Raw genomic sequence first — 60,948 nt, 5'->3', positions numbered from 1 at the left:
TCTGGATAACTTTGTGATCAGTCCCAAACTTGAGATGAGTTTTCATAAGTGTAGTTAGACCACTGGGAACGGCGTTGATCACAGAAATAAACTCTGTGAAAGGTTTTGGAAATGTTATAAATTGTTCATATGTGAGAATATGACCCTTGTTGTTAAAAATATCAAGAACAAAGTCAATATTCCCCTCATGCCAGCTGGGGTAGAACAATGACTTATTCCTTACAGTTATGTCTGAATCATTCCACAAAAGAGCTTTATGTGGGGGAAAATTGTGCCGGAAACATATTTTCCAGGCCATTAAAGCTTGTTGGTGGAACCTAGCCAATTTAGCAGGTCATCTTTCAGGAATATAATTACATTTCAGTAAAAATTGAAGATTTATTAAACATATTATTTGGAATGAAATACCATATTGAATCAGTATTGATCAAACATTTTTTCAACCATTTTATCTTGAAAGTGTTATTTATGCCAACAAAATCCAACACTTCTCGACGGCCTTCAGCTCTTTTGTTAGAAAGGACAGATTTTTTTAGTTTGTGAGACTTATTCTTCCAGATGAAGTCAAGAAAGGTCTTATTGATCTCTTTACAAGTAGCAGGATTTACATATAACAATAATGAGGGGTGCACAAAACGAGACAGTCCCTCTGCCTTGGACAGAAGTACTCTCCTAAGTATAGAAAGATCTCTTTGTAGCCAATTATTAAATATATTTTTAGTTCTCTTTATTTTAGGAGAGAAATGCAAATGTTGTCTGACTAAGTGGTTTTTTGACAGATGTATTCCTAAATATTTAACACAGTCCTTTACAGGAATATTTTCTATGTCTTTATCATCAGAGTCAAATAAACATACGATTTCACATTTAGAAACATTCAGCATTAATCCTGATGCAATAGAAAATGCAGCTATAGCATTAAGGGCATGGGTAACCTGGTCTTTGTCTCTTAAGAAAAGAGTAGTATCATCAGCCAGTTGGGAGATTTTGATTTCTTTGTTAAAAATGGTTAAGCCATACAAATTTGCATTATTCAAAATATCTAGAGATAGAAGTTCCACAACCAAAATTAATAAAAATGGCGAAATTGGGCATCCCTGTCGTACACTTCTGTTGATACCGAATCTTTTGGAAGTATTAAGGTTTAGTAGCACAGAACTATTTATATCTTTGTAAAACATGCGAATTACTCTAATAAAAGACAAATCCATGTTGAATTGTGTCAAAGGCTTTACAGAAGTCCAAGGTCCAAGACTAAACGAATGTTAGAGCTTATGTGACGGCCCTTCATTAATCCTGTTTGAGTCTCATTTAAAATGGTATCTCTTCATTTCTTTAATCTTTTGGCATAAACCAGAGCATTCAATTTGTAATCAATATTTAATAAAGTAATTGGTCTCCAATTGTCAATGAGAGAAGGGTCTTTATCGGGCTTCAGAATCAATGAAATAGGGCCCTAATTCATAGTGGAGACCATTTCCCAATTTTTAATGCAATCTTGAAACATATTGAAAATCGGGTCTTCTAGTAACTCCCAAAACTGTCTATAGAATTCAACTGACAGCCCATCAGGGCCAGGTGATTTCCCTTTTTTCATTGAATTCAGAGCCTCTCTAATTTCTTCAATTGACACAGGTGAATCGCAAACTGAGTGGAAATTATCCTTAATTACAGGGACATAATTCTGAATGTGGCAAATGTAGCTTTCACAACCATCTTCCTGAAATTGAGAGCTGTAAAGGTTTTCATAAAAGGAATTGACAAATGATAATATTGTAATGGGATCTTTGCATAAAACATCATTCATTTTGAGTGCAGTTATATATTTTCTTTTGTAGTTTCTCTTTTCAAGCGCAAAAAAAGTAACTAGTGTTTCTTTTCCACTCTTCAATCCATTTAACTCTTGAACTTACAACGGCACCCATTGCCAGATCAGTGTAATGCTGTTCTAATTCTAGTTGTAAAGACTTGAACACAGACTCCTCTTCTTCAGATAGATTATCTTTCTTTAGAAAACTGTCACGCTTGCTCATCATCTCCTTTTCTCTAATTTTCTTTAATTGCATCAGCTCTTTGGTGCGTTTAATGGCTACCACTCTGACTTTATATTTGAAAAATTCCCATCTACTTCCATGACCCAAGTCTTTTCTTGCAAAAATATCTTTAGCTAATGATTTGATGTTTTCAATGAGAGTAGTATCTTTAAGAAGTGTGTTGTTTAATTCCCAGTATCCTCAAATACCTTTCATTTTTTTAGTAGCTTGTAAATTCAGGGAAATCAAGTGATGATCAGAAAAGGGAGCCAACTGATGATCTACATCTATAACAAATTGTAACAAAAAAGGGGAAATTAGGAATAAATCTATTCTAGATGTACGTGACATAGTTTTGTTGGTCCAGGTATAACCCTTAGCATCCGGATTGAAATAATGCCAGGCATCCTCAACACAGAGATCCTTGCATAATGTAATGATAATGTTACTATTTTGAGGGTTTCGACTCATTCTAGAAAACGATCAGCAGATGCATCAGGTGTTTCATTAAAATCCTCTGAAATAATTAGAAAAGCCTTTGAGTATTTGTTGCTTAAGTCCTGTACTTTCCTGGTACATTGGGTAAAAAGGGTCTTATTAGGAGCATGTGAGTTATGTCCATATACATTACAGATGATGAAAATAGCATTGTCAAGTTTAACAGTTACTATGACCCATCTCCCGTCTTGTGAAGATGTGGAATCTAGAATGTCACCTTTAAACTTGTGAATAAGTGTCAAAACACCAGCAGAATGATTTGATCCATGACTGAAATAGGCCATATCTCCCCTGAACAAGGCATCATACCTTTTAAGAAACGATTACGTGACGATTCCCTTAGCAACTGAGTTACGCAGGATGACAACGGTAACACGATTGGTCTACAGTCTGCTGAGCGGAGCACGAGACGTTTCGCCATCTATTTACCAATGGATTCTTATCTCCTCCTTTTCTAAAATCTCTGGTAGATCTATCTTGCGTCTTATGTGCGCAAAGGCCCGACAAATGTGTAAACTCTGATTGGAAGAGCAAGACCGACAAAAGCCCCCACGGTAGCCAATCAACGCACACACCAAACAAATACACTCGAATCAGATTGGACCGTTGTCACTCTTGGGCTGCTGGCAATGCTAAAATAGTCGCATTCTACGAAAGACCTTTGAAATTGGATCACATATCGGTACATCACCACTAGCTTCCTTAATTAACTCAAAGGTGAGTGAACATCAATGTTACTACCAAAGAACGATATTAATAACCCTAGAATTTTTATTTTTGAGAATTGTTTTGACTGATTCAGAACACTCCACCATTCCTCACGTGTGGCGCTTGAACATCATAGCGCTCTGTCTCTTTCCAATCTATTACAGTGTTATGTTATAGGGTTTGTTGATTGTGTGGTGTCATGTAGAGTGACTTGACCATCTGAAACAACTGAGTGACATGAACAAGCATGATGAAATACCATTTACAGTAGCATCATCAGTCGCGCCAAAGTAGCCTACTGTAGCCAACGGGAACAATGGTGGAGTCCTATTACGCTGGTTTGGGATGAACCGGGCAATGTCCCGTCAAGATAGGGAGGAGCGCCTTTCTCATATCAAATGGTAATCTGCGCGGATTGGTCATGTTGTCAACAAGGTAGATGGTGCATCTTCCAGAAACAAACATCTCTTTTCCATGAAATAAATGTTGTCTCTTCAAACTAGTTTTCATTGGGAAGGCACTTTTGCTTGTATAACAATTAATTACGTCACTTTTGTTTTTAGGCGTCTTCGCTATCCGCCAGAGCGGAACACCTGGCTCACGACCGGGACGCATCCCTGTTCCAAAACGAATGCAATCACTTTTAACCCGAGATAAACTCCTCCCACTAGGGTAACCCGGGCCAGATAAACGAACCTCCTCAGTGTAAAATGCGGCGATTGCATCATCTCTTACGACATTTTGGAGCCTAACAAAACGTATAATTTGACATGCTGGTGAATGGAAGATGTGTAGAATTTAGTAGCCTACGACGGAAGGGGGCAAAGTGTTGCCTACAATAGAAAGGATACATAATAGCAGCTATTAATTTGATGTCAGAATTTATCTTTAGGTCTAATGTTACTTAACTGTTTTTTAATAGATTCGTCTCCACAGGTTTGTCTGTGCACTTTATTACAGGTTTGTCTGTCCACTTTATCTAATGCTGAATAGATGACTGACACTTGAACAGATTGACACTAAACCTATAATCAATAACTAGAATCATAAATGGTACGGCAACTGCTTGGCCTCTGACAGCAAGGCACTACAGGGGGTAGTGCATAAGTCCCAGTACATCATCAAGCTTCCTGCCATCCAGGACCTCTATACCAGGCGGTGTCAGAGGAAAGCCCTAAAAATGACCAAAGACTCCAGCCACCCTAGTCATAGACTGTTCTCTCTGCTACCGCACGGCAAGCAGTACCGGATCGCCAAGTCTAGGTCCAAAAGGCTTTTTAACAGCTTCTATCCACAAGCCATAAGACTCCTGAACAACTAATTAAATTGCTACCCCCCACCTGCTGCTACTTTCTGTTTATTATCTATGCATAGTAACTTTACCTCTACCTACATGTACATATTACCTCAATTACCTCGACTGTGTGCCCCCACACACTGACTCTGTACCGGTACCCCTGTATATAGCCTCGCTGTTATTACAGTTTAATTTAGTAAATACTTTCTTAACACTAATTTTTCTTAACTGCATTGTTGGGTCAGGGCTCGTAAGTAAGCATTTCACTGTAACCTGTTGTATTTGGCGCTTGTGACAAATACATTTTGATTACATTTTTTAAAATTATGTGTACCCTATTAAATCAGTACTAGCTAGGTAGTGTAGCCTGTAATTGCAAAACATTTTACATTTGCAAATGGTATATTGGATTGGGGGAAATGACATGCTTTAATTCCCACTGTGTAGACTGATGTAAGACCAGTGCATCCTGGTTTTGCCTTTAGATAGTAGAATAAATGTAGGAAAACATCATTTTTTAATGATCCGATGTAGCTGGCAGACTAAATTACTATTCATTGAGGCTAAATTCACAACCTGGCACTCATACCATCAGGGCCACCGAATCATCCCCAGCTTTCAATTGGCTCATTCATCCCCCCTCCTCTCCCCTGTATCTATTCCCCAGGTCATTGCAGTAAATGAGAATGTGTTCAGTCAACTTACCTGGTAAAATAAGGGTTAAACAAGTACAACAAAAAACGAATATGATCCTTGGAAAAATGTGTAAGACGTCAATTAGTCTGCATAGGCTTACTTGAATATTCAGAAAGCCCTATCAGTTTACCTATAGCAGGGATGTGCAATTGGTGTTTTTGTAGGCCACGGATCAATTCTCTCCGCTTGCTTTCAAGAGGGGCGCCACTAAAATGTTTTGCTTGCAAGGAGAGAGCGGGCAGGGCACTCAACAAAATGTAGCCTAGGGCCCCCAAAAGGCCGGACCGGCTCTGACTTCATGTTTGGGTATGGATGGATGGATGGATGGGTACGCAGACCCGTAATCCACTGCGGCCCCTCAATGATGAATTCAGATTTTTTTTGTGGCCCAGAACCGTTCAAATATTCCCATCCCTGACCTATAGATAGGCTATTCTAAAGTGGTACAATTCCCGAGACCTCACTGTTTACGCACTGTGTTCAATACACATTTTTCCAGTCAGAACCCAGTTGTCTTTGAACGCACTGAAGTCTGAGATTTCTGAGTTTCCAGTTGTTTTGAACACAGCAGAAGTCATACTGGTTTGACAACATGGCCAATGTATTCAACCTTTTCTGATCCATGGTGTTGCGTGTGAATGTTTATCATTTTAAGCTTGGAAAAGAGACCCTATCAGACAGATGTTTTAAATTCTTAAACCCAGACTTGGATCACACACCCTCTCCACCGAATAGGAGGTAGGGGAAGCAAAATAGTGATTGTTTGCGACGTTAACAATTGTCCACGCATTCCTTCCAAACCACTCATTGCTGAATTAGCGATTTCCGACATGTTGTGTAATGTTCATGGCCGATGAGCACCGATACGCTTTATCTATAATTTCTCTTCATATGACTTGGATTGAAAAGGATTTGCCAGTAGATTGTCGACGTGATTCATAATAATGACTGCTTGTCTAGTTTACTATCTAACATTTTGAAGGTATGATGTTGAGATGACCAATCCAGGTTATGATAACATTTATCTGTGGTTATCAGGTTGCTAGCTAGCTAATACTGTAACATGACTGAACAAGGTAAGCGGCTCGTGAACGGTCTGCAACATTTCTGAAAGTTAAAATGCGGTCCCACCTATATGCGATAGCAAGAAAAAAAACTGTAATCTGTGTTATAACATTTGAACAGTTTTATATAAACTGTTAACAAACTGTTTTCCTTGCAGTAATGGTTCAAGCATTTTTTATGGCACTCAGAGGCTGCAGTATAGCGAAGTAATCGTTCGACAAATGATTATTGGCGTGATTCTTTCTCCTAGGAGCAAGAGTGCTTCCACATTTTTTTTCCAGGTAGCACAGCAAAATGTTTTGGAGCATATGCAACCAAAATGGTAGCACTGTAGAGCCAAGCATCACATACATTGAAATGGGCAGTATCTGTTTCTGCAGACTGTGTGCTCTCCCACTCAGTATCTGTTTCTGCAGACTGTGTGCTCTCCCACTCAGTATCTGTTTCTGCAGACTGTGTGCTCTCCCACTCAGTATCTGTTTCTGCAGACTGCTCTCCCACTCAGTGTTTGTTACTGCAGACTGTGTGCTCTCCCACTCAGTATCTGTTTCTGCAGACTGTGTGCTCTCCCACTCAGTATCTGTTTCTGCAGACTGTGTGCTCTCCCACTCAGTGTTTGTTACTGCAGACTGTGTGCTCTCCCACTCAGTATCTGTTTCTGCAGACTGTGTGCTCTCCCACTCAGTGTTTGTTTCTGCAGACTGTGCTCTCCCACTCAGTATTTGTTTCTGCAGACTGTGTGCTCTCCCACTCAGTGTTTGTTTCTGCAGACTGTGTGCTCTCCCTCTCAGTGTTTGTTACTGCACATGGACACTCATATCCCCATGTGGTCTCTCTCTCCCCACAGCCCCCAGCTGTTGTTGGGGTCTGTGTTGCAGGGCCAAACACCAACACACCTGCTTTATAGAGGTATTCAAAAGAGCACACCTAGGGTATTAATAGTAGCTGTAGTAAAATGTGGTGTGTGTGGTGTTGCTGTGTTGGTCTCGCCAACATCAGAGGCAGTCACTAAAGCTCAGAATGTTTAAGTTTCCTGGGTGTGCGCTGCAGCCTCATACTGAAGTACACAGTCTTGGAAACGGTTAACACTGTTGCTTCTTATGCTGTTGTTGTCTGTGTGAGCTGGTCTGCATCATCATCATCATGTAACCAGTCAATCAGTGTGTGCCGGGCAGGTGTGTGTGTGTTCCTGTGTGTGTTCCTTTCCCTTAGCACTCATTAACAGCTGCTTTTAGAGTTGATGGATACAGACTGTGTGTGCCTATTGTCATTTCCATGTAAAAGGACCCATGAGCAACAACGTCAAGTTCATAGGAGCATATCAAATTGGGTGTCAAATTAAAGCTAAGTCTATATTTTAGGGAAATGAAGGCACAGATTCATTTTTCAACCATTTTCCATAATAAATGTTTTTGGCATAAGTAAAGTCTTTGATTTCTGGTCAAGAAAATGTCTTAAAAGGTATTACAAATACACCAATAGACCCCGCCAACTAATATCAACACTTATATATTTAGTTTTGGAGAAATTATTTGCCTTCTGTATGTTTAAGAAACATTGCCTTGTAATTCTTTTACCAAAGTCCCACTTATCTTGAATATATTTTCTAATTTCTCTCCCTCATGAGGAGGGAGGATAATGCAAATTCATAGAAATAGCAAGTAAAGGTAGACCTACCAATTAGTTCTAGTGTTTTTACTTATGTCATGTTTTGTTTATGAATTATTAAGTGATTAAACTCGTAATTATCTTACTTCAATTGAATTGCTACAATGGGATATCAGAGTAGTCACAGTTGGGTCACTTGCTACTCCCTTCCACTGGCATACTGTTCAGCTCATAACTGTTTTCTTTCTCTTTCTGTCTGGTGGTCAAAGCAAGACTGAAAACAGTCTGGACAGCCCCTCCTCCTCTTTTCAATGTCACCTCTCCTGGCTCTTACTAACACCTACCCAACCCATGAGCCCCCTCACTTTCCATTTACTGAAACCATCATCCGCACCTACTGAGCACTGACTGACACTGGACGTCCATGGACCTTGAAAAGCACTTTACATTTTGGCAGTCCGCTCCGTCTGTGGTTTCACTGTTTTTTGGGCCGGACCGTCTGTGGTTTCACTGTTTTTTGGGCCGGACCGTCTGTGGTTTCACTGTTTTTTGGGCCGGACCGTCTGTGGTTTCACTGTTTTTTGGGCCGGACCGTCTGTGGTTTCACTGTTTTTTGGGCCGGACCGTCTGTGGTTTCACTGTTTTTTGGGCCGGACCGTCTGTGGTTTCACTGTTTTTTGGGCCGGACCGTCTGTGGTTTCACTGTTTTTTGGGCCGGACCGTCTGTGGTTTCACTGTTTTTTGGGCCGGACCGTCTGTGGTTTCACTGTTTTTTGGGCCGGACCGTCTGTGATTGGTCCATGATTGGTGATCAGACCAAATCTAAACCAATCATCGACGTCTATGTTTCACAAGTTTGGACAGCACAGAAACAGTAAAGAAAAGTACAGTACAGTAGATTACACTAGAGCAGTTGTTCTCAACTGGTTTTGCCTTGGGACTCAAATTGAACCAGGTTGTCTCAGTCGCGACCCAAGTTTCTTGTTGCGAAAAATAATCACCAAATCCAAGTTTTTAATGCTATGTTGATAGTAAATGTAGCAATTACATGACAAGGGTAAATAGTTTCCATCTCATTCATTTTGACCATATTCTTGATGAGTGTTAATCAACTCACTGGTTTGAAACCTAAAAAATCAACCAAAATAGCGCTGCTAATAGCTCTATATTGAAAATACTGTGATTTGAAGAAACATTTTTCAGAGATTAAATTATTAAAACATGTATGTTCATGATCATTTCTACACACTTTCTACCTGGTTTAAGTCGTTTAAGTTCAGACTAGTTCACCATAGAATAGGTTATGCTCAGCCAGGCAGAGGAGAAGCTGCTGTGTTCTGTTAGTTAACAACTTAACCAGCAGCTTTGGTAGGCTACTTCTGTTTAAACCAAACCCTTTCAGTGCCGTTGTACTCGCAGGAAAAGATGTCGGACCACTGTCCAGTGATAATAGATATTTGATTGAGTTGTTAACCCACACAATCTGACATTTTAAAGGCCCAGTGCAGTCAAAAACACATTTGTCTGTGTTTTATATCTATTTCCACACTATGAAGTTGGAATTTGTTTTGGTGGGATGGAGATTTGGCCTTCCATGGTGGCATCACCATGCGGTAGTTAAGTTAATAGACCAATAAGAACACGTTCCAAACCTCTCTGCCAAGAATATTTGTTATTTTTTCAGTTTTCCCTCTCCACTCAGACCACTCACGGACAGTCCTTGCTTGAAAAATTGCCCTTTGCTAAGAAGCTATTTTTGTTTCTTTTTGACAATTTTAATTCAAAACAATCACAGTAAGGTACTTAATTGTTACCGAGAAACGATATGATGTTGAGATAGATGGCTCCATTGGACCTTTAAAAACAAAGTAGAACATTTGACTTTTTTCTGTTAACCTGTGTTAAAACAAAAACACATATAGACTCGGGTTATAAAGTCATCCTAATAGCAGTGTTGATGCAATATTGAAAGGGTATCTTGAAATAACAAGGAAACGATGCTGACTCAACCATTTGTTACCTGCTGGTAGTCGTAAGCTGAAGACAGGATAATCTGCACTGTGAAGGTGACCTTGCTCCTCTTGCATCATCACCCAGAGCTGGGGTTAGCTGTGGACCATCTCTATGGTTGTTTTCCGATGTTGCTACATTACATTTACATTTGAGTTATTTAACAGACGCTCTTATCCAGAGCGACATCCATCTTAAGGTTGCTAGGTGGGACAACCACATATCACAGTCATAGTAAGTACCTTTTCCCTCAATAAAGTAGCTATCAGCAAGGTCAGAGCTAATAAGAGGGAACGGAGTCAAGTGCTAGTGGTACTGAAGTTCACGAAAGGCCAAGAGACTAGAGGTGGCAGAACGGAGTACTTGGGTTGGGGTGTAGGGTTTGAGCAGAACCTGTATGTAGGGAGATGCAGTTCCTCTTGCTGCTCCGTAGGCAAGTATCATGGTCTTTTAGTGGATGCGAGCTTCGACTGGAAGCCAGTGGATTGTGCGGAAGAGCGAGGTGAAATGGGAGAATTTGGGAAGGTTGAAAACCAGGCGGGCTGCAGCGTTCTGGATAAGTTGCAGGGGTTTGATGGCACAATTGAGGAGCCCAGCCAACAGCGAGTTGCAGTAGTCCAGACGGGCGATGACAAGTGGCTGGATTAGGACCTGTGCTACTTCCTGTGTGAGGTTGGGTCATACTATATGGATGTTGTAGAGAATGAAGCTGCAGGAGCGAGTGACTGCTTTGATGTTTGCAAAGAACGACAGGGTGTTGTCCAGGGTCACACCAAGGTTCCTTACACTCTGGGAGGTGGACACTGTGGGGTTGTCAACTGTGATGGAGAGGTCTTGGAGCGGGCAGGCCTTTCCCAGGAGGAAGAGCAGCTCCATTTTGTTGATATTGAGCTTGAGGTGGTGGGACGACATCCAAGCTGAGATATCTGCCAGGCATGCAGAGATGTGTCACCACCTGGGTATCAGAAGGGGCAAGGAGAAAGGTGGTTGATTGTCATCCGCATAGCAGTGATAGGAGAGACCATGTGAGGATATGACGGAGCCGAGTGACTTGGTGTATAGTGAGAAGAGGAGAAGGCCTAGAACCAAGCCCTGGGGAATACCAGTAGTGAGAATATGTGGTGCAGACACAGATCCTCTCCACGTCACCTGGTAGGAGCGCCCTGCCAGGTAGGATGCAATCCAGAGCCTGAGGTATCCAGCCCTGAGAGAGTGGTGAAGGATCTGATGGTTCACTGTGTCGAAGGCAGCGGATAGATCTAGAAGGATGGGAACAGAGGAGAGAGGGTCAGCTTTGGCAGTGCGGGGGAGCCTTCGTGACACAGAGAAGAGCAGTCTCAGTTGAGTGACCCATCTTGAAGCCTGACTGGTTAGGTTCAAGAAGTTCGTAATGAGAGAGATGGTGACAGAGTTGGTCAGAGACAGCATGCTCAAGTGTTTTGGAAAGAAAAGAAAGACGGGGTACCGTACCGTTCTGTAGTTTTTGACATCAGATGGGTTGAGTGTTGGTTTCTTGAGGAGGGAAGCAACATCGGACCATTTTGAAGTCAGAGGAGACGCAGCCAGTGGTCAGTGATGAGTGTATGAGGGAAGTGAAGAATGGGAGAGGGGGGCGAAAAGAGGTCAAGGCGTCAGGTAGTTCTGTGTGAGTGGGATCAGTGAATTCAATTGGAGTAACTGTGGAGCGGGTGTCATCAACCTTCTTTTTGAAGTGGTTGACAAAGTCATCCACAGAGAGGGAGGGTGGAGGATCCAGCTGAGCATGAACAGAATTTACAAATGAACCCTGGACAGAGCATTGTTTCCCACATTGGAGCTTTGTTTGGTCAAAGTTGCTGTACATTTCGTCCATTTTGACTTGTTAGGCTTTCTACACGATCGTTCCCACCTGCAATCTCTGAGAAGACTGCTATTTCAGAAGTACTTTGCTTGTCTGTTTAAGCCGTACAGAAAGGGAGAGTTGTCATTGTTATCCAATAGAGTAATCAGGATAAGTCGTGTGTGCCTGTGTATGCAGAGCTCGGCTAATCGGCCCTTTTAAAAGAGACCCAACGGCAGAGACCGAGGTTTCGTGCTTTATACTCTAGTCTCTGCAGTGTGTAGCCTATATAGGTTACCTGTGTGAAAGTCTGGGTAGGCCTGTTGGGGGAGCATTCTATTCTCCCTGGCAGTATTCACCTGGACATATCCTGGTTTGTCCTTGTTATGGAAGGACAGGAATGGTAATAATGTATAAATATACAGAATGTAACCACATTGGGTGTGTTATTTTTCATAGATCTGCATATTAGCTGAGAAGGGTAGTACATTTTACTACAATAATTTGATAATCTTTCAGTTACTCTTTGTCTCCTCTCTCTCTCTCTCTCTCTCTCTGTCCTCTCTCTCTCTCTCTCTCTGTCATCTCTCTCTCTCTCTCTGTCCTCTCTCTCTCTCTCAGGTGAGTCATGTCGTCGGTTTTCTCCAGCACGGACTCTGTGGGCGCCGAGCCCTCCGTCTGCCCCAATGCAGCCAAGCTCAGCAACGCACATGCCAACGAAGTGGCTGCCATTTTGAAAGGGGGGTCCAAGGTCAATGGAGAAGCCATGTTGAACGGCCACAAGCTCTCCATGAATGGATTGGCTCAAGTGAACGAGGACAGTGCTGGCCATAAGGCCCAGAATGGGTCGGTCCATGTGAACGGGCACGAGGGGGAGAACGATCTAGAGAAGGCAGCCGCAGGCGTGGAGGAGAGGCAGTGGATCCGTCCTGACTTGCCCAGCAAATGCACTTGGAAACTGGGCGGGTCTTCCGTAGAGTCCCCTCACTGCCACTCTGAACTGTGAGTCACATCTCCATAGCAGAACATGAGAATTTACACATATTCTGCTGATCCTCCATCCTCTTTGAACACCTACAGTCCATCCAGAAACTATTCAGAACAGTTGACTTATTCCACATTTAGTTACGTTACAGCCTTATTCTAAAATGGATAAAAACAAATGTTTTCCTCATCAATCTACACACAATACCCCATAATGACAAAGCAAAAACTGTTTTTTAGAAATTGTATTCAAAATAAGAAACTGAAATATCACATTAACATAAGTATTCAGACCATTTACTCAGTACTTTGTTAAAGCACCTTTGGCAGTGATTACAGGCTAAAATCTTCTTGGGTATGACGCTGCAAGCTTGGCACACCTGTATTTGGGGAGTTTCTCCTATTCTTCTCTGCAGATCCTCTCAAACTCTGTCACGTTGGATGGGGAGCGTTGTTGCACAGCTATTTTCAGGTCTCTCCTGAGCTGTTCGATCGGGTTCAAGTCCAGGCTCTGGCTGAGCCACTCAAGGACATTCAGAGACTTGTGCCAAAGCCACTCCTGTGTTGTCTTGGCTGCGTGCTTAGGGTCATTGTCCTGTTGAAAGGTGAACCTTCACCCCAGTCTGAGGTCCTGAGCACTCTGGAGCAGGTTTTCATCAACGATCTCTCTGTACTTTGCTCCGTTCATCTTTCTCTCGATCCTAACTAGTCTCCCAGTCCCTGCCACTGAAAACAATCCCCACATCATGATACTGCCACCAGTATGCTTCACCATATGGATGGTGCCAGGTTTCCTCATGGCGTGATGCTTGGCATTCAGGCTAAAGAGTTCAATCTTGGTTTCATCAGACCAGAGAATCTTGTTTGTCATGGTCTGAGTCCTTTAGGTGCCTTTTGGCAAACTCCAAGCAGGCTGTCATGTGCCTTTTACTGAGGAGATGCTTACGTCAGGCCACTTTACCATAAAGGCCTGATTGGTGGAGTGCTGCGGAGATGGTTGTCCTTCTGGAAAGATATCCCACCTCCACAGAGGAACTCTGGAGCTCTGTCAAAATGTGACAATTGGGTTCTTGGTCACCTCCCTGACCAAGGCCCTTCTCCCTCAATTGCTCAGTTTGACCGGGCGCCCAGCTCTAGGAAGAGTCTTGGTGGTTCCAAACTTCTTCATTTATGAATGATGGAGGCCACTGTGTTCTTGGGGACCTTCAATGCTGCAGAATTGTTTTGGTACCCTTCCCCAGATATCGGAGCACTACGGACAATTCGTTCGACCTCATGGCTTGGTTTTTGCTCTGACATGCACTGTCAGCTATGGGACCTTTATAGACAGGTGTGCCTTTCTAAATCATGTCCATTAAATTGAATTTACCACAGGTGGACTCCAATCAAGTTGTAGAAACATCTCAAGGATGATCAGTGGAAACAGGATGCACTTGAGCTCAATTTTGAGTCTCATAGCAAAGGGTCTGAATATTTATGTAAATAAGGTATGTGTTTTATATTTTTAATACATTTGCAAAAAATGTCTATAAACCTGTTTTAGCTTTGTCATTATGGGGTATTGTGTGTAGATTGATGAGGATTTATATTTGATTTAATCCATTTTAGAATAAGGCTGTAACGTAACAAAATATGGAAAATGTCAAGCGGTCTGAGTACTTTCTGAATGCACTGTATAGTTTACATAGTGCACTGATTCCACTAATTTCCCTTGTGTAGATAAGATATAGTCACCAGCTTGCTTCACTTGAAAGGGGAAAAAAGAACCAAGATAACCCAGCCCCATGTGCTTTTATGTCTCTCGTTTTGTTGAGCAACAATATTAAAAACAGGATGTTGTTTTGACTTGCAAGAATTTGATATATAGCCTGGCTCCATTTTCCTGCATAATGACACACCTGAAAGGGCCAGAGCCACAGAGAGGACCCAGGAATGAGGAAGGGTTGGGCAAAAGATGGTTGGTGTTTCACCATGACATGGCAATTTGAGGATTGTTTCCAGCAACACTGAAGTGAGCTGGCATTTTGGCCTAGGGAAAAGGGTATGTGTGTGTGCACTTCTCTGGCACAGTCTGGCTGTTTGACACAGTCATCTCTCCACTCAATAAATGTAAGTTGTTATATGTTGTTATATGAGGCATCAACAGTGCTGCCTGCCACATGCACAGGCGTGTTTGTCTCACTGACAAACAGAATCCATAGGCTATACAGTACCATGTTACAAAACTCTCTGTCCCAAAGATTTCATGATACAGAGGTTACCCTGTTACAAAAGTAGCCAAATTACACAAGTTTCCAAATTACAAAACTGTAACAACATTCAAGAAGATACACTACATGACCAAAAGTATGTGGACACCTGCTGGTCGAACATCTCATTCCAAAATCATGCCCATTAATATGGAGTTGGTCCCCCCTTTGGTGCTATAACAGCCTCCACTATTCTGGGAAGGTTTTCCACTAGATGTTGGAACATTGCTGCAGGGACTTGCTTCCATTCAGCCACAAGAGCATTAGTGAGGTTGGGTACTGATGTTGGGCGATTAGGCCTGGCTCGCAGTCGGCGTTCCAATTCATCCCAAAGGTGTTCGATGGTGTTGAGGTCAGGGCTCTGTGCAGGCCGGTCAGGTTCTTCCACCCCGATCTCGACAAAACATTTCTGTATGAACCTCGCTTTGTGCACGGGGGCATTATCATGCTGAAACAGGAAAGGGCCTTCCCCAACTGTTGCCACTAAGTTAGAAGCACAGAATCGTCAAGAATATCATTGTATGCCGTAGCGTTAAGATTTCCTTTCACTAGAACTAAGGGGCCCGGACAATGAAAAACAGCCCCAGACCATTATTCCTCCTCCACCAAACTTTACAGTTGGCACTATGCATTCATGCAGGTAGCGTTTCTCCTGACATCCAACAAACCCAGATTCATCTGTCAGACTGCCAGATGGTGAAGCGTGATTCATCACTCCAGAGAACGCATTTCCACTGCTCTAGAGTCCAATGGCGGCAATCTTTATACTACTCCAACCGACGCTTGGCATTGCTCATGGTGATCTTAGGCTTGTGTGCGGCTGCTTGGCCATGGAAAACCATTTCATGAAGCTCCCGACGAGCAGTTCTTGTGCTGACGTTAGTGGTCCTGTTCTGTGAGCTTGTGTGGCTTACCACTTCACGGCTGAGCCGTTGTTGCTCCCAGACGTTTCGTCTTCGAAATAACAGCACTTCTTACAGTTGACCAGGGCAGCTCTAGCACACCAGAAGTTTGACGAACTGACTTGTTGGAAAGGTGGCATCCTATGACGTTGCCAGGTTGAAAGTCACTGAGCTCTTCAGTAAGGCCGTTCTACTGCCTGTGTTTGTCGATGGAGATTGCATGGCTGTGTGCTCAATTTTATACACCTGTTAGCGGACACAATTTGAAGTGGTGTCCACATACCTTTTTATATATAGTGTACTTTGGAGCAAATATACCCATGTTTACAGAGTTTACAGAGCATTTGACAAATACAATTTGATTTGTTTTTGTTGCCTTGTTTCCTTGTCTATTTGGGAATGATCCATGTTTTCTCTGTGTATATTAATGGAGTCTCCATCCCATACCTGCCTCTCAGGACTGAAGCTCCCAGCATTCTACCCAACATCCTCGGGAAGATCGGAGACACACCTCTGGTCCGCATGAACAAGATCCCCAAAGCCTTTGGCCTTAAGTGTGAACTCTGTGAGTATTTACACATACACACACAGTCATGTTATGACACACACAGTCAACCTTGAAGGCATGACACACAGTCAACACACACAGCACGGCACCCACTAAGCATATTGACACTAGCCAGAAGACAACCAGATAAAGGCAATGTCTGTATTTGCACTTCCTTGTTTGTGTCAACATGATGGAAATACAGTAACTTATCAGGCTGTGTCATTTTTAACTCACATTTTCTGTCCCCCCCCCCCCAAAAAAAAAAACAAGAACTGCGAGTGTGTTTGATTTACACATTGTGGGCGATCAGCTGTCTTCAAGAGAGCAGTTATATGTTTTAAAGCATGAATCGATAAATCCAGTAGTAGAGGACATGACAAAGAGGGAGGGATCGAGAGAGAGGAAGGAGCGAGTGTTAGGAGGAATGGAGAGAGGGAGAAGGAGATGGAGAAAGAAATAAAGACAGAGGGATAAAATAGAAGTGAGGGAGAATTAAATAATTGACCAAAGAAGAGTGCAAGAGCGAGGTAGAGGAGGCTCTCTGGACTCCTCCTGTAGGACAGTTTAGCTGTGAACGGATACCCTTTGTTATACTGTCATTACTTCAAAGTAAACATAAGGGTATCACATAGCCTCCTTTCCTGACATTACAGTCCACTCGGCTTCACTGTATGATGGTCGAGGTCTTGTCTGACGTAGGTTAGTCCACTCTGGGTGGAGGGGGGTATGGTCACCTGAAAGACCCTCTGCTGTGTGGGAATAGGTGACCTTAGGGCCACTGTAGCAAGGTGGGGTGGGAGGGGCGGCAGGAGAGGGGCAAGGTATTGTATCAAGTGCCACTAGGCAGGATTGTGACAGTCACAAGGCTTGGGAAGTCTTGGGAAGTCAGGAGGTCGATTCTGAGGGAAATGTTCCCGTCATTACATAGTAGCATCTGTTGTTCTTGTTAAAGACCAGTTATTCTGCCCGGCGACTAGCTCAGACAGACCCTTGTTTTTTCTCTGATTGACTGGTACAGTTGACCAATGACCGGTAAAGTACGATAATACTAGACTTAATAATAGTGCCGTTTGGTACCACCCTCCATGTCGGGGGGGTTTTAAGTTCACCGCATGTGAACCATGTCACGGTCCTCGGTCTAAATCTTTCCCCTCTCGCCAGTGAGTGTTTTTTATGGGCCTGATTGTTTAGAGTCCATCTCTGGTTGATTCACACGGCTTAGTGGGACAAAGAGGCCTGTTTCCATGGTACTTCCATGGATTTTCACGTGATTCAGATGTACTTTTTGGCTGTCTATAGTGGATTTGGGGCAGTTTGGAATCTGTGCCAATCGGCTATTGTACTTGTGTACGTGTGAAAGGGAGAGTGGGTGTGGTATGTGTGCGGACCTTTGGATGACCCCCCCCCCCCCCCATTTTCCAAATCGGCTCATGGGGACTCAGTCTCTTCCCATGATTCCCCCCCCCCCATGCCTGGGGCAACTTCTAATGTAATCCCTTGTGTTGTTGAGGGGCTTTATTGTTAACTTGTACATAGTGGGATTTTAGTTTGAGTCTTTTCTGTGGTATTAAAAGATCTTAAGTGTTTTGTAAATTGGTTTGTTTTGACCATATGTTGTTACGCTTATGTAAACGATAATATGAGCCAGCGCAGTACATATTCATAATTCAACATTTCCTTGTGTGTGTGTGTGTGTGTGTGTGTGTGTGTGTGTGTAGTGGCCAAGTGTGAGTTCTTTAACGCAGGGGGCAGTGTGAAGGACCGTATCAGTCTAAGGATGGTGGAGGATGCAGAGAGAAATGGGATCCTCAAACCAGGAGACACCATCATCGAGCCCACCTCTGGCAACACAGGTACGCATGAGAGAGAGAGACAGACCGACAAGGCCCTCTCTGTGGAACTGGCTATGTGACTCACAGCAGAAAGATTACACCCCAGTTAAAGGATTTTTGTTTGTGTTTTTTTCGTGTGAGTATGCCTGTACAAGTGTGTGTACACGTGTGTGTGCGTTTAAAATGAGTTTTGCCTGGTGTGATCACTGAGACCTCCCAGCCTACCTTTGACATTAGGATCTACTGCAGCCCTGTGTTGTGCAGTATGGTCTGTACTGCTGACATGACCTGCAGGTATTCACACCTGTAGTTACACCTGTTCTCTCTCTCTCTCTCTCTCTCTCTTTGTGCTGCAGGTATTGGTCTGGCCCTGGCCTCTGCAGTTAAAGGCTATCGCTGCATCATCGTCATGCCTGAGAAGATGAGCATGGAGAAGGTGAGGCTGCTGTGTGTTTGTGTCTGTGTGTTATTGTTATGTAATTAACTGTAATCTGGTCTTGTGTTCCTCAGGTGGATGTGCTTAGAGCCTTGGGGGCAGAGATCGTGCGTACCCCAACCGCCGCCCGCTTTGATTCGCCGGAATCCCACGTGGGCGTGGCCTGGCGTCTGAAGAATGAGATTCCCAACTCTCATATCCTGGACCAGTACCGTAACCCTAGCAACCCCCTGGCCCACTACGACACCACTGCCGAGGAGATCCTGGAGCAGTGTGATGGTATGTGTGTGTGCGATAGAGAAATTGAGTGAAGAATACCCTTTTCGTACTACTGTGCTGATAGACAAATCTTTCTGCGCCACTCTGCTCTTGCAGGTAAGGTGGACATGTTGGTGGCAGGAGCTGGCACTGGTGGCACCATCACTGGCATCGCCCGCAAGCTGAAGGAGAGATGCCCCAACATCAAGGTAGTGCACTGAGTCACAAACACAATGCCCAAGATCTGTAAGAAGGCAATCTGACTTGCATGTTATTGCCCTGCCTTGTGTTCTTTGTCTTGGAGAGACAATTCCAAATTCATGTAGCTGAACATTTAAGGCAACAACGTCAATTTATTTATTTCAGCCACACCTGTTGCTGACAGGTGTATAAAATCGAGCACACAGCCATGCAATCTCCATAGTTAAAACATTGGCAGGGGAATGGCCTTAGTGAATAGCTCAGTGCCTTTCAACGTGGCACCGTCAAAGGACGCCACTTTTCCAACAAGTCAGTTCGTCAAATTTCTGGCCTGCTAGAGCTGCCCCGTTCAACTGTAAGTGCTGTTATTGTGAAGGCAAAACATCTAGGAGCATCAACGGCTCTGTCACGCAGGACTAGGTGTGTGTGCGTGGAATCAGACGCAGAGAGAGAGTAACGGAGTAAAGTGCTTTACTATTGCACACCAAACTGATAAGCCCAATACAATACAGGGCGCAGGCCACTATACCATACAACCCAAAACCACAGGGTGTCCAGTATAGAAAATAAAATACACCACGACCTAATATGTACACACGTAACAAAAGACAATCCCGCACAAAACAAGGGCGGGTCAAACTACTACATATAGGGAAGCTAATTAAACCAAAATACACACAGGTGAAACTAATAAGACAAAACCAACAGACAAACGAAAAAGGGATCGGTAGCGGCTTGTAGGACGGTGACGACGACCGCCGAGCACCGCCCGAACAGGCAGGGGAGCCAACTTCGGCGGAAGTCGTGACAGGCTCAGCCGTGAAGTGGTAAGCCACACAAGCTCACAGAACAGGACCACTAACGTCAGCACAAGAACTGTTCGTCAGGAGCTTAATGAAATGGTTTTCCATGGCCGAGCAGCCGCACACAAGCCTAAGATCACCATGTGCAATGCCAAGCATCGGCCTTGAGTGGTGTAAAGCTCGCTGCCACTGGACTCTGGAGCAGTGGAAACGCGTTCTCTGGAGTGATGAATCACACTTCACCATCTGGCAGTCTGACAGACGAATCTGGGTTTGGCAGATGCCAGGAGAACGCTACCTGCCCCAATGCATAGTGCCAACTGTAAAGTTTGGTGGAGGAGGAATAATGGTCTGAGGCTGTTTTTCATGGTTCATGCTAGGCCCCTAAAGCTACAGCATACAATAACATTCTAGACGATTCTGTGCTTCCAACTTTGTGGCAACAGTTTGCGGACGCCTTTTCCAGTTTCAGCATGACAATGCCCCCGTGCACAAAGCGAGGTCCATACAGAAATGTTATGTCGAGATCAGTGTGGAAGAACTTGACTGGCCTGCACAGAGCCCTGACCTCAACCCCAACAATCACCTTTGGCATTAATTGGAACTTGTAACTAATCGCCCAACATCAGTGCCTGACCTCACTAATACTCTTCTGGCTGAATGGAAGCAAGTCCCTGCAACATTGTCCCAACATCTAGTGGAAAGGCTTCCCAGAAGAGTGGAGGCTGTTATAGCAACAAAGGGGGAACCAACTCCATATTAATGGGCATCATTTTGGAATGAGATGTTCAACAAGCAGGTGTCCACATACGTTTGGTCATGTAGTGTAACGTATTGACCTAAGCCATGAAGTTGGATCCTAAAAGAATATTAATCCTGCCACTGATAAATAAAGCCATAACATGTATCTCAAATTGATAAAGTAAAGATCAAACAGTTGCCTCACTTGCCTTTGCGTTACCTTTGTGTGTGATGTATTTAATAACGTGTTATTTTGGCCCATTGATGTAATGGTTGGTTAACATTGTTGTTCTGTGTTGTGTAGATCGTGGGTGTGGACCCTGAGGGTTCTATACTGGCTGAGCCAGAGGAGCTGAACAAAACAGATAAGACCCAGTACGAGGTGGAGGGCATCGGATATGACTTCATCCCTACTGTACTAGACAGATCTGTGAGTGTGTGACAGTGGCCTCCTGAGATGAGCTGTGTGTGAGACTGTGGTAGTGCTGGGTTTTCTATTCTGGATACAGTAAGATCTACAATAATTTACAGTATGACAGCTCAAACTCAAGTGTGTTGAAATTGTGGAAGGTAAATGACTCATCATCTATACATACTGTATGTTGTATCTGAGTGCTATTGTAGAATGCATATGAATGTATCTATTTTTTGCAGGTAGTTGACAGGTGGTATAAGTCCAATGACGATGAGTCTTTTGCCATGTCACGCATGCTGATCAGGGAGGAGGGGCTTCTCTGCGGTAGGTTGATGTCACACACAATGACTGGTGCTCCCAAAAATCATAATTCTCTAATAGTGTGTGTCTCTGTGTAGTACTGTATGGTCTAGCGCTCTCTCTCTCTCTCTCTCTGTCTCTGTGTGTGTCTGTCTGTAAGTGTAGGAGGTAGTTCAGGTACGGCCATGGCTGCAGCAGTTAGAATGGCCACAGAGCTGAAGGAGGGCCAGCGCTGTGTCGTCATCCTGCCTGACTCCATCCGCAACTACATGTAAGCAACTAGAGAGGGAGAGAAGAGGGGGATGAGTGGAAGAGGAGGAGGTTGAGGGGAAAAGGATAATGTGGGGGTGTTAAGTTTGGGGAGAAGGAGAATTGCTAAGGTTCTTTATGGGGTATGTCGTGGAAATTTCCTCTTACCAAATCATGGGAGCAAACCACACACACAAGTCATTCGAGTTAGTTATCAAAGTCCATCTTTAATTATATGAGCTCTATAGCATTTTCTGTGACTCTCAACAGTTCAGTATCTCTACTGAAAAGTTGAGAGTCCCCACACAATGGCAAATGGGATCCTTTATAGCGAAGATCCACCCCCCCCCTAAACGACATGACAATCCACAGGTCCCAGGAACTTACACAAAGAAAGACTTTACTTCAGAGAGGAGTATCCCCTAGCCAGACAGAGTTGGCTATAAATTATCGTTCAGTTTGTCTCCTTTCTCAAACTCAGAACCATAAACCAATCCTCCATATCAACAGGCATATATCAAATTGTCATTTAGATACAACCAATTCTAAATAGAACCAATCCTGGACAAGCTCACGGAGAAAAAGAGTGAGGCTATAGGTTAAGATAAAAGGGAGCATGAGAATGATTCCAGACACTGCCATCCTCCTATTCCCCGATGGGAAAAGTAGGGTGTGACTGGCACACACACAGTGGAGCAAAAGATATGTTTACACATGATGACACTTTGACCACTCCCTTCTCTCCGGCCCAAGCAACTTAGTCTTGACATAGAACAGATAACTGCAACCCCGCCACAGTATTATACAAAAATACCATTCTGATGAGAAGTAACTTATAAACATATGATGAATGTAAAACATCTTACCTATGTTACCAACAAATTCTGATTATTTCCACAACAGGTACCAGGGATTTAACTTTAGTAGGACCAATGCTAACCCAGTTCTAACCCCTACCCCCCCAGGTCTAAGTTCCTGAGTGATAACTGGATGTGTGATAAGGGCTTCCTAACCCCAGAAGACCTGATGGTGTCCAAACCCTGGTGGTGGAACCTGAGTCTGCAGGGTCTGAACCTATTTTCCCCCCTCACTGTGCTGCCTTCAGTCAACATCAAGAAGACCATCAAGATCCTCAAGGAGAACGCCTTCGACCAGGCACCCGTCGTTGACGAGTCCGGGTACGATTTTACCTGGTTACCCTAGTTACCTGGTTGCCATAGAGGCCATGTGCCAAATGTTGACAAAACATTGGTATTGTTATTGACAAAACATTGATTAGTATTGAAAAAACATTGCCTGTATTCAGATGTCATAATAATAATGACCTCTATCTATAATAATAATAATAATATCCTCTCTATCTTTGTCTGTGTAGCGGGATCCTAGGGATGGTTACCCTGGGCAATATGTTGTCTTCAGTACTGGCTGGGAAGGTCAAGGCCTCTGACCCTGTCGCCAAGGTGCTTTACAAACAATTCAAACAGGTCAGTCACCTCACCTATATGCTCTTATACTTCGACTCAACCGTAACCTCCTAAACAAATAGCTTTCAAACAAAAAGGTCATCATTGAGTAGGGTTTCCTAATTGTCATGTGTCGTCCTCAGGTGCGACTAACAGATAACCTGGGTAAGCTGTCCCGTATCCTGGAGACAGATCACTTTGCCCTGGTGGTGCATGAGCAGATCCAATGTAAGTTTACCCCTCCTTCCTCTCTTTTATTGACCTTCATCTTCCCATCTTTCTGTCTTCCTGTTTCTCACTCTCACTTCCTCTTATCACACTCCTACTCTTCTTGTATTGCTTCATCCTATTTTTCCTCTCGCTCCTTTAAAAGAAATCTTCTCACCAATGCCATCTTTTTCTTCCCTCCTTTTATAGCCCCCACTTTGCTCCTTCTGTCCTTTTTCTACCACCGCTAGTTACCTCTGTCAGACAGTAGAGACGAACAGTCTTAGAAACACCTGAGGTGCGTTCAGTTCGCCTGAACATTTGCTACGTTGCGGAACGGTTTGTACTGAATGACAAATTTCCCTAAACCGCTCTTTTACGTTCTTGAACAGACTTTGAGGAACATTTGCCCCCATTTGGTGGGTGTGGCGAGGTGAGACTTGAAGCAATGAGTGACGTATTTAAAGGGCAGTGGCCAGCGTTCCCCAACCCTCCCTGTTTTTCAATTGGTTGTTAAGTACAGCACCGTGTCTGTTCAATTGAACGTTCCAGAACGTAAAAACGCACTGAATGCAGCCCTGCTCTCTTCTGTTGAAGGTGACCAGCCCCTCTCCCAGCCAGAGGCAACATGGCGGTTGTTTTCCCTCGCTGGTGTTTTTCCCATGTTTCTCTATGAATCTGATTAGTTTGCTCTAAGGCCCTGTTGCATCAGCTTTGTTTCCTGGCAGTGTTGTGGTCTACTAGGTAAACAAGGTGTGTGTTGCTTGTCAAAGTCCACCGGTGGTGTTTTGGTGACTGTGTGCCTGGAGGTGCCTGGCCACCAGTAGATGGTGATGCAATACTCAGACTGTTGAGTAAGGACAGACAAGGGGACTTTGCTTAATAGGTCATACTATTTTTGTCAACCCACCACCACACCTTCATCAGAAGACAAAGAACTTTCAACATTTATTTAGTTTATACTCATTGGTATACCGCCACTTCTCCAGTGTTAAATCAGCAGTATTCAATATATCGCTTGGCCAGTGTCTATATGGGTCCACACTTTGAGCGTTAAATGAACACTGTGCTTAGTGCTGACACTGTTACACTTTTTCAGTGTTAGGGAATTAACACTTTCAGTGTTATGTAATAACACCTTATAAAGTATTTTAACACTAGGAAGTGTATATAGTTTGCACTAATGGTGTTATGCAATAACCCATCATTTTGTATGTTTTACCATTACACCAAGAGGCCTGTGTCTCTAAATATTTACAAGTCATTATTGCGACATGCTCTTATATAAGCATTTACAGTACAAAGACATCAGAACTGGCAGCAGACGTGCTCAAACCTTAATCAACATACCCTAGACCACTTCCACTCTTGGGTGGCCAAAAATGAGTTTTTCTCAATTGCTAAAACACAATTTGATCAATGTCCTTCTTCTTGTCTTTGGGCTGGGTCAGGCCTGAGCACTTTGTCGACATCAAGCAATATTGTCCCTCCTGAGGCAACGGGGGAAGAAGCCTCTTGTGTGCCGTATCCAGCCCTAACATGATTCCTCACCTATATCACCACAGGCTAAATCCATGGCTTGCAGCAGATTTACTCTGGTGTAAAGTATGGAGGGAGGTACAAGTTCATAAACTGCCCATTGATGTTAAACCATTCCCTTACCTGAGCAGCTCAGTGGAAACTGACATAGTGCGGGACAATCACATAGGTGGGAATGGGATTCTCATTTAGCTCTTGACCCTGCTGCTCTTGAACCTGCAGCTCAAATAAAATATATCTTAGATTGGCAATAAATCTTAGAAGGTGCTGAGTGTTGTATGGCCAGAGTGTAACATGGTGATGTAGAACACCATGGCTGCTGATAGCAGCACAGATTGTGACATTGCCACCTCGTTGACCAGGGACTTCAACAATGGCCCGCTGTCCAATCATGTTTCGGCCTCTCCTTCTCCTCTTTGTTAGATTGAAGCCTGCTTCATCGACAAAGATGAACTCATGGGGTCTGTCCAGGGATTCCAAGTCAAATATTGTCTGTGTAGAAATACAATGTACTGTATATAGGATTTTGTAAGTCGTACAGAGACAGTGCTATACTGTAGAGTACAATTAGGCTTCTGATTCAAATACATTGTATGTACTGAAGAGTAATGTCATTCACATAGTATGTGTTAGTACTGTGGACAATCTGGGTTACAGTAAACGTTTCTGAATGTACACTTACTTGCACTCTGTATACTTGTTTCATTCGCATCCTGTTACGATGGAGGACACGGTCAATTGTGGAAATGCTCACACTGTCGATTCCCTGGAAGTGTGTGTTGTCTTGTATCACTCGTTCCTGACTTTCTCTGAGTCGTATTGCATTATCTTGAAGGACCATGTCAACTATAACGGCCTCTTGCTCCCGAGTGAATATAGCTGTCCTTCCACCTGCATGTGGCAGCCTTGCAATTCTACAAAAAGTAGTTGTGCAGTTACAAAACATGCAGTACAATACATACAGTTTACAAATGTCTATTGAAACAACTGCATATAGTGTAGTACAGTAAATTTGCAATTACAAAAATACAGTAGTATACTGTACCTGTTCTCTTCTCTGAATAGTCCTGGGACCATGCCACAGGACTACCTGACATGATGACTCCCTGCTGTCCCCAGTCCACCTGACCGTGCTGCTGCTCCAGTTTCAACTGTTCTGCCTTATTATTATTTGACCATGCTGGTCATTTATGAACATTTGAACATCTTGGCCATGTTCTGTTATAATCTCCACCCGGCACAGCCAGAAGAGGACTGGCCACCCCACATAGCCTGGTTCCTCTCTAGGTTTCTTCCGAGGTTTTGGCCTTTCTAGGGAGTTTTTCCTAGCCACCGTGCTTCTACACCTGCATTGCTTGCTGTTTGGGGTTTTAGGCTGGGTTTCTGTACAGCACTTTGAGATATCAGCTGATGTACGAAGGGCTATATAAATACATTTGATTTGAATGTCCTTACTATGGTGGACACAGAAAATCAGCTCAAATTGGGTTGCACTCTAATTGGGTTGCACTCTAAGTCCTGCTTCCCTCATTGTCAGTCCATGGAGAAGAACATGGTCAAAACTGTTTCATCAGATATTTCCTCTCTTTGTCTTCCTCTTTCTTTCCCTCCTCCTCGCATACGCACTTGTCCTCTTACATTGTTTCTTCTATCCATTCTCATACTTTCTCCTTCCCACCTTCAACAACCTGTTTGCTCTCTGAACTGGCTTATATTGGCTGTGTCGCATCATTTAAAACAGGTTAAATCAATTTTGAGTGGTTGTGTTCAATCAATGACATATGTTCTCTATTTGTATTTCATTGTTGCCACTTGTGTTTACCAGTATGGATGACGTGCATTATAGTGCAGAATGTGTTTTGAGAATGTGTTTAGAGTTTTGCTGAAAAGTCTAAGTGAGATCTGCAAATTGTGTTTTACCATGTGAAATGGTTTAAGGTATTAACAACAGACTGCATAATTAGCTAGATGAGTCCAGGCAACTGAGAACGTTGTTCAGCCAAATGGCTTTTAGTGTTTTAGCAACTGAGAAAAACTGTAATTGAAAGCCACGGCCCCACTAAGCCACACACCCAACATAATTTCCCAGTGTGCTTTGCCTTTGAGTGAATTGTAAAGTTACCACACGTGACTGAATTTGTTAATGACATGGTTGTCGAATTAATTTATTTTTCAGTCCTGTGGACTTCACCAAGTGAGCTCCTACTGTAGGCTAATGTTATCATTAAAATGAAACTCTTTATGACAATATGTTACATATATCATAAGGCCTTACTTTGATGGCCATGTTTGATTTAGTCACATTATGCTGGCTTGCAAAATGATATGTAATTCTTATTGGAATCCAGCCAGAGTTCAGACATCTAACAGTTTGAATTTGTATTCACCTGCAACCTTGTATTTATAATGACTGTCAGAGTTAGGAACATTGATAAAGGAAACTACCGAAACCATTTGAAACTGGAACAACTGTCACAGTCGTCCTCCTCTTCATCTGAAGAGGAGAGTCGAGAAGGATCGGAGGACCAAAATGCGGCGTGGTATGTGTTCATGATGAGTATTTAATAAAAGAAAGCACTGAACACTGAATACAAACTATACCAAAACAATAAACGACCCTGAAGCTATAAATGAGACCTGTGCTGACACAAGCAACTAACATAGACAATCACCCACAAACAAACAGTGCAACCCAGGCTACCTAAGTATGATTCTCAATCAGAGACAACTAATGACACCTGCCTCTGATTGAGAACCATACTAGGCTGAAACATACAAATCTCCAAATCATAGAAAAACAAACAGACTGCCCACCCAACTCACGCCCTGATCATACTAAATAAGTACAAAACAAAGGAAATAAAGGTCAGAACGTGACAACAACCATTTAAGTAATGGGTGCAATAAATCTAACTGATTTGGATTAGTTTAGAAAAATGTATTTTATTTATCTTTGTGTAGCATAAGATTAACCAATCATTCAGTCAATGTACTGTACATAGCAAAAACACAGATTTAAAAAACAATCTTTAAAAAAATCTAGCTGCAGTAGAGCATGCTGGGAAATGTTGGATATGGTTTTGATGGGAATGTTTTACTCTCAACAGAGTAAAACGGACACACTCAACACTGGTTATTTATTTAACTCCTGAGTAAACACTAGAAATGTTACACTGGAAACTCTCGTTGGGACCTAACTCTAACCCTGTCTCTCGAAAACAGGAAGCTAGTTACATAACTTCTTCTAAACCGATTGGTTTGATTTGGCGTAATTGCCAACTATTGCATCCTTGGATAAAGAGCTTGGGAAGTTAGTTTCCAACTTCCTTTGTGGAAAACATTCTCATCTACCAAATCTTGAACTTGGAGAAGTAATTTAACATAATTGATGTGGTTCTACTGCTCTTAATTCACCTTTTGTCACAAACCTTCGTCACAGTCTGTTATCTCAATAGTAGTAATAACCATCTCTCTTCCCTCTCTCTTTTTCTCTCTGTTAAGACATGGAGGATGGCTCGCCCTGTCTTAGACAGATGGTATTCGGGGTGGTGACCGCCATTGACATGCTTAATTACATCACCACGCGCGAGCGGCGGGGAAGCGCACGCGAGCGCACGCTGTCAGAGTGCTCAATAACGTCAGAGTGCTCGCTGACCGACTAGCTGTGACCACTTCCTGTTTCCTGTGGAGAGGAGGAAGTGACCGCCCACCTGACACCCTCAAAGTAACGACAATGAAGAAGATGATGTAGAAATTTAGAAGTGGTGGGGGTTGTGGTTTAGTCTTAAAATAAGTCAATATTAATTTCCTCCCCTTTTGACTACATTGATTTTTTTATTTGTCTGTGATGATAATAATTATTCACTGTAGCTTATACTGCGATTGAAGCAGCTTAGCTGGTTTCAGATACATGATTTTCCTCTAACTTTAAGGTATGGAAATTGCATGTAACAAACAGTGTGCAACTAGACTGCCTTGCCTCTTCATTATTGAAAATCTTTTACTTTTTTTATCTACTTAAAAATAATAGTGTTCCTCTGACTTGTCATTTTATTGCAGAGGATACTGAAACATTAAAATATCCTCGCTAGACTAATAACTCAGTACATTTCAATCTTTCAGTTAAATAGTCATCATATAACTACCATTTGTATTGCATTGAGATTTGTATATAACTGATATGCGAATGTGAGCTTCAGCTTAAGACTTAAAAGCACATTATAGATTTTTGTTGCTTCTTTGATACCAGTGAAGTTACATCGCCATCTAGTGGCAGCTAAAGACAGGGCATGGGCCAAAAAATGACTATTTGGGTTGCTCAGTGTGAAATGGTTACCAAGAAGAAGCTTTACGTTGACAACATTCAAAGAGAGCGGATGTCGGTGAAGAGTACCTGTCTTTTTGTTTGAAGGCTTTGGTAAAGTAACCAAGGTCGCAGGGTAGGTCCGGTTAAGGATAGGAGAGTTTGGCACACAACCAAACTGCAACCCAAACAGTATGACTTGTGTTGGGTCATTTTTTTTCTTGTATTGAAACAAGATGTATTGAATAGTTTGTTGGCTGAGCGTGCACAGTGCAGCTCTTTTATACAGGCCTGTCTGTCTGGGACAGGTTGTTTACGCCAAGGCTTGGGTTGTTTGAACCTTGTACCATTTGTCTGTACTTGTTGACTTCATGTACAATCATTCATGTGTAATGTTATGTATGACCATGGACCCAGAGCTGTTATGATCTATTTACTTTAGCAGGGATGTATTTGTATGTATATATGTCTTTAGTGTTCTTCAGACGGATGCTGCAGTATTTGCGTGAGGTGATGCAGTTATGGAGGTGATATTTGAACTACATTCCTGTCTCTTTATTTCCACCTGGCTCTGGTTTCAGTTGTTCATTTCATATTTCTCTTTATTTCTCTTTTTTTTATTCAGGTGTTTTTGTGGTGTAAGTACAGTGGGGAGAACATGTATTTGATACACTGCCGATTTTGCAGGTTTTCCTACATACAAAGCATGTAGAGGTCTGTAATTTTTATCATAGGTACACTTCAACTGTGAGAGACGGAATCTAAAACAAAAATCCAGAAAATCACATTGTATGATTTTTAAGTAATTAATTTGCATTTTATTGCATGACATAAGTATTTGATCACCTACCAACCAGTAAGAATTCCAGCTCTCACAGACGTGTTAGTTTTTCTTTAAGAAGCCCTCCTGTTCTCCTTACCTGTATAAAAGACACCTGTCCACACACTCAATCAAAACAGACACCAACCTCTGCACAGTGGCCAAGACCAGAGAGCTGTGTAAGGACATCAGGGATAAAATGGTAGACCTGCACAAGGCTGGGATGGGCTACAGGACAATAGGCAAGCAGCTTGGTGAGAAGGCAACAACTGTTGGCACAATTATTAGAAAATGGAAGAAGTTCAAGATGACGGCCAATCACCCTCGGTCTGGGGCTCCATGCAGGCATCAATGATCATGAGGAGGGTGAGGGATCAGCCCAGAACTACACGGCAGGACCTGGTCAATGACCTGAAGAGAGCTGGGACCACAGTCTCAAACAAAACCATTAGTAACACACTACGCCGTCATGGATTAAAATCCTGCAGCGCACGCAAGGTCCCCCTGCTCAAGCCAGCACATGTCCAGGCCCATCTGAAGTGTGCCAATGACCATCTGGATGATCCAGAGGAGGAATGGGAGAAGGTCATGTGGTTTGATGAGACAAAAATAGAGCTTTTTGGTCTAAACTCCACTCGCCGTGTTTGGAGGAAGAAGAAGGGTGAGTACAACCCCAAGAACAACATCCCAACCGTGAAGCATGGAGGTGGAAACATCATTCTTTGGGGATGCTTTTCTGCAAAGGGGACAGGACGACTGCACCGTATTGAGGGGAGGGATGGATGGGGCCATGTATTGCAAGATCTTGGCTCACAACCTCCTTCCCTCAGTAAGAGCATTGAAGATGGGTCGTGGCTGGGCCCCATGCAAAAAAAATGCAAATGAATTACTTAAAAATCATACAATGTGATTTTCTGGATTTTTGTTTTAGATTCCGCCTCTCACAGTTGAAGTGTACCTATGATAAAAATTACAAAAAAATACATGCTTTCTAAGTAGGAAAACCTGCAAAATCAGCAGTGTATCAAATACTTGTTCTCCCCACTGTATGTTATTACTTGCTTCCAATAAAGGCTTGTTATTTTTCTCTTGAACATTTTTATTTTATTTAACCGTCATTTAACTAGGCAAGTCAGTTAAGAACAAATTCTTGTTAGCAATGACGACCAACCAAAAGGCCTCCTGCGGGGACGAGGGCCTGAAAAAAAATTAATCAAAAATACATTATAAATATAGGACAAAACACACATCACAACAAGAGAGACCTAAGACAACAACATAGCAAGGCAGCAACACATGATAAGACACCATGGTAGCAACACAACATGGTAGCAGCACAAAACATGGTACAAACATTATTGGGCAGACAACAGCATAAAGGGCAAGAAGGTAGAGACAACAATACATCAAACTAAGCAGCCACAACTGTCACTAAGAGTGTCCATGATTGAGTCGTTGAATGAAGAGATTGAGATAAAACTGTCCAGTTTGATTGTTTGTTGCAGCTTGTTCCAGTCGCTAGCTGCAGCGAACTGAAAAGAGGAGCGACCCAGGGATGTGTGTGCTTTGGGGACCTTTAACAGAATGTGACTGGCAGAATGGGTGTTGTATGTGATGGATGAGGGCTGCAGTAGATATCTCAGATAGGGGGGAGTGAGGCCTAAGATGGTTTTATAAATAAGCATCAACCAGGGGGTGGTGTATGTGCACACATGGGTGTACATGGTTTCCTGTTTATCACAGTTTTACATGTGGGTAAGAGGTGTGGATGCATGTGTTATGGTCTTAATGCTCAATGTTTCAATTAAAGACAATTACAGTGGAAGATTGTGCACATTCAGTACACATTTTCCCCATAAGGGGGCAGTGCTAGCCTATGGTGCCAAGTTGGAACAAAATCCTGCAGTACCTGCAGCACTCCAGAAACAGGGTTGCAAATTATGACACAATTTACCATGGGGCAGAGAGGAGAAATTGCAGTTTTATACAGTGATTTCAGAAAGTATTCAGACCCTTTACTCAGTACTTAGTTGAAGCACCTTTGGCAGCGATTACAGCCTTGAGTCTTCTTGGGTATGAACATTTGCCCCAGTCTGAGGTTCTCAGCACTCTGGAGCAGGTTTTCATCAACGTTCTTTGTAATTTTTCCCTCGATCATGATGATTCTCCCGGTCCCTGCCGCTGAAAAATATCCCTACAGCATGATGCTGCCATCACCATGATTCACCGTAGGGATGGTTCCAGGTTTCCTCATGACGTAAAACTTGGCATTCAGGCCGAAGAGTTCAATCTTGGTTTGATCAGTCCATAGAATCTTGTTTATTATGGTCTGAGAGTCTTTTAGGTGCCTTTTGGCAAACTCCAAGCAGGCTGTCATGTGCCTTTTACTAAGGAGTGGCTGGCCACTCTACCATAAGGCCTGATTGGTGGAGTGCTGCAGAGATGGTTGTCCTTCTGGCAGTTTCTCCCATCTCCACTGAGGAACTCTGGAGCTCTGTCAGAGTGACCATCGGGTTCTTGGTCACCTCCCTGACGAAGGCCCTTTGCCCCTGATTGCTCAGTTTGGCCGGGCAGCCAGCTCTAGGAAGAGTCTTGTCACGTTCTGACCTTTATGTCCTTTGTTTTGTCTTTATTTAGTATGGTCAGGGCGTGAGTTGGGGTGGGCAGTCTATGTTTGTTTTTCTATGTTTGGTTCCTGTTTCGGCCTAGTATGGTTCTCAATCAGAGGCAGGTGTCGTTAGTTGTCTCTGATTGAGAATCATACTTAGGTAGCCTGGGTTTCACTTTTGAGTGTTTGTTGCCACACGGTACTGTTTCGGTTTTCATTCATGTTCACGTTTATTGTTTTGTATCTCATAGTGTTCAGTTTATGTCTGTAAATAAACGTTATGGACACTTACCACGCTGCACATTGATCCTTCGAACTCCTTTGACCTCATAGCTTGGTTTTTGCTCTGCATGCACTGTCAACTGTGGAATCTTATATAGACAGGTGTGTGCCTTTCCAAATCATGTCAAATCAATTGAATTTACCACAGGTGGACTTCAATCAAGTTGTAGAAACATCTCAAGTCTGATCAATGGAAACCAGATGCACCAGAGCTCCATTTCGAATCTCATAGCAAAGGGTCTGAATACTTAAATAAATGTAAATAAGGTATTTATGTTTTTTATTTTTTTATAAATTTGCAAACATTTCTAAACCTGTTTTCGCTTTGTCATTATGGGGTAGTTAGTTATTTTTGTCTTCCCATCCTGTGAGAGTGAATGTCATTTCAGTTCATCTGTTCTGTTATATTCAATCAAATCTGACAAACCCAGTGCACTGCTTGCTATGGATTCTGTCTGATGGAGCTTGCATGTTTAGGTAAAAACTCAAATAATGTCCAGTTTTGAACAGTGACAAGTAAAGAGCATTAAATAAATAAATACATTTTTGCTCATTCTGGTTGGGTGGGCCTGGCACCTCAGTTGGTGGGCCTGGGCACACTAAGCTCCAGACACACTTAAAAAAAAACATGAAACCTTTATTTAACTAGGCAAGCCAGTTAAAGAAGAAAATCTTATTTACAATGACGGCCTATCCCGGCCAAACCCAGGCGACCCTGGGCCAATTGTGCGCCGCCCTATGGGACTCCCAATCACAGCCGGATGTGATACAGCCTGGATCAAACCAGGGACTGTCGTGACACCCCTTCCACTGAGATGCAGTGCCTTTTAGACCAATGCGCCACCAAGGAGCCCAACACAGTGACGTCCTCTTACTTACCCCGCATACTGTATACAGATCACCTTGTCTGTATCCCTGACCCACTAAGTTTCCCCTATAACATATAGTTAGGTTTCCCCTATGACATGTAGTTAGGTTTCCCCTATGACATGTAGTTAGGTTTCCCCTATGACATGTAGTTAAGTTGCCACTATGACATGTAGTTAAGTTGCCACTCTGACATGTAGTTAGGTTTCCACTATGACATGGAGTTAGGTTGCCACTATGACATGTAGTTAGGTTGCCACTATGACATGTAGTTAGGTTTCCCCTATGACATGTAGTTAAGTTGCCCCTATGACATGTAGTTAAGTTGCCACTATGACATGTAGTTAAGTTTCCCCTATGACATGTAGTTAGGTTGCCACTATGACATGTAGTTAAGTTGCCACTATGACATGTAGTTAGGTTGCCACTATGACATGTAGTTAGGTTTCCCCTATGACATGTAGTTAGGTTTCCCCTATGACATGTAGTTAGGTTTCCCCTATGACATGTAGTTAAGTTGCCACTATGACATGTAGTTAGGTTTCCCCTATGACATGTAGTTAGGTTTCCCCTATGACATGTAGTTAGGTTGCCACTATGACATGTAGTTAGGTTTCCCCTATGACATGTAGTTAGGTTTCCCCTGTGACATGTAGTTAGGTTGCCACTATGACATGTAGTTAGGTTTCCCCTATGACATGTAGTTAGGTTTCCCCTGTGACATGTAGTTAGGTTTCCCCTATGACTATGACATGTAGTTAAGTTGCCCCTATGACATGTAGTTAAGTTGCCACTATGACATGTAGTTAGGTTTCCACTATGACATGTAGTTAAGTTGCCCCTATGACATGTAGTTAAGTTGCCCCTATGACATGTAGTTAAGTTGCCACTATGACATGTAGTTAAGTTGCCACTATGACATGTAGTTAAGTTGCCACTATGACATGTAGTTAGGTTTCCCCTGTGACATGTAGTTAGGTTGCCACTATGACATGTAGTTAGGTTTCCCCTATGACATGTAGTTAGGTTTCCCCTATGACATGTAGTTAGGTTTCCCCTATGACATGTAGTTAAGTTGCCCCTATGACATGTAGTTAAGTTGCCACTATGACATGTAGTTAGGTTGCCACTATGACATGTAGTTAAGTTGCCCCTATGACATGTAGTTAAGTTTCCCCTATTACATGTAGTTAGGTTTCCCCTATGACATGTAGTTAAGTTGCCACTATGACATGTAGTTAAGTTGCCACTATGACATGTAGTTAGGTTTCCCCTATGACATGTAGTTAAGTTGCCACTATGACATGTAGTGACAGTATACACTACATAGCCAAAAGTATGTGGACATGCCTTCAAATTTGTGGATTTGGCTATTTCAGCCACACCTGTTGCTGACAAGTATATAAAATTGTGCACACCGCCATGCAATCTCCATAGACAAACACTGGCAGTAGAATGGCCTGTACTGAAGAGCTCAGTGACTTTCAATGTGGCACCGTTATAGGATATCACCTTTCTAACATATCAGTTTCTCAAATTTCTGCCCTGCTAGAGCAGCCCCGGTCAACTGTAGGTGCTGTTATTGTGAAGTGGAAACGTCTAGATGCAACAACGGCTCAGCCGGGAAGTGGTAGGCCACACAAACTCATAGAACGGAACTAGTGAGTACTGAAGCGCGTTGGGCGTAAAAAAGCACTCACTACCGAGTTCCAAACTGAATATAGAAGCAAGAACTGCTAGTTTGGAGCTTCATGAAATGGGTTTCCATTTCCGCGTAGCCACACACAATCTTAAGATCACCAAGCGCAATGCCAAGCGTCAACTGGAGGGGTGTAAAGCTCGCTGCCATTGGACTCTGGAGCCGTGGAAACACGTTCTCTGGAGTGATGAATCACGCTTCACCATCTGGCAGTCCGATGGATGAATCTGGGTTTGTTGGATGCCAGGATAATGCTACCTGCCTGAACGCATAGTACCAACGGTAAATTTTGGTGGAGGAGGAATAATGGTCTGAGGCTGTTTTTAATGGTTCGGGCTCCTTAGTTCCATTGAAGGGAAATGTTAACTCTACAGCATACAATGACAATTCTGTGCTTCCAACTTTGTGGTAACAGTTTGGAGAAGGCCCTTTCCTGTTTCAGCAATTACAATGCCCCCATGCACAAAGCGAGGTCCATACAGAAATGGGTTGTTGAGATCGGTGTGGAAGAACTTGACTTGCCTGCACATAGCCCTGACATCAATCCTATCAAACACCTTTGGGATTAATTGAAATGCCGACTGCGAGCCAGGCCTAATCTCCCAACATCAGTGCCCGACCTCACTAATGCTCTTGTGGCTGAATGGAAGCAAGTCTCCGCAGCAGTGTTTCAACATCTAGTGGAAAACCTTCCCAGAAGAGTGGAGGGGACCAACTCCATATTAATGGGAATGATTTTGGAATGAGATGTTTGACGATCATGTAGTGTACATACAGACTCTCTCATTGACACACACTATAGGCCTGGAGCTCATTCAAACCCTCAGTATTAAGACAAAACAGGATGAGAGCGAGATTGTGACACCTGTCACAGGAAGAGAGTCAAGCCAATGTATTCATAACAGAAAATGTACACCAGAAACACACACACATGGTGTAGATAACATGTCCCTGTGGTGTCTCTTGGTGGCACTTGAGCCCTATCAGTTTCAGCACGGGCAAACGGCCATAAGCGATGACGGAGAATGCTTGTCACTGGGCCCTTGGCCCTGCTTATGTCACCCGGTTAGACATGGGCCACTTGTCCCTGAGCGCCGGTGTCAGTGACAACCCCTCCGATACACCGGATCACCGCCTCAGCTCTGCCATTAGCTAATGCCAGAATAGTCACATGACCGTACCAGCAGGGTCACAAACCAGGACCAATGCCTAGAAAGCTACAGTTACGTTACGTCAATGACCCAACGTCTGTTATTGTGGCTTGGCTATCACTGTCACTCAATGTCTGTCACAAACAAATGGACATAATGTAACTGATGTACAGTTGAAGTCAGAAGTTAACATACACCTTAGCCAAATACATTTAAACTCAGTGTATCACAATTCCTGACATTTAATCTTAGTAAAAATTCACTGTCTTAGGTCAGTTAGGATCACCACTTTATTTTAAGAATGTGAAATGTCAGAATAATAGTAGAGAGAATGATTTATTTCAGCTTTTATTTCTTTCATCACATTCTCAGTGCGTCAGATGTTTACATACACTCAATTAGTATTTGGTAGCATTGCCTTTAAATTGTTTAACTTGGGTCAAACATTTTGGGTAGCCTTCCACAAGCTTCCCACAATAAGTTGGGTGAATTTTGGCCCATTCCTCCTGACAGAGCTGGTGTAACTGAGTCAGGTTTGTAGGCCTCCTTGCTCGCACACGCTTTTTCAGTTCTGCCCACACATTTTTTATAGGATGAGGTCAGAGCTTTGTGATGGCCACTCCAATACCTTGACTTTGTTGTCCTTTAAGCCATTTTGCCACAACTTTGGAAATATGCTTTGGGTCATTGTCCATTTGGAAGACCCATTTGTGACGAAGCTTTAACTTCCTGACTGATGTCTTGAGATGTTGCTTCAATATATCCACAAAATTGTCCACCTCATGATGCCATCTATTTTGTGAAGTGCACCAGTCCCTCCTGCAGCACAGCACCCCCACAACATGATGCTGCCACCCCCGTGCTTCACAGTGGACGCCTCCTCCTTTTTCCTCCAAACATAACGATGGTCTTTATGGCCAAACAGTTAGATTTTGTTTCATCAGACCAGAGGACATGTCTCCAAAAAGTACGATCTTTGTCCCCATGTGCAGTTGCAAACCGTAGTCTGGCTTTTTTATGGGGGTTTTGGAGCAGTGGCTTCTTCCTTGCTGAGCGGCCTTTCAGGTTATGTCGATATAGGACTCATTTTACAGTGGATATAGATACTTTTGTACCTGTTTCCTCCAGCATGTTCACAAGGTCCTTTGCTGTTGTTCTGGGATTGATTTGCACTTTTCGCACCAAAGTACGTTCATGTCTAAGAGACAGAACACGTCTCCTTCCTGAGCGGTATGATGGCTGCGTGGTCCCATGGTGTCTATACTTGCGTCCTATTGTATGTACAGATGAACGTGGTAACATTGGTTAGGCTGTTTACATGTCATCCAGAATATTGGTGACTGTAACTGTGCTGCTGGCAACATTTTAATTATGCGTTTTTGCCAACCTTTACTTACACCGGCTATATTCAATGTGTGTTGAACGTATGTAAATCATCAGTTATTCTGCACTCTGGCACACTCAGATGAGAGTGCTCTGAAATCGGAGTAGATGACCAGACTGAATTTACAAACATACCTGAAATGGTTACTTACATAGTGGAGTCTTTTGTTAAGACATGTAGCTAGCTAGCTAGCTAAACAATAACCCATAATCCCAACTCATGACATTATTACCCTGCATGAATCTGCAGGTAGCTCACCAACCGGGTTCAATGTCAGCTAGCTAAGATTAGGCTGTAACTCGTCATGCAAATCACTCTGAGATACGAATAATAAGCTCATACACGTAACTTTAGCTAGCAAGCCAGCCAGCTAACGTTAGCTAGCTAACAGTACACTTTAACATGAAATGAAACCCCTTTCTGTCAAAATTAGAAACGTGTAATATCTGAAAATGTAGCTCGCTAGACTATCATAGATGAATGGGTGTCCTGTCACGGATGCCATGGTTGCCCTTAGTTTGGAGATGTAATCTGGAGACAGGTGTTTTCTCCATCTCCTTAGCTCTCATACTTGAATTCCACTGATTTCAAAAGTCGGTCCTCCAGAAAGTAGAGAGCAACACCTATGCAGTTTTACTACCCGATACACAGGATTACCTACACATACTGACCAGCTAAATTAGAGAGAGGCATGCTATATGGCAGAACAATCCAAGCACATCACTCGACATATCCAGTCTCAGCCAATCATGGCTAGCGGGAAGGTTGCTGACCTTTTCTGTGGCTAAACCAACTAGGCTCATAATTTAACAATTTTTTTCGTATTTACAGATAGCATACAAGTTTGTTAGTAAGGCACATGAAAGTTCATATGTTTGAGTAGGCATTTCTGCCAAAAACATGCAGATAAGTGTTGCCAATGATGTCATCTGTGTGCATCATGTGATTTTAATCAATTATGAATTGGCATTGCCTACTAATTGTCTACTAATTGGTTGATGATGTTATTGGAAACACTTATCTTCTATTTTTTTACTACAACACATAGAAACAAGCTATTTTCAAATATGTTGATCTCCTATATTAAGAGTGCAAAAGTTTGTGATAGAAAAAAGCAAACTGAGATAAAGCGAGAGAGAGAGTGAGAGAGTGAGACAGAGAGAGTGAGAGAATGAGAGAATGAAAGAGAGAGAGAGAGAGAGAGAGTGAAACAGAGAGAGAAGGAGAGAGAGCCACATCTTTCAACAGAGCCACATCTTTCTCTCCTCCAATCAGATCATCCAATGCCCCCACCCTGGCTACTCCCACTCTTGACCCACTTCCCTGCCCTTCCTCTCTGTCCAGTTGTGAAAACATAGATACACACACATTGTTTGTTTTATCTTAACCTAAAACATTTCATAAATACATTTATAGTAAAATATTATTGGGAATGGGAATGAGAGGGCTACTACATAGTATTGGGAAGGAATGATCACAGAATGAGGCATACGTTAAGTGTTCGGAGGCTTGACCAGTGCAGGACAGGGATTGAGGTGTTCAGAGGCTTCAATGCTGGACAGCCTCATCGTGGATGGATGGTATTGGAGGAGGGATAAACTCTTCCACTGAGGACAGGACAGGATCTGACTGAGAAGACAAAAAACACGAACCCAACTCAGTTAGACAAAAAAACAACGAGTTAGTCCGAGAGCAAGGATTCATTTCACACTGATGTGTAATAATGTTATTATGTTTGTGTATGTGATTGACTCTACATACAGTAATGAACATTGACAGGGCTACTCACAGTGCTTGGAGAAGAAGCATTCAATGTGCCAGTCGATGAGAGGGCACATGAGACATGGCTTCAGTTCAAATAAGGAGAGAGTTGACACTTGTAGTGGAGTTGAGTGATCATCACTTCTTAAGTCAGGGAAGAGGAGGAGACTTAGATGTAAATACAAATACATTCCATTACAGCAGAGCCATCATACGTTTGGGCAAAAATATTTTTTCTTCACATTGGAAGAAATTTGGATGAAAAAAGTTCATAGTAGGTTGACCCAAGTATGAAAAATGACTGTAGCTGGTACCAGGGCTGGCACTAGCCTTTTGGTGGCCTTAAACTTGCCCTGCAAGTCAGTATTCAGCCATGATTATTGCAAGTTTTGATAGCTGTCTTGACTAACTACCAATCTAAAAATGTAAATGGCTAATTGTCAGCTAATTGAGTGACTGACATAACAAGATAAAAACTTCTGATGCACAACCATATTTTGAAATTGCACTTGGTGTTTTCTACTATCCTCAGTTGAGACCCTGACTGAGCTCATTCTTTTGGGCTCGTGGGCACTCTATTGGCCAAGGGTTCTATGCGACCGCTTATGCCGGTTATGCCTGGAGCTGGCCCTGGCTGGTACATTGACAACGGTGATCCTAAAGTCACCAGTATTGTGTGAGACCCTGATTTTGTCAGTTTTACTCTGTGGTGACAAAAACGTTCCCATCAAAACCACGCCCATCATTATTTTATTTCCCAGTATGTTTTACTGCAGTTCAATTTTTTGGGATCATTTTTAATATCTGTGTTTTTGCATGTACATGGATTGATTGATTAATCTTATGCTACACAAATATTAATATCCTACCTTTTTCTAAACTAATCCATTCGATTACTTAGATATATTGCACCTGTTACTGAAATGGTTGTTCCATTTTAAATGGTTTAGGTAGTCCCGTTTGACAATTACTCTGAATGTAGGTTGTGGTGAATAAAAAGTCAAACTATTGGATGTCCTAACTCTGTCTGGATTCCAATAGGAATTACATATTGCTTTGCAAGCCAATATAATGTGATTTTCAGGCCTGATGTGGCCTGTAAACCAGCAGGTTCCTAACACCACTGCGTTGGGGTAATACATGGCCATTAAAGTAAAGCATGACATGTAATGTATTGTTATAAAAAGTTTAATTTTGATATAATTTACCTACAGAAGGACCTCATGTAACTGATGTGAAATGGCTAACTAGTTAGCGGGGTGCACGCTAGTAGCGTTTCTCACTCGCTCTGAGACATTGAAGTAGTTGTTCCCCTTGTTCTGCAAGGGCTGCTTTTATGGAGCGATGGGTAATGATGCTTTGTGGGAGGCAGTTGTTGATGTGTGCAGAGGGTCCTTGGTTCGAGCCCAGGTAGGGGTGAGGAGAGGGACGGAAGCTATACTGTTACATTGATGCTGTTGACCTGGATCACTGGTTGCTGCGGAAAAGGAGGAGGTCAAAAGGGGGGTGAGTGTAACCCATGTGAAATGGCTAGCTAGTTAACGGGGTGCGCGCTAATAGCGGTTCAATCGGTGACGTCACTCGCTCTGAGACCTTGAAGTAGTTGTTCCCCTTACTCTGCAAGGGCAGCGGCTTTTGTGGAGGGATGGGTAACGATGCTTTGTGGGAGGCAGTTGTAGATGTGTGTAGAAGGTCCTTGGTTCGAGCCCAGGTCGGGGTGAGGAGAGGGACAGAAGCTATACTGTTACACTCACTTGGTGAAGACCACAGGACTGAAAATGAATGAATTTAGCAAAAATGTCACTAACAAATACAGTCATTGGTGGTAAATATACAATTGACTAAAAAAGGCAAGTCACACTGGGAAATTATATTGGAGGTGTGGCTTTGCAGGGGCTTGTAAATCAGTTATTTTTTGGCCACCCATATATGGAAGTGTTGTACCAGTTTAAGTGGTCTATGGTTATGTTAAGCATATTTATAGTACTCTAATACTAAGGTGCCAAACCTGGGTATGAGAAAGAATGTGTAGAAAGTAATTTGTGTGTAAGCTGTGGGGTGACCATGGGGCTGGAGCACAGAGGTGTCTGGTGAAAGAAAAGCATGTTAAGGTTGCCATGGTCAGAGTAGTACAGAAAGTGTTTTATGCTGAAGCAGGGAAAAGAGTGGTAGAGGAGGATGGGTACAGGGTGAGGGATATTGAGAATATTCGTGTGAGTAGGCAGAGACCAATGAAGAGGTTGAGAATAATATGTCCCTGAGTAAAGTGGGTTTCTTAGCTTTCATAGCTATGGTTGTCAACTGTACTGCAGAAATGGGACGTTAGTCACAGAAAATAGAGGATGTGCTGGCAGCTGCAGAGAAGTACTTGGGATTGCACATTTTTACTGTAGAAGATTCGCAGGAAGTGTTGAGTGGTAGTGTTCTGTCCGCCCAGACTGTGGGCCTGGAGTAGGATTAGATAGGGTTAAATAGTGGAATGGGGTGGTGTTTTATTTTTGAAGGATAATAGTTGGCAGAGTAATTTACCAGTTCCCCAATTTTGTATTATCGGAATTTAATGTAGTTAGGCCATGACTGGTCTCACACTCCAGTACAGTAGGTGGCGGTGTATGCACCTAAAAGTTGGATGCGATCCGCCAACCCAATCTCAAAGAAGAAGAAGATTCAAGTTTAAGCATGCCTGCTGCCAGTTCTGAAGTCTTTATAATGCTTACATAAGAGCATGTGGCAATAAAGTCTAGTAAATATTAATGAAATGCCCTTAATCCAACACTGAGTGACCTTATCAAGAGATAGAGACCTCTTTGTGTAATGGTTAAAAGTACAATATGAGATTATATTGTGTAACAATTTTATTATTATTATTATTTACTCTTATTTTACCAGGTAAGTTCTTTAGTGACCATAAAGTCAGGTCACCCGTTTAACATCCCATTCGAAAGACAGCACCTTACACAGGACAATGTCCCCAATCACTGCCCTGGGGAACTGGGATATTTTTTTAGACAACCATATTTTTTGGGGTGGTCCAACACTATATACATTAAGTGTACAAAACATTAACAACACCCTCCTCATTTTGAGTTGCAACCCCTTTTGCCCTCGGAACTGCCGCAAATGGTTGGGCATGGACTCTACAAGGCGCTGAAAGCGTTCCACAGGGATGCTGGCCCATGTTAACTGCAATGCGTCCCACAGTTGTGTCAAGCTGGCTGGATGTCCTTTGGATGGTGGAACAGTTTTGATACACTCGGGAAACTGTTGAGCCTGAGAAACTTAGCAGCGTTGCAATTTTTGACACACAAGCAAGCCGGTACACCTGGCATCTACTACCTTACCCTGTTCAAAGGCATTTCAATCGTGTGTCTTGCCCATTCCCCCTCTGAATAGCACACATACACGTTTCAATTTGGGCGGCAGGGTAGCCTAGTGGTTAGAGCGTTGGTCTAGTAACCGAAAGGTTGCAAGTTCGAATCCCCGAGCTGACTAGGTACAAATCTGTCGTTCTGCCCCTGAACAGGCAGTTAACCCACTGTTCCTAGGCTGTCATTGAAAATAAGAATTTGTTCTTAACTGACTTGCCTGGTAAAAAAATTTTTTTTTTGTGAATCATTCATTAAGCTGTCTCCTCCCGTTCATCTACACTGATTGAGGTGGATTTAACAGGTGACACCAATAAGGGATCATAGCTTTCATCTGGTCAGTCTATAACATGGAAAGAGCAGGTGTTCTTAATGTTTTGTGCACTCAGTGTAGACAAATTCTTTGGAGAGCAGCACTTGCAACTTCTTGGTTGGAAGTGCATCAATGTTTTCACAGTTCCACCAGGTTCATACTTATTGCTTGGAACATATATTGTATATTAACACCAGTGGCGGTTGGTGCTGTTTAAGATGAGGGAGGACAATTTTTTTTTTATGAGCATGGCATTATTTCTATTACAGCATATTGGATGACTGTCATTCATATTCCATTCACCTAGTTCATTGTAACATTTATAGGTTTAGGTTACTACATGATACTCAAATCTTCCCTATATCCATCATGAGGTTGCTGCAACCTAGCCTATGAATTACATTTTACAACGTAGGTTGAGAGAAATTTGAGTAATCAGGGTGACAAATTGAAACATTAAATACTGCCTTGCACACTCTTGCCTGAATCTAGCTGATCTAAAGTGTAATAATTTGCCCAACAGTTGCAAACAAGAGTTTATATTTGACAAATTCAGTTATGTTTATCCTGTTTCATTCTGTTTGCTTCTGTTTAAGAAGTTTTAGAACAGAATCGGTAGAATCAATACACCCTTGATCACATGCAAACACAGTTCACTTTCATACCAGCCACATACAAACAGCATCATCCCTTTGATCGTTGAAGCTATAATTCCTTCTCACATCTACACGCTCTCCACCTCTCACCTTTCCCTTGCTTGTGGACTTCAGTGCACAACACATCAGCTGTCTGAGACCAGGCGAAAAAAACTTTCCAAGCCAAACCTTTATATCATAACCCCTAACCGCTACACACAGCCTACATCATTGTCACCATATTAGCTAATGTCAAAGTCAACATAGCTACTAGAGCAAACATGTTAGTAAATCCACTACAATCATGCAGTAGTGTACAGTCATCAAGCAGTGTAGCAGTTACACCGGCGGGCCCCGGTGGCAATACATTTATAAAAAGCTTACCTTGACTTGGAAGAGTTCCAGTGTTGGATAGGCATAGCCAGCTAGCTAACATAGCATCCCTCTCTGTTTGAGATGGGTATTTGAGGTGTTTGAGTAGGCTAAACTAGCTAGCTGCATTCGCTAGCTAAGTGAATGTGATAGTGACAAAAAATACAACAAAACATAGCTAGCTCGCTCTCTCTTGCTTCTCCTTCATTTTGTAAAGAAATAAATTTGTTGAAAACAGTTCAAAAACATTTTTTCTCTCTCTTCGAGTCAACTACTCACCACATTTTATGCACTACAGCTGTGTAGCGTATGCTTTCCAAACTAGATTACTGTGTAAGTCCATGGAAGGGGGTGAAAACCATGATCCTCCTAGGTTTTGTATTGAAGTCAATGTACCCAGAGGAGGACAGAAACTAGCTGTCCTCCGATTACACCATGGCACTATCCTACAGAGTTCTGTGGAGGCTACAGTAGACCTTAATTTCAAAACAGTGTGTTTTAATCAACCAATCAAATGTATTTATAAACCCTTTTTACATCAGCAGATGTCACAAAGTGCTATACAGAAACCAAGACGTTTGATCAATTATTTGGTGATGTGAACATATTTTGTATAGTTTTACCTAAAAAGGAGACATTTTTTAATGTTTCACAGTTTTTATTTGTATTAAATTCACAGAACAGGATGGTCCTCTCCTTTCTCCTCTAAGGAGCCTCCAATGATTAACACACTTAAAAAAGAAGGGTATGCTTATGGTAGAGTGTTGTTCCCTGGTGTACAAAAAAAAGTCTAAGGTACACTTCACAGCTACACATATAAACTGACATGGTATAGTTCAGTACCTTGTAGATATGGGTGATTTTTCTACAAAATATTTTGAATATAAGGTACTATCATTACTGTGCTTTAACAAAAGTGAGTGCAGTGTACTGGTCGGTGCTCATTAACATATGTGGGGGAGTGGCTAAATATTGATGTGCATTTGTGCCAACTGTCAGTCGAAATGTTGGAGTGGTTTAAGTGTTTAATGGTTATGCCTTTCACACTGTGTTGCTCATTTGCAAAAATTATGTCAGGAAAATCTACACTGTAAAGAGTTTATTGTGCATGTTCATTATTGCCAGAAGTTGCTATGAATTTGTCATTTCTTAACTGGAAACTACTCAGTAAGTCATTGTAAAAGTCACAATAATTTACAGGCAAAATGTGGCTTCTAATCTACAGGACATTTTCTGCCGCTAGCATTCCTTGCCAATAACCTGCTGTGACTCCCGGACGTTTCTGTTGACAGCATGCACATCACTTACTGATTGGCAGCATACTGTAGCAGCAGCAACCTATCAGAAGATTGCAGGAGTGACTTATTGGAGACGTGGCTTTCAGCGAGGTGTTTTTGGTCTCCCATGAAAGGGAATGTCATCCCGGTTAATCTGTTCTGTTGTATTCTATTCAATAACATTGAGCTTGTATTTTGTCGGTTCTGCGGCCTTGTTATATGTTGACAAAAGTGCATGTGATGCTGAAGAGTTATACATCATTAAATGTGTTGATAGTCACCATGTCATTGTAGTAGTCAGTTATAAGCCAGCTGTGGTAAGATACTGTGAATTTTACAATAACCTACTTGCGATAAGTTGATAGTAAGTTATTGAAAATGAAACATCCTTCCTGTGAACTATCTGCCATTAAGCTTTGGGGAGAAGCCAAGTAACCTCTTAACAGTACAGCTGTTGATTGTCACACGTTCATGCAAAGATTGCAGAACTGACAGTGTCAAAAGAGGTACTCAACCTTCATCAACATAACAATAAAACCACTTAAACTGGTCCAACATTTCAACTGACAGTTAGCACAAACAGAACATATTTACTGTAACAACAAAACATTATTAATAAAAATAAATATATTAATATGGTTAATAATTTTGAACTTGCGTTTACAAGCATGATAGCTTTACATTTAGCTTATGGTTGCCAGTAGCCAATTGGCGTTTCTCAACGAGTTCAAAGCACATGAATGCATCTAACTGGTATTTTCGACTTTAGAACGGGTCAATTTCCACCCCTCACATGGTTACAAACACAGCATTATATTGAATATATTGGGTAGAACAATTTACCATGATACTATACAGATGATCCGCACATGTACCCTAAAAGGTACTGGCCAGTACCATGTGAGTTCCTATGGGTTTCTCTGAAGGTACCTTATGTGTACCTTTGACCTTTACATACAGCAGGGAACAACACTGTACCATAACCATACCCTTATATTTGAGAGTGTGTGGATAAACAGTGCATTCGTAAAGTATTCAGACCCCTCAACTTTTTCCATATTTTGTTACGTTACAGCCTTATTCTAAATTGATTAAATATTATTTTCCCTCATCAACACAAATACTCCAAACTGTCAAAGTGAAAACATGTATAAAAAAATCAACCAAATGTAAACACTTTATTTACATAGGTCTTCAGACCCTTTGCTATGAGACTTGAAATTGAACTCAGGAGCATCCTGTTTCCATTGATCATCCTTGAGACGTTTCTACATGTAACGTGTGCGCTGGGAGTCAGGAAGCAAGTTCAGGGAGTGAATCATTTAATAAATAAATGAAAACATAATACAAAACAAGAACCACGATCAACTCACATACAAGAAACAGAAACAATGATTCCTGGGGAAGGAACCAAATGGAGTGACATCTACAAGTAAGGAAATCAGGGAAGGGATGGAGTCCAGGTGAGTCTAATGAGAGGGAGCACATGTGACACTCCAACATGATTGGAGTCCACCTGTGGTAAATTCAATTGATTGGGCATGATTTGCAAAGGCACATACCTGTCTATATAAGGTACCACAGTTAACAGGGCATGTCAGTGCAAAAATCATGCCATGAGGTCAAAGGAATTGTCCGCTGAGCTCCGAGACAGGATTGTGTCGAGGCACAGATCTAGGTACTAAAAAATGTCTGCAACACTGAAGGTCCCCAAGAACACAGTGGCCTCCATCATTCTTAAATGAAAGAAATCTGGAACCACCAAGACTCTTCCTAGAGCTGGCTGTCCGGCCAAACTGAGCAACTGAGGGAGAAGGACCTTGGTCAGGGAGGTGACCAAGAACCCTATGGTCACTCTAACAGAGCTCCAGAGTTCCTTTGTGGAAATGGGAGAACCTTCCAGAAGGACAACCATCTCTGCAGTACTCCACCAATCAGGCCTTTATGGTAGAGTGGCCAGACTGAATCCATTCCTCAGTAAAAGGCACATGACAGCCTCTTGGAGTTTGCCAAAAGGCACATTAAGCGACTCTCAGACCATGAGAAACAAGATTCACTGGTCTGATGAAACCAAGATTGAACTCTGGCCTGAATGCCAAGTGTCACGTCATGAGGAAATGTGGCATCTTCCCTATGATGAAGCATGGTGGTGACAGCATTATGCTGTGGGGATTGTTTTCAGCGGCAGGGACTGGGAGACTAGTTAGGATCGAGGGAAAGATGAATGGAGCAAAGTACAAAGAGATTCTTGATGAAAACCTGCTCTAGAGTGCTCAGGACCTCCGACTGGGGGCGATGGTTAACCTTCCAACAGGACAACGACCCTAAGCACACAGCCAAGACAACACAGGAGTGGCTTTGGGACACGTCTCTGAATGTCCTTGAGTGGCCCAGCCGGAGCCCGGACTTGAACCCGATCGAACATCTCTGGAGAGACCTGAAAATAGCTGTGCAACGACGCTCCCCATCCAATGTGACAGAGTTTGAGAGGATCTGCAGAGAAGAATAGGAGAAACACCCCAAATACAGGTGTGCCAAGCTTGTAGCATCATATCCAAGAAGACTTTAGCCTGTAATCACTGCCAAAGGTGCTTCAACAAGGTACTGAGTAATGGTCTGAATCCTTATGTAAATGTGATATTTCAGTTTTTTTTATAAAAACCTGTTTCTGCTTTGTCATTATGGGGTATTGTGTGTAGATTGATAAGGGGGGGAAACTATTTAATCAACTTCAGAATAAGGCTGTAACGAAAATGTCAAGGGGTCTGAATATTTTCCAAATGCACTGTATATTTTTGGTAACAAAAAAACATCTTGTGGCACTGCTGAGACATTAATGCACTCCAGACCAAAATGACTTTCAACCTTCGTCTCTCCCGAGCCCGTACGGGAGTTGCAGCGATGAGACAAGATAGTAACTACTAAAACAATTGGATACCATGAAAAAGGGGTAAAACATTTTTTTTTATAAAGAATCATACGAAATGCTCTGAGTCCATGTTGCTCAGAGGCATGCTGCATGTGTGATTCATTTTCAAAACAGTCAGGCACATCCAACAATTACGCTATTAGATTAAAGTTGTTAAACTTGTTTGATTAAAATAATCCCATTTGAAATAATAATGTTCTTCTGCAGGTGTTATTGTGTTTGACTCACAGATGGAAAAGGAAAATGACAGAACATTAAAAAAACGAGAGAGAGGAAATGTAATTATTAGGGTTCTATTCAATCTGTATCGCTGAAGCATTACAGATTGTGTGGTAGAAATTTAAAGGCAATTTCTGATTGAGGTGACATGCAGCATTTACTGTGAATGCAGACTCCGCCAACACAGAAACATTGCCTTTATATTTCACTCACAATGTAACGCTGAACTTCTGCGATAAGGGTTGAAAAAGGGGACAATAAAAGGGGGGTGGGGCAAAAAATGTAATAAAGAGAGAAGTGAAGTGATACAGAAAGAAAGGGGGAGGGAGAGAACAGAGAGAAAAAAGAAGTGGTAGAGAGGATAAAGAGAAAGAGAGAGAGATGAGAGAGAGTGGTAGAGGGACATAATGGTATGTAGAGAGAGTGCTAATTCAACACACAGCTGCTTCGTGAACTCAGTGTGAGAGGTCTGTAATGGAATGCTCATACAGACTCCAGAGCCTCCTTTACAATATTAACAGAGCCCAATGTGCGTCATCCATCTCACAGCTGACCCAGGGGGTGTGTGTGTGTGGCACTCGCTCTCTCAGAGTCCCTTTCTCTCTACCGCTCAGTCTCTCTTTCTCTCAAGTGTACTGTGACAGTTCAGTTCAAAGTTGAGTTCAAAGCCAAAGATCTGGTTGGCATGACCATGGATACAGCACCATACCACCTCAGAGTATCAGCATATATAACGATGGACACAACAATGCATCTGAAAGTGTAAAGAGTCGCCTGGTTATTTTGGTGCAAATGTAAGGTGGATAACTATGCAGCATGCACTTGTCCTACAGTAGGTGTGGCACGAGAATGTGTGAAAAAGGGTTGCATAGTGCAGTTACTTATCTCTGTCACTCCCCCATGCTGAACAAACAACACGCCAAGGTGTTATGTAAAAGTCTCCAAAACTGAACTCATAACTCTTGCGCTGAGTTTCAGTTTGCACATATTTGCGTTGGTGAAGCCCTAGCATAATGCACACTTCTGGAGAATAAAAACTGTTTCAATAGCTCTCTCTTAGGCTCGGGGATGGTGTATTATGTTGTTGTGTTGTGCTGTATTGTATTGCTGCATTGTATTGTGTGGTGTTTGTTCTATGTGTTTGTCCCTTTGGTAGTTTGCAGTTTTGTCAATTGAACAGAATGTTCTTTCAGCCTGTTTCCTCCACTTAACCCAAAACGTCCACAAATCCTCTGGTATTCACACTACCCCAGCCGGATAATTTGATTCTGAGCAATGACGCAAATGTGCCCGTGAACTCATACACACTCAATCATTAAAGGCTGCTTATCTGACTGCGGGGTACGTGTAAACTCTCCTTGTTGAACTCCCATTGTGTATCCTGCAGAAAGCTCGGCACCAGGCTGAGGCTATGTACAAATATTGGCCTGCATGCAGGCTCTTTTCTCTTGTCTCTTGTTCTTGGTATGAATCATTCATGTATCTCTCTTTAGATTGTGTTTTGTAACATTTGAGTCATTTGACCAGAGAAGCGGCTAACCTCTTAATCTCATCCTCTGTCTTCACCTCCTCCCCTCTCTTCTGCTTTCACACAAGGAAACTGGAAAATAACATTCCTCTGTGTGCTTTCATGGTGATAACATAGTTACTTATTGAGAGTACTGTGAAACCTTTATGGCAGGTTGTGTCTGGAACCTCAAGAAATCTCACTTATTCTGTGTGTGTGTGGTGTGTGTTGTGTGGTGTGTAAGGAGATAAGGTGGTAAGGAGAGACAAGTCTGTCTAAGAGCTCTTTACACTTAAGAGTGTAGACCTGAGGTCCCAGATCCCAGAATGCTTTGCAAGGTTCATCTGAGTCCCAACTATCAGGCTGGGCATTTCCTCTGAGGCACAACCACTGGGCCATTTCTCTCTCTCTCTCTTTCTGTCTCTCTCTCTCTCTCTCTCCTCTCTCTCTCTCCCTCCTCTCTCTCTCTCTCTCTGTCTATCTCTCTCTGTCTCTGTCTCTCTCTCTCTCTCTCTCTCTCTCTCTCTCTCTCTCTCTCTGTCTGTCTATCTCTCTCTGTCTCTGTCTCTCTCTCTGTCTCTGTCCCTGTCTCTCTCTCTCTCTCTCTTTCTGTCTCTCTCCATCCCGGAGCAGGTTAGGTGAATTGGGTTAAGGTTAGAATAAGAGTTAGCTAAAATTCTACATTTGTCACAGACGTCACTTGAACACACAACCTTGGGATTGCTAGATGGTGGCGATATACACCCATCCTCCTCAACCAACTTCCCTGCTTTTGTTTCTGTCTCCTAGCCTATTAGCACATACTGTACGTCTTGGAGGTGCGCCGAAATAGATATAGCATGTTTCGTATGGCTCTGAGGCAAGGCGGCTCAGACACACATATTCTCAGCCATCTCTTCTCAAAATATTGTTTTATCCTCTTTCTACTTGAGGGGAGGGGGAAATTAGGGAAATGGCAACTGGCACCCTGTCTATCTTCCTATCAGTACTGTGTCTTGTGGTTTATGGACCAGAAGAGCTGTTTCTGTAGTAGTCATGTCCCTCCCTGCAGTGTCCCTCCCTGCAGTGAGCACTAAAAACACGTACTGTGCACGCACGCACACACACACACACAGACCGTCACAATAAATCAGCACATTAATGTGCAGTGTTGTGACACTGTGCAACTGCGAGCTCATTAGTCAGTACAAGGTCGTGTCCACAGCAGGCGGCTGGATGGTGATGGATGTGTTTGTAGGGTGGCCTGATCGCTATTAAACAGCATTACTATCACACACACACAGACACGCACACACCCAGACACATTGGGAACATGCTCAATATTTCCCATTGGGTTGTAGGGGAGCTCAGTGAGGAACATAGCATTGATAGCTCTCCTCCCAACTCTCTAACCAGTGTGATTTGGAGGGATGCTTTCATCCTACACTGGCCTCCCGCAGAATCTTCTGGTTGTCTGTCTGGGTTGAGTGACTAACAGAACAAGTTAGGTTGTTGGGATTCCCCAAACATGGGTTAATTGGTTGGGTTGACCTTGCAGCTGGGTCTTTATGAATGTAATCCTTAGGCTATTTTCAGGAGGCTTGTCTTATTAGGAGCAAGGCTTTCAGCTAATTCTTATTGGCCACCCGTGAGAGTTAAGTTTACATACTTCAAATTAAAATGTTCCTTAATGATTTTTGCATTTGACACATTCTTCTATAATATTAAGTGTATTTATTACATACTATATATATATATATATATAATAAGGCATAATAAGGTATGCCACCTTAATGTGGGGTGGCAGGTAGCCTAGTGGTTAGAATGTTGGACTAGTAACTGGAAGGTTGCAAGAACAAATCCCTGAACTGACAAGGTAAAAATCTGTGGTTCTGCCCCTGAACAAGGTAGTTAACCCACTGTTCCTAGGCTGTCATTGAAAATAAGAATTTGTTCTTAACTGACTTGGCTAGTTAAATAAAAAAAGATAATGTATCCCAACAGTGGCATTTACATAGGCTTAGGGAACTCATACAGTTCTGTAAGCTTTATTGAAGCTAAACAATTTTAAAAGTTTGATCTAATTAGATGGAATCATGGTTGGTTAGCCCACTGTCGTGTTGCCTCCATCCCTCTCACACATGGGTCCATGTCAGCCGTCTCTCACTGCCTGCTGCCTTATGGGTAATATGTCACGTTCAAAACAACCAGGAACTCTGAGAAAGAAATGACGTCAGTGATCTTCAGGACGGAAAGTCGGAGCTCTAGAAAGAGGCCTGAGTTCCCGAGTTGGAATTCCAAGCTGGATGACCGTTCAAATCAATTTTTCCCAGTGGATTTTTCCCAGTGGATTTTTCCCAGTGGATTTTTCCCAGTGGATTTTTCCCAGTCATCGCGTCATCACAGCGAACTAAGAGCATCATCAATGTGCGTCATCACCAGGGGGAAGGGGACAATGTGATTCCTTGTCTGGCCTTCTAAATATGGCGTTAAAAACGTTGAAGTAGTTTTCAAGGGAATATTTTCAGCTTCAGCTTTCCATGTCATCCGTTTTGATTTAACATCAACTATAGTGGTTGTTAGTCAACCTACTTTTAATTAATATATATTAGCATGTATTATCATATGACTAAAGCCTTGTTTACATACATCCTTTGTCCTGATCTTATCCACATTCTGATTGAGCCCACATTGTAGCTGTTGCATCCACACATGGTAGTGAAATGCGTTTCTTATCTGTCCACTTTATCTGCATTGTGACCAGATGTCCTGGTCCCTTCCTGTATGCAAATTATTTGACAGATATGGTTTCAAAATAATAATATTTTATTTTAAGATATATATTGATGCCATTAGTCAATGGCAAATTGGGTTGTTATATATCACACGTCAGTGGTTTTAGACGGCGGGATAATGATGATTTAAATGGTTTCACTGTGAAGAGTCCGTCTAAGTGTCTGACTGTCAGGAAGATCTGATCACAGTCAGATCACAAAGCTTCTTTTAATCTTCTACACTGTCTAAAAATGTGGGCAAAATCAGATTGTTGGACAAGATTAGAGAAAGCATGCACATTAGAAACAGGTATAAACAGGACTTAAGACATTTACACAGAATTACGACCAACAACTGGAATTCATGTTTATTCATGTTTTAATCAAATAAATTAGCCGCACAAATAAACAATCTTTGTTTTCATATAACATTCATACAAACACACACACACACAGTCAAGTACAAAATCAGGAAAATCATAAAATCATAACGCATATTTCTTCATATCCAACATTTGACAAAAAGGACATCTTACAGATTTGCTTCGAAAAGGTTCTTTTGTTTTTCAATAGTTTGGTCAAACTAAGTTTGTGAAGAGTTTTCTGAACCAACAGGAGAAACTAAACATATTTCAGAAATGAGATATATTCATTGTAAAGTGAAATGCAGTATTTTTTTCTTCAATACAGAAAAAGTAGCAAATCTGGGTCTTATGGGCCCACCTGTTTTCTCTTTGAGCTGATTGGACAAAAGAGGGTTACTCTGATCAATAGGGGTTTGTTCTGAAGAAGGCACAAGCACTGTTGGTGAGTGTAATCAAGCAAAATATAATGTAATTTAGAAATATTAACACTGCTTATTTCAGAGAGAAATCAATCAAACCACTTTTAAGCTTCAGGCTTCCAACACTTTTCCCCTTCAACATGTTGTTCAAAAGAAGACCACTTCACAGATATGGTCAAACTAACCAAAATAACAAAGGTGCACTGCTATCATGGTGTAAACAGCTGAAGTAAATGGTGTTGTTTCAAACACATTCTCTAAAAATAAATAGGCCTAACACATACACCCAAGTGCGTTGTATTAACCTCTAGCTAGCGACCTCTACCACCTACGGCCAATCCATTGAAAAACTCACATTGCAGCAAAAAAAATTGTAGTGCTACAAATTGTTTTCCATTTCTTTTCTTATTTTCTTAGAAAATACAAAAACAAATACAGTCATGGTCCTGGAACCCAACTGCTAGGGGAATTTTCAACACATTCGCATCTTGTGGCAGAAGCAGCTTGCTCATAGCAGGAGCCACACAGAGTACACCATGAAAGCACTAGCTAGCTAGCATTTTGAGTTGCTGGAAAGTAAGCAGTACTTCTTTCTCTTACTCTGCTCTCTCTTTGGCTTATCTCTAGTTCTGCCATTGTAAAATGGCAGAGGCAACTGTGACGTCAAGAGGAAAAGCACTATGAAATGGTTTGGGTCCTTTCTTTTACATCTATTCATATCTATGTTCATGTTCAAAAAAACAGAAGCGTTCAGGTTCCTGATCTACTCAGCTAGCGCCCTCCAAAGGTTGTAAAACCTCTTACAATCATAAACACATGAAACAATGTACTAATAAAAACAAGGAAATCGAATAAATGCCAGCGGGCAGGTAATGTACAATCCTGTCAGCTCTTCATTTCTCATTTCCTGTGCATTTCAATGTGAAATATTGCATTATAGTCCCAAAGTCTTTGTTCTGGCTATGTGAAAGCAGTACAGCATATAGCCTACACACAGCCTATACATCAAGTGGAAAGTAAAGTGGTTAAAGCCTTGTTTTCCTCTGATAGGGGACGACATCATGCTCATACTGTAGGGCTTCAGGATCTTAAGTTTAGACAATGTTTCCACATTTTTGGGACTTGGTTACCTGAGAAGGTACTGATAAAACAGCAGAATAGCATGATTGAGGATTCCTCACCAAAAGGATGTAACAATAGAGACAATATGGTTAGAAAGTAACCATATATAAATATAAATTATAAATTTAAATCAAACCTTTTTGTATGGCACGCGCACACACACACAGGCACACGCATACACACAGACACACACACGGCTTGCTAATAGCAATACCTATTGTGCTTTAGACACTCAGCAAGTATATTTTTTATTCAGTTTTGGCTGATCAAGATATACCAGGTTTTTATCTTCTTCTGAGGTAAAAGCAGCATTAGCTCAGCTAGAATCTTGCACAAACAACTCGCAGTTTGTCAAATCACTGTAGCATTGTGTTCAAAGAAAGTTTGAAGATGAAAATTGTTCTGATGCTGCACGCTTGTAGGATTGCCACAAAGTAATATCTTCTCCAAAAGGCAAATGAAGTAAAAACAAAAATAAAGTAAAAAACAATGACATGTAATAAAAGTCTCTATACAAAACTGAAAAAGCAACAAAAACCAAAATCAGGAAGACTAGATCCTCCTGTTTTCAAACAAACAAACAAAACTGAAACAACTGTTGAAATAGTTCTTACATTACCTCATCTGGGTCATTGATACCACTCCTCATTGTCTTTTCAAGATGAGTCCTTCACACACCCCTCCAGAAAAGGAGATGGGTGAGTCGGGGTCCCTATTAGGGAGAAAGGACAGGTACAGTGTTGCGTTGAGGTGGTCCCAGACCTTTATTGCTTCTCTGGGGATCCGACAAGAACTCAAGAGTCACCTCTCCAGAGTTTTGTTATTGCTTAATTGTCAGCTTATGTGATCACACACATACACACACCTAGATGTGAGTGTTTGTATGTTGTTCAACAGAATTTAGATTTGTCACTTTCATCATTTCTTTCTTTATCTGTCCATTCTATGCTCAGTTTCTCATTTAGCTCTCCCCAATAGTTCTCTTTTCACACTTAGGACAATTTGTTCTGTCGTCCTATCATCTTCTCATCATCTGATGATCTGTGAGCAACTCCACAGCTCAAAGTTCTGTTCCCACTGTCAAAACGTGCTCACCCTTCCTGTCCATCAGTGATGACATCACCATGAAATTTTTACTCTGGTTGCCATACAGAACAAGTACTCTGGTCTAGTAGGAATTTGTTGTTTCCTGTTTCTCCTTTCTTTCTTTCCATTACTTCACCATCACACAGCTGCTCAGTTGCCCACCCAGGCTCAGCTCCTGCATCTCTGACTCTTTTCCGGAGGCTGAATCCAGGCTCCACATCCCCTGCCTGGCCACAAGGGGTAAGGGGTCCTGGGTGAAGGCCTGGCTCTGGGCCTGGGCCTGGGGTTGGTAGTGTAGGTTGGTCTGGGGATGGAGGCTGGGTTGCTGGCTGATGTGAAGGCGAGCCTCGAGGAGGTAAGCAGCGGAGGCCACAGGGGAGAGGAAGGTAGATGAGGCGCAGTAGGAGGATGATAATGAGGAGCAGGAGGAAGAGGAGCCATAAGAGGAGGAAGATGACTCCAAAGGCTGCTGCCAGAAGGCGTGCTGGAGAGACAGGAGACTCTGGTGTGGGGAAAGGGGGTGTTGATGTTCCCCCTGGGGGAGGGAGGAGGCGGAGGTGTCAAACAGGGTTGAGGTGGCGTAAACGGATGTGGGGGAGGGGGGCTGCTGCTGGGACAGGAAGAGCAGAGGGTTCTGGGTAGATGCTGACTGAGGAGCCTGGGGCTGGTGCTGGATCTGGAGCATTCTGTAAATAGAGACGGAGAGGAGGGGTTAGAATTTCACTTACTGTGACTATGTGGTTGTGATTATGTTTATGTGCAGGTGTGTGTGTCTCTGTGTGTGTCTCCATCTTACCTTTGCTGTTGCAGAACTTCCTCTAGCATGCTGCGGTGCTCATTGATGGTGGGACCTATTGATCCCCGGCTGCCACGGCTACTGTGGTCGGAGGTCAGAGGGCAGATCTGCCTTGCCAGACCATTGATCTTATTCAGACCCAGAAGACCCTTAGTGCGAGTGTTCTTCCTCAGCTGTTGGCGGAAGGCTTTCAGACCTGGGGAGGCGCACAGAGAGGGGATGGGTTAAATTCTGTTGGGCCTGATACATTTCCTTGTAGTGATGATGATGTGAATGATACATACTGTATGTAATGGTTATAAACTAACATCCCCCATACCTTGTGTTAGGGAGGTGTCAGAGGCTCTGCGGCCCTCCTGGAAGCTGGAAGCTTGGGCCTGGGGGAGGAGATGAGAGGAGAGGGCCAGCTGGGTACCGGCAGAGATCAGCGCCCTGGGGCCAGTCCCAGAGGCTGGCATGGCTGACAGCCCCCCCACAGGAGGGCGCAGGGCAGGGTTGGGGGTGGACAAGGACTTCAAACAGCTGTCAGACGATGCACCATCGGAGAGGCTGACCACGATGCAGGGGGGGTTGCACTGGTAGAAGTGAGGGGAGACCTCGGCCAGGGTGTGTCGCCGGGAGGTGGTGGTGGGCAGGACGAGGGGTGAGCAGGTGTGTGTAACCTCCTCACTGATGCTGGTCTCCAGCAGGCTGTTGGGGGAGATGGAGCGGTTACACAGCAGTCGGTTCAGACTGGCTTCCCCTGGGAACGCCACACGTTGGAACAATGCACCGTGGTCATATTCCATCTCCGGTTGCATGGGAGGGGTGGTCTTGCACTGAATGGGGTAGGCCGAAGTTCTGAAGCTGTCCTCCATGATGACCTCTGGGGTACCGGAGTCGGAGGTGTCCCTGGGTTTCTGGGTCCAGGGTCCACACTGGCGACTGAGCTGCAAGGCCCGGTGCTCCCTGTCCCTCTCCAACAACAGATAGTAGATGGCTGAGAAGTGGTTGTAGCTGCTGCTCAGCAGAGACTGGGGGAAAAGACAAGAGCTGTGTTTGAATACTCATACTAACATACTGTATACTACATACTTAATGAGTATATACTACATACTATGTACTATTAGTTCATTTTAGTATACTGTAAACTAACGCTATTCTTTCTGAGCTTACTAGCGCTTTGCCTGTCTATCAGAAGTTGATGATGTTGCTATGCAACCTCTTGCAGGCTTGTGAGCATAACAATTACTAGCTAGACATTTTACGACTTCGGGTGTTATTAAATTCAATTTGGAGTACCAGAGTGCACTCAGAGCGTTGTCTGATTGTTCATTTGTAAATGCCAGGCAGTTTCACTGGACGCTCTGGCTGAGGAGTAGGGTTGATACTAACTTGCTAGCTACTTCCAGACACAAATGAGAGAACACCTCACTCTGACCATTTTACTCTCCCTAGCAGAGCTGGTTGGGATGTTTTCATGTTATCCAGAGTGTTGGTGACTGTTACTGTGCTGCTGGCAACAATTTAATTCCGTTTATTTACCGATGTTTACTGACACCGGCCATATTCAACAGGTGTTGACTGTTCATAAATTCATCAGTTATTCTGCGCTCTAGCACAGGTACATTCAGAGGAGAGTGAAATCAGAGTAGATATCCAGAGAGAATTTACGAATGCACCTGAATGTGCATTAAGAACGCACAACGACTATACCACTAAGAATAACGGAAATAATCAAGTTAATAAACGTTGGGTAGTTAGATAAATAGCATATAGTTAATATACTGGCAAGTTCAATGTATTAGTAGCCAAAAAACGTTAGCTAGCTAGCTAACATACCGGTACATTCTGCTGTAATGATATGCTATGCAGTTCCCAAGGATAGCGTAGCTAAGAAATTGTCAGCCAACATAACATGTAAGGTTTCTTAACATTTGTCATAATTAGTTAAAGCAATGAATTTGTATCCGCTCTCGTTGGACTCCGGCTGCATATTATCCGACATTTTCTTAAAATCTGAAAACCAATTTCTGAAGAATTGCATTATGGGCCCTAAAAGCACGGAAATAGTGTCCACTGCTCGTATACTTCATATTTTGGCGAATGTAGTATGACATCCGAGAACGTTTGGAATACTAACTCTATCCATACTATGACCAATATGCATAATATATACTTAATTTACGTCACAAATACTACGGTTAGTGTGGCTAGTATGAATATTCCAACACAGCTCAGGACATGTTAGTCAGCCATTTTGGTTCAAAGGGTGTCATAATAAAGGACTGTTTCTCTCACTCTCTATTTCTGTCAGACAGGAAACACACACGCTCTGCGCCCATCACTCTGCACTCACTCAGTCTGATCTACTGAGAGACTGCTGTTGGAGCTCGTCTCCTCAGCTCAGTGTCAGCCTCTAAAAGCCGATGTCAGTTATCCCCCTAATTCACAAAACGAGTAGTAAGCCCACCAGGCGTACAGGGATCCAGGGTGGGTTTGACTGTGGTGCCTGCCTGGGAGGCAGCATAACATACCACCTACTCTACTGCCAGACATTACTAACTGTCTCACAGCCCCACCACTTTCAACCCAGTACCCAACCCCATTAGCTGTCTATACAGTGTACTTCAAATACTGTATTTCTAGGACACTAGTGATATTCTGTATAAACGACGATATAACCTATAACCTGTAATCTATATAACAACACAGCTCCCCTCACTCCTTACCCTCCTCTAATCCTCCTTCCATGACAATAACACCAATCAACCAATTAGCCAATTAACACATCAACCAATCTGCCACTCACCTCGATGGTCCTCTGGCGGTCGATGCCCAGGCTTTGCATGATGCCCAGGACGGGCTCGCTGTAGTCCCCCAGGTTGGAGTTGTAGTCTGTGAGGGGCAGTGCCATACTGAGGGTCTGGTTAGGGGCTGTGGGGTCAGCCAGCATCCAGCGGTGCTGCTTGATCTGGGCCACGCTGATCCTCTTGGTTGGGTCCACCACCAACATCTTACGGATCAGGTTCTCACAGTCTGGGGGGATAAGAGTGGGAGGGAGAGAGAGGGAGGATGGAAGGAGGGAGGTAGAAGGGAAAGCAAGGTCATTCTCCGATGCTAGAGCATGTGCTTTAATTTAATATAAACCAGCCATCATCAGCCAATTTATCAATCCCAATTACACTAAGAAATGTGTCACTGTGTTGTTGCCATGGTGATGCATACCTTGCGACATGTAGAAGGGGATTCTGAAGCGCCCCTCTGTGACTCTCTGTCTGAGGGCGGGAAGACTGGGCCCGTCGAACGGAAGGGATCCGCACACGAGAACGTACAGAACCACACCCAGACTCTGTAGAGAGATAGACCAGGAGAACGTCAACAAATGGTCTCTCCCATTACTTCTGTGTTCATTCATTTTACATGAAAAGAGTAGAACTTGGTTGCAAACGCTTTGTTAATTGTCATGAATCTTGCCCTGGTGGCAGAACTGAGCGATTTCTGCTAGATAGGCCAGCTGCAAAGTCAGAATTGGCAAAACCATAAAACATGTATGAAAACTAAAAAGAGCTTTTTGGTCTTTATTTATGATTAGGGTTAGGATTAGGGAATTAGGATTAGCAGTGTGGTTAAGGTTAGGGTTACATGCTGACTAGACCGGGCACGCGGGTGAGTCCACCATCACACGCATGTTGATTTTGTCCATCCACACCAGATGCAATCAGGACACGCAGGTTGAAATATGAAAACGTACTCTGAAGCAGGTCGAAACACATGAAACATTCATGGACATTTAGCTAGCTAGCTTGCTATAGCTAGCTCATTTGTCCTGGGAAATAAACATTAGGTTCTTATTGTACCTGAAATACACAAGGTCCTTTTTTTTTTTTTGATATTTGTAGAATTTTTACCCATTTTAAGTCACACAAAATCGTGTGTTCTCTACTCTGACAATTCATCCACAGATAAAAGGGGAAACCTACTTACTGTCTAGTAAACTCTCCTCCTTCTCCTGTGGACTTTATATGGCGGTTGGCAAACAGAACCTCATTGATGGGCGCGAGCAGTTGAAA

At 42.8% G+C, this 60,948-nt stretch overlaps 2 protein-coding genes across 3 annotated transcripts in view; one reads left to right on the top strand and one right to left on the bottom strand.

Moving 5' to 3' along the window:
• Nucleotides 1-3,033: 3,033 nt before the first annotated feature.
• Nucleotides 3,034-31,080, top strand: LOC135547384 (cystathionine beta-synthase-like). Its single transcript, XM_064976370.1, has 14 exons — nucleotides 3,034-3,248; nucleotides 12,356-12,736; nucleotides 16,328-16,434; nucleotides 18,138-18,272; nucleotides 18,608-18,687; nucleotides 18,762-18,966; nucleotides 19,063-19,154; nucleotides 20,995-21,120; nucleotides 21,345-21,429; nucleotides 21,571-21,676; nucleotides 22,620-22,832; nucleotides 23,030-23,138; nucleotides 23,261-23,345; nucleotides 28,365-31,080. Exons 2-14 carry the CDS (start codon nucleotides 12,363-12,365, stop codon nucleotides 28,523-28,525), a joined length of 1,878 nt encoding a protein of 625 aa, XP_064832442.1. The 5' UTR covers nucleotides 3,034-3,248; nucleotides 12,356-12,362; the 3' UTR covers nucleotides 28,526-31,080.
• A 22,389-nt stretch (nucleotides 31,081-53,469) lies between these two features.
• LOC135547379 (serine/threonine-protein kinase SIK2-like) overlaps nucleotides 53,470-60,948 on the bottom strand; it is a 13,873-nt gene continuing 6,394 nt past the window's right edge. For both annotated transcript variants that reach the window (XM_064976359.1, XM_064976360.1), the window contains exons 7-11: nucleotides 60,104-60,227; nucleotides 59,688-59,914; nucleotides 57,216-57,909; nucleotides 56,897-57,092; nucleotides 53,470-56,786 (exon numbers count right to left, since the gene is read on the bottom strand). In XM_064976359.1, coding sequence (XP_064832431.1) covers nucleotides 56,228-56,786; nucleotides 56,897-57,092; nucleotides 57,216-57,909; nucleotides 59,688-59,914; nucleotides 60,104-60,227 — 1,800 coding nt within the window. In that variant the 3' untranslated portion in view covers nucleotides 53,470-56,227. The remainder of the gene's footprint in view (nucleotides 56,787-56,896; nucleotides 57,093-57,215; nucleotides 57,910-59,687; nucleotides 59,915-60,103; nucleotides 60,228-60,948) is intronic.

The sequence above is a fragment of the Oncorhynchus masou genome, chromosome 10 (assembly GCF_036934945.1).
Source record: "Oncorhynchus masou masou isolate Uvic2021 chromosome 10, UVic_Omas_1.1, whole genome shotgun sequence".
In the NCBI taxonomy this organism is placed as follows: Eukaryota; Metazoa; Chordata; class Actinopteri; order Salmoniformes; family Salmonidae; genus Oncorhynchus; species Oncorhynchus masou.
The sequence above is the reverse complement of the archived record's forward strand: the minus strand, read 5'-3'. Positions and strand labels throughout refer to the sequence as shown.

Bases quoted from the DNA above. Each gene is read 5' to 3' on its own strand.
- LOC135547384 (XM_064976370.1), top strand. From the start codon at position 12,363: ATGTCGTCGGTTTTCTCCAGCACGGACTCTGTGGGCGCCGAGCCCTCC. The intron at 12,737-16,327 runs GTGAGTCACATC...CCTGCCTCTCAG, and splicing joins CCTCACTGCCACTCTGAACT to GACTGAAGCTCCCAGCATTC. The intron at 23,346-28,364 runs GTAAGTTTACCC...CTCTCTGTTAAG, and splicing joins GGTGCATGAGCAGATCCAAT to ACATGGAGGATGGCTCGCCC.